The 72,089-nt window shown below is 34.8% G+C and overlaps 5 protein-coding genes and 2 pseudogenes across 8 annotated transcripts; 3 read left to right on the top strand and 4 right to left on the bottom strand.

Moving 5' to 3' along the window:
- The first annotated feature begins 4,553 nt into the window (after positions 1–4,553).
- Positions 4,554–9,655, top strand: LOC120179713 (inactive protein kinase SELMODRAFT_444075-like). Its single transcript, XM_039185241.1, has 11 exons — positions 4,554–4,762; positions 4,874–5,103; positions 5,455–5,835; positions 6,164–6,309; positions 6,402–6,496; positions 6,621–7,660; positions 7,833–7,993; positions 8,341–8,417; positions 8,510–8,657; positions 8,815–8,964; positions 9,272–9,655. The coding sequence occupies exons 3-11, from the start codon at positions 5,655–5,657 to the stop codon at positions 9,485–9,487; spliced, it is 2,214 nt and encodes a 737-aa protein (XP_039041172.1). The 5' UTR covers positions 4,554–4,762; positions 4,874–5,103; positions 5,455–5,654; the 3' UTR covers positions 9,488–9,655.
- Positions 9,656–12,905: 3,250 nt separating this feature from the next.
- Positions 12,906–13,681, bottom strand: LOC120179680 (PRA1 family protein F3-like). The gene has a single exon (XM_039185214.1). The coding sequence runs from the start codon at positions 13,578–13,580 to the stop codon at positions 13,032–13,034; it is 549 nt and encodes a 182-aa protein (XP_039041145.1). The 5' UTR covers positions 13,581–13,681; the 3' UTR covers positions 12,906–13,031.
- Positions 13,682–14,534: 853 nt separating this feature from the next.
- On the bottom strand, positions 14,535–21,633 carry LOC120179672 (protein FLX-like 3). 3 transcript variants are annotated; one of them, XR_005521632.1, is made up of 6 exons: positions 21,539–21,633; positions 20,381–20,921; positions 20,086–20,231; positions 19,362–19,438; positions 19,086–19,264; positions 14,535–15,284 (listed from the first exon to the last, which is right to left on the bottom strand). XR_005521632.1 is itself a non-coding variant. In XM_039185206.1 (5 exons), the coding sequence occupies exons 2-5, from the start codon at positions 20,908–20,910 to the stop codon at positions 19,190–19,192; spliced, it is 828 nt and encodes a 275-aa protein (XP_039041137.1). In that variant the 5' UTR covers positions 20,911–20,921; positions 21,539–21,633; the 3' UTR covers positions 17,354–19,189. The 3 variants fall into 3 exon arrangements, 2 of the variants coding, with proteins under 2 accessions (XP_039041137.1, XP_039041138.1); XM_039185206.1 differs by lacking the exon at positions 14,535–15,284 and having other exon boundaries at positions 17,354–19,264; XM_039185207.1 differs by lacking the exons at positions 14,535–15,284; positions 21,539–21,633 and adding an exon at positions 21,492–21,513 and having other exon boundaries at positions 19,130–19,264.
- A 692-nt stretch (positions 21,634–22,325) lies between these two features.
- Positions 22,326–24,024, bottom strand: LOC120179674. The gene is made up of 2 exons (XM_039185208.1): positions 23,845–24,024; positions 22,326–22,639 (listed from the first exon to the last, which is right to left on the bottom strand). The coding sequence occupies exons 1-2, from the start codon at positions 23,954–23,956 to the stop codon at positions 22,326–22,328; spliced, it is 426 nt and encodes a 141-aa protein (XP_039041139.1). The 5' UTR covers positions 23,957–24,024.
- A 19,591-nt stretch (positions 24,025–43,615) lies between these two features.
- Positions 43,616–62,750, bottom strand: LOC120179689 (DEAD-box ATP-dependent RNA helicase 20-like). 2 transcript variants are annotated; one of them, XM_039185222.1, is made up of 12 exons: positions 62,742–62,750; positions 55,166–55,170; positions 48,139–48,257; positions 47,388–47,653; positions 46,501–46,680; positions 46,244–46,405; positions 45,900–46,054; positions 45,253–45,345; positions 44,858–44,943; positions 44,544–44,770; positions 44,217–44,450; positions 43,616–43,899 (listed from the first exon to the last, which is right to left on the bottom strand). In XM_039185222.1, the coding sequence occupies exons 3-12, from the start codon at positions 48,192–48,194 to the stop codon at positions 43,841–43,843; spliced, it is 1,518 nt and encodes a 505-aa protein (XP_039041153.1). In that variant the 5' UTR covers positions 48,195–48,257; positions 55,166–55,170; positions 62,742–62,750; the 3' UTR covers positions 43,616–43,840. The 2 variants fall into 2 exon arrangements, with proteins under 2 accessions (XP_039041153.1, XP_039041154.1); XM_039185223.1 differs by lacking the exons at positions 55,166–55,170; positions 62,742–62,750 and having other exon boundaries at positions 48,139–48,358.
- On the top strand, positions 50,489–51,797 carry LOC120179627 (annotated as a pseudogene).
- On the top strand, positions 55,638–57,041 carry LOC120179628 (annotated as a pseudogene).
- Positions 62,751–72,089: the final 9,339 nt, after the last annotated feature.

A 72,089-nucleotide genomic window follows, 5' to 3' on the forward strand; every position in this document is an offset into this window, starting at 1 on the left:
AAAACAAATGCGCGTTAATACGAATGGCGCTATGTAAATCGCATTGCGATAGTCAGATTCGCATTGCGATTTACGTATTCGCATTACGAATTAGCGATAGTCATAATCGCGTTGCTTATCTGGAAACTGATTTGCGATAATGGAGATCGCGTTGCGAATTAGCGATCGCATTGTGATTTTGTTGGTCATTTTGGCAAATCACGAAAAAGTTGGTTAAAATTGTATATTATATGGGATTTTTGGTCACTGAGGTTATTTTCTCTATTATTAATAATTTATATTGATACATAATATATTAATAATTTATTAATAATTTATAATAACAATAAATATAAAATTTTTATTATTAAAAAAAACCAGCGTGGCATCTGATTCAGAAGAACCTACGTAAAGCGCATCCCCTAGGATGCGCCTTTCACTCGTGGCATCCGACTCAGCATAAACCCAAGTAAAGCGCGTCCCCAGGGATGCCACGCGCCTTTGTGCCACCTCAGCCAAAAGGGTACTACTTCGGGAAATATTGGTCAACGGGTGTTATAACGGGAGAATTTAAAATAAAAAAGGGTCAGTTAGGTCAAATCGCCCATGAGGGAAAGTGTACCGTGAGATGACGTTGACACTTGACAGGGGCACCATGAAAAAAAGAGAGTAAATTACAATATTTTTCATTGAACTATACTTCTCATATTTTTCTCATCGTACTTTTTAATTTTCTAATTTACTCATTGAATTTTCGATTTTGATCTCTTCTAATTATTTTATTATTATTTTTGTATGACATAACATTTATTATTATTATTTAATATAAAATAAGTTAAAATATAAACTAAAAATACAAAGTGGTTGGACACCACTAGCCATCGTTGACCGCTATAGATGGTTAGTGTTAAGTCCCAAATTTCATTGGTCGATTTACCTCGGAACTTGCTCTTACGTTTATGAATTGAAGATTGAAAGTAAGGAAACCGAAATATTTCAGTCGAGATTAATTGGTTTTGAGACATATTTCGATGAAACAACTATAAGATTCGGACTCAGGGGATCAAGACAAACTGACCTATTAAATTTGGAATCGAACGACCATCTATGACGATCGACGATGGTCGACGGTAATGTTTGACCAAATTTTATTTTTTATTTTATATTAAATAATAATAAAAATATAATGTCATACCAAAATAATAATAAAATAATTAAGAGTAATCAAAATAAGAATAATTTAAAATTTTAGTGAGTAAATTAAAAAAATTAAAGTATGATGAATAAAAATAAAAAATATAATTAAGGAAAGATGTAACTTATAAAAAAAAATCGAGAGAGCCACAGTGAAAAAAATGCAAAACCAATACTTGAAATATAGAAAAATTGTAAAAAAAAAATTAAAATTTATGAAGACTTAGAATTAGGGTAGCGGAATAGTATTGTTTTAGTTTAGGTTTTTAACCCATTTGATTTTATTCATTCTCGTAGCTTGTTATCGTTGATTTCTGTGTATCATTCTCTTCATGTTTCCTCTTTTTAAATTTAGCCGGGACTTACGTTTCTGTATATATGCAGAGATTTTTACGCAGGAATTTATTTGTAGGGATTACTTCCCATTACAGACGCGCATATGAAGACTGTATATGAAGACTGTTTAACTATGTATTTATTTATTTATTTATACGTGAATTGTATTTTCTCTTTATTTTTAATTTTCCTACTGTCGGAGGTCTTCTACGGAAGCTGCTCTCAATCAGATGTTGGGGACAGCCTACTACCTTATCCCATTACATATAAGAATAGAATTTTATTATTGTTGTAAAAAAATTGTGATCCGATGAAAGTGGTCCAGTCCAGTGTAGTGTCCATCAATGTGTGAAAGCGACACGAGGCGAAGAGTAAACAGTATTAATATTGCAGGCAGCTAATTTAACATCCGCCGCCTATTTTTCACCATTTCCGCAAGCAACAACTCAACCCATACAAATCACGATAACCAATCATTTTAGATTTTTCAAAATTATTCAAATAAATTCCATATTTTACGTCAATTCTATTGCAGGCAGCTAATCAGTTTTTCTAGAGATCGGATCTCCTTAAACTTGCTTTAGAATATGTTGCCAACTCTTTTATTTAGTTTTACCAAGTATATATCAGTATATTAGAGCAACTTTTGATTCTGATAATTTTGTGTACATAAGATAATCAACATATACATTTAAATTTAAAATGTCATTATTATTATCTTTTGCAAATCAAAACATAGTTGTTGTTTTTTATGGTTGATGTGTTATTTTTGTGTATATGGTTGGTTTTTCATTAAAAAATTAAAAGACAAAAATAATAAATGTATGGTAGAAATCCTTTTTCAACAATCAAGCAATATATTTTATGGTTGTCATTTTAAATTGCACAGAATTTTCAAATCTCACCACATTTTAGGTTGTAACTCTTTTTTTATATTGCAACATTTTTTAAGGTGATGAGTTCTCTACGTAGTTATTTATGTAAAAATTTTATTAAAATATATAAATAACTTTATTAAAAATTAAATGTAATTAAAATATATATTAAACTATATACATATATATATATATATAAACTTTATTAAAAATATATAAATTAGAAATAATAAAAAGTATATTTTCTATGAGATTTCATTTATTGAAAAAGAAAATTATCTCAAGGGCAAATTTGTAAAATAAAAAATTTTTCTTATCTTATATTCATTTATTCAAACAATGTATTCTTGTATTCATGTCAAACAAACCAAACAAGATAATACAAGATTCCAAGTAATGTATTAAGTAATGTAATATTCCAATAATTTTATTCTCAATGATAATCGTACATTCCATGATCCAAACGCCCCTAAAAGAATTGTGAGTTTTTCGTATACGTGGAGATTAAGTTAAAATATTTATTAAATGTAACGATCAGAGTTTTTTAATTTTATTATTTATTTCAGTAAATGTAACGATCAAAGTTTTTTAATTTTATTATTTATTTCAGTAAAATTAAATGATTAAATTAAAATTTTATTTTTCCTTAATTGTTGTATTTAATAAATATTTTATTATTTATTTTTTAATAAATATTATATAATCATCAAATTATGTCAATAATATTGGCTGACTTGGAAACAATTAGCGTCAAAAAATGTACAAAACTAACATTTTTATTAGTTAAAACAAACTTCAAAGAATAAGATGTATCCTTAAACAACTTTGAGGGTTAAAATAATGTAAAAAAGTTATATGGACAAAAATAATAAGTTGAGACTAATACGTGAATAAAAATAGCCCTTAAGCTTTAAATTTATAATTTTAAAGTTTTAAATCTTTTTCAATTATATTTTTATTTAAAATACTGTTAAAAAATATGAATAAATCTTTAAAAATGAAACAATAATTTGAGACATAAACAAAGGTTTTATTTAGGTAAAATGTATAAATGGTCCATGATTATAAAATATTAATTTGTTGAGTTTCTCAATTATTAAAAATTATAAAATAATATTTTGATTATGAGACGTTTCTTTGTTGATTTCTCTTATTATTAGAACTTACAAATAACTATTTGATTGTTTTTATGTTTCAAACTCACATTTTTTTTACTAAAACAATGACGGTTGAATTGAATATTAACATACTGATTAAAATATAATAATCACATACTAGAAATAAATTTTATAGTTAAAAGATATTACAAAATATACCTATACTCAAGAACTACTGCATACTTTATCTAAATCTTCATAATAAAAATGTTTAATACAAAAATAAGTATTTAACTATACATTTTTTCATTTATGTGGTTAATTTTTTTTATTAATTCAGGTGTTTCCAACGTTATATTTTTATGTGCTTCAGTTGTTGTAATTAAATTTCACTGTTAAATAACACGTGTCACGCATGTAAGTTTGAAAATTTTATATTTAGAAGATTATAAGTTTTTAAAATTTTATAAGTGATATCATTTAACAACGATAACGGTTTAGACACCTAAAAATATAATATTAGAAACATTAAAAAACTGAATTAATCAAAAAGTAATTTAAACGCTTAAATAAAAAATATAATTCAGACCCTTAATTTTGTATTAACCTAATAAAAATCTCTTACGCCTGTTTTTAAATGAAAAAAGTTACGGTACATATGAATATTTAACCGCATTAATTCTTTAAGCTTAGCTTCCTTTTAGCCCAGATGCTGAAACAAGAACAATTGGTGTGAGGCAAAATAAATAAACAAAAATTGAATGAAAACAGAAGTCTAACTATTTCGTGTCTGGGGTACGAAATATTTTGTTTCCCATGTTTTTCCCCCCACTTTTTTTTTTCGTATATATTTTCTTCAACAAAGTTGTCCTATCTTCTTCTTCGTCTTCTTTTTTTTTTTTTCAAATGAAAGTGGCTTCCTTTTTGTCAACGGGCGTCTGAATTTTTGTTTAAAAACAAACTTATGGGGTTTGAATTGTTAAAGAAAGTTAGCTGGTAATGTTTGGTTTCGTATATCTTCGTCTTCTTTTGTATTTTAAAATGTTTTTCTACGTCTGTTGTTTTTTTTACTTTGTTGTTTAGTTAATGAGAAGATTGATGAACCTTGAATATTGAAATCAAGGGCACGTTTGGGCTGAGAGGATATTTTTTTTTCTGGTTCAAGGAGTTGCAAGGGATCTGATTTTGTTCTCTTACTCTTTTTTATGATTTTGCTGGTTTGTCGTTATGGGTTTTGTTTATTGAAAAGAGAAGAAAGGGGGAAACCATGTTGTTAATTTGGTAATTCTTGTTGTTTTCTTGCATTTTCTAGCCAAACAAGCAGGGTTTGAATGTATGTTCAAAATTCAAAATTTTACTGATCTCTATATTTTTTTTGCACAATTTTTGCAGGATTTGAACTTGGGTCGTGGCTTGAATTTCGAGGCTTAAAATGGGTGCTTCCTTTTGACTTTGTGAAGATTCTACAGTCAAATCCATCTGCAAGAAATCTGGGCCCGGCAATCATATACCAGCCTTGTCATCATCGTGGTTTGATCATCTTTGTATGGACTCATACATAAAAGAATCAGACAACTGAATTTTTGTTCTGTTTCTATAAAACATTGAACAAGAAAAAAAGGGTGGGAAAACTGATCTTTGTATCCAAATTTATACTTGTTTTATAGCTTGAACCCCTTCCAAGGGGGAAAAAAGCAAAGCTAGTTGTGTTCAATAGATGTATTGAAGTTCATTTTTAGGGGTTGTTGTTTTGCAGTTGAACAATGGTTTTCTTGTCAATCAAGTGCCTAATTTAAGCTAAAGAACTTAGTTTCCTGTTTTCAGAGACAGAAGGGTAGCTAGATCTTCTTCAATTTTGCAATTAGGAAAATGGGTTTTCTTTTTCATTGGAGGGTGACTTATTCTAAGGAGTTAATGTGAATAATTGAATAGGGTCCTGTCCTAGTTTCTGGTATCTCTCTGTATCTCTGCAGATTATCTGGAATGGAATAGTTAGCCATGTCGGTTGTACATGTCCTAGAAGCCAATATGGTGGGGCCAGATCAATAATGCAAATGTTTTGTTTTGTTTGTGCCTTTTTAAGACTTGTTGTTTTGGCTTCTAAAATGATCATTGGTTTCTAAGAGTTGAATCTGTTAAGTGAGGAAAGTTCTGTAGAAATTCTTGGTGCCAAATGAGTCGGGAACAGAAAGGGAAACAGGAAAAAGGCGGCTTGAATGCAGCCGAGAAAGTTGTTGTTGCTGTTAAGGCATCCAAAGAAATTCCCAAGGCTGCTCTAGTGTGGGCTTTGACACATGTTGTTCAACCTGGAGATTGCATTACATTGTTTGTTGTTGTTCCTTCACCTGGCTCAGGTACTATTGTCTTGTTTTCTGCTGGTTTTGATTCTACCTGGAGAATCATTTATTGAGCTTTTAAAACATTACTGCTCATGGTAACTTTTGAACCTCACTGTCCAAGTGGTTTGGTTATACCGTGTTCCGCAACTGGTTTTTCTGTCTGAAGAAGTTAGTGTTTCTTGTTTCCATGAACATGTTAAGTTATGTTGTGGCACAGAGAAATGTGATCAAAGCTGGAAAGAGTCATAATTAGGAATGATTATGGTGTTTAACTTATGAAAAATCCTCTTTATCTTCATTTTCTTCAATAACCCCAGCTTGTCTGTTAAATGCTGTACTCCAGGTAAAAAATGGAGTTTTCCAAGATTTGCCGGGGACTGCGCCAGTAGGAAGTCTCACTCAGGATCAAATTCGGAGAAAAAATCTGATATCACTGATTCCTGCTCACAAATGATTCTCCAGCTTCATGATGTTTATGATCCAAACAAGGTAAATAACTTGCTCTGGGTGCTCAAGTAGATTACTGTTTTATCTAAATGTCCTGGCCTGCTAATGCGTTGTTTCCCAACCTAACTGAACAGATCAATGTCAAGATAAAAATTGTTTCTGGATCACCTTCTGGAGCGGTGGCTGTCGAGGCCAAGCGAGCCCTTGCTAGTTGGGTTGTATTGGACAAGTAACATCCTGTTTCCTCTATGTCTTCTTCCTTTTGTTTCCTTTCCCCTTTTTCTTTTGTGTTTGATCTAAAAGGGGTATACACTCACTCCCATCCTTTTGTCTTTGTTTCTTGGATTTTCTAGGCAGCTTAAGCACGAAGAAAAACGATGCATTGAGGAGTTGCAATGCAACATTGTGGTTATTAAGAATTCACAGGCAAAAGTTCTCCGCTTAAATTTGGTTGGATCACCTGAGAAGGAAACTGAAGCATCTTGTCAATTAAAATTTGGGGCAAATGAAGCATCCAAAAAGTACTCCGAAAACAAAGATGCATCATCTGGTTCTATTCGAGGGCCAGTTGTCACTCCAGCTAGTAGTCCAGAGCTCGGGACACCATTTACCGCTACTGAAGCAGGAAACTCATCAGTGTCTAGCTCCGATCCAGGCACTTCTTTTTTCAACTCAGAAGGGAATGGAGACCTAAAGAAGGAGGAATCGTTGGTCATTAAAGAAATTGAGGGTCTTGATGAATGTGGTTCCGACCCAGAGAGTGAAAATTTATCCTTAGCTTCAACGAGTTTAAGGTTCCAACCATGGATAACAGAGTATCTTATTTCTCATGGTCAATCCTCACGACACCTTGAAGAAACTTCAGGAAGAGTTCACGATGGGGCCCAAGCTTCAACAACAAAAGCCTTGCTGGAGAAATTTTCAGAACTTGATAGAGAGGCTGGCATTGGAATATCAACTTTTAGGAGTGATACTGAATTTAGCGGAAATGTGAGGGAAGCAGTTTCATTATCGAGAAATGCCCCTCCTGGCCCTCCTCCATTGTGTTCAATATGTCAGCATAATTCACCTGTATTTGGAAAACCACCAAGGTGGTTTACCTATGCTGAATTGGAGCTTGCAACTGGTGGGTTTTCACAAGCTAATTTCTTGGCTGAGGGTGGGTTTGGATCTGTTCATAGAGGGCTACTCCCTGATGGTCAGGCGATTGCAGTCAAGCAACACAAATTGGCTAGTTCTCAAGGAGATGTTGAGTTCTGCTCAGAGGTGGAAGTCCTGAGCTGTGCTCAGCACAGGAATGTTGTTATGCTGATTGGATTCTGCATCGAGGATAGAAGGCGCTTGCTCGTTTATGAGTACATATGCAATGGATCCCTGGATTCTCATCTATATGGTATTTCTTTTTGTTGAAGTAGAATAAACTTTTCATGTTGATCTAATGCAACTGTGATATATATACGTTCATTATTTGTCCTGACCAGTGGTTCCTTCAAAGGGTTTTCTGTGTTGGCTTTGAGCTTTAAAAGAGCTTGTTTTGACTGTACCATAAATTTCATGTCTTTCAGGGCGTCATCTGGAACCTCTAGAATGGTTTGCACGGCAAAAGATTGCAGTAGGAGCTGCTAGAGGTCTGAGATACCTACATGAAGAATGCAGAGTTGGCTGCATTGTGCATCGTGACATGCGGCCAAACAACATCCTCATCACCCATGATTTTGAACCTTTGGTATGCAGACTTTCTAACTCCTCTGCATCGTTTTAATTTGGTATTTAAAGGCTAAAAGAATTCATTATTTCTTGCCTTGACATTAAGGAGAATCGTTTAGCTTTTTTTTTTGTTCTAGTAAAATATCTGCGAAAACTATGAAATATTTTATTTGGTATTCAAAATTTTAAAGGGTTTCACTCAGTTGGCGTTTAATTTTCCCAACATACGCATTAGTAGTACTTCCAAACTTATTAACTTAAATTTTTTAAAATATATGATAGGTGAAGCCATTGTGTAAGTTAACCTTTCATAGCTTTCTTGAATAATTGTATCTACAGGTGTTCATTCAGTTTTGGTTTTGACAGGTTGGCGATTTTGGCCTTGCAAGATGGCAACCTGACGGTGATACTGGAGTCGAAACCAGAGTTATTGGAACATTTGGGTAGTCTTCAAAGACTTCTTTTACCCCTTTTATAATTTTAACTTCCCTATATGCCATTGCAGAATTCAACAATGATTTATGCTGTACTATAGGTATTTGGCACCAGAATATGCTCAATTTGGCCAAATCACAGAAAAAGCCGATGTTTATTCCTTTGGAGTGGTGTTAATTGAACTAGTTACTGGACGGAAAGCTGTGGACCTTAATAGGCCGAAGGGCCAGCAATGTCTTACTGAATGGGTAATTTTGAAACTCGGCTTGTATATCTTGCTTCAAGAGACTAGTCTTTACTCTCATGTAACTTTAAGAACAATTTTTAAAATACATGATGCCACCTGCCATATGAATGAAGGGCTAAAACAAGAGTACTTATTGCTTATATTACGATCTTGAATAGGCATGTCCACTTTTGGAACAATATGCTATAGATGAATTGGTGGACCCCAGATTGGAGGATCGCTATTCTGAACACGAAGTCTATTGCATGCTTCATGCCGCATCGTTATGCGTAAGGCGGGATCCTCATTGTAGGCCTCGCATGTCACAGGTAAACTCACATACTCAACGCAAACATAGGTTGACTATCGAAATTTTGTTGAAGTGTTTATTCAAATGAACAATTGTCTCTGTTTGTTATTTTCCTAGCCGTATATTTCCCAATTTCGTTTTCGGAATGGAAGACATAAGTGGTTAGATATCAGATTATGTTGCTTAGAGTGTAATGTATTTGGAACCAATACCTTTGGGCTTACAAAAATATCTTCTTTGTCAAATCATGAATTTGAAGTCAGTAAGTCACTGCTCAATATGTTTCGGAATATTTTGCTGATTGCTTGAATGCTCTTTTGCAACAGGTGCTCCGCTTATTGGAAGGTGATGTGCTCATGAATGCAAATTACTCATCGCCAGGTTATGATGTCGGCAACCGTAGTGGCCGGTTATTGACAGAGCAGCAACGGCATTACAGTGGACCACTCGCTAGTGATTCATTAGATGGGTTCGGCGGAAAGCTCTCCCTTGACGGACCAAGGCCGAGAACAAGGCGGACTTCATGTGAAGATCATTTGTAAAAGGCTTGCTTACTAGGTTTCTTAACACACGGTAAGCCATATACATATGAAGCCTTTCCATGGTATTTTCTTTTAGTATTTACATCTTGCTTTTGTATAGTAGTAGTATTGGAAGCAAGGTTTTTAGTAGGGTTTTTGTATTTCTTTTTGGAAATGCCCATTGTCAAAAGGTATGGTGAAAATATGCCTCTTCTAAATTAAATCAATGATTCAGCTTGAGAAATTTGCTTCCTTCCCTCTCTTTTACATGCTTTGTACTATGAATTCAAGTAATTCAATCTTTATGCGATTCGATGTTGGTGCCATTGTTACGGACATTGTACTCCCAACAGAGAATCGAAGTCGGAACCTTGGTTTGGAGAGGTAGTCACGAACCCCTAAGATGGCCTGTAAGAATGCTGACATGGATTTTTGACCATTCGATGTAGCCTTCTTTCACATGTCTATTGGTATGGGATTTTGTTTTACAGTGCAAGGGGGGGGGGGAGACCAGTTGCTTTGAATCTTTTATTGGTGAGCACAAAAGTAAAAATTTCTTTTTGAAAGTTCGTGGTAAAAAGACTGGTTTTGCTTTCCCCATTGTTTTGTTTGCTGAAACTGGCAAAGCCGACAAAAAAATGGTCTGTAATTTTGTCTTTGCATGAAGAAACAGACAAAACTTGGGGCTTTGAAGTCGTTCATTCAAGCAGATGGTGAAGCATCCTTATCATCTTTACCTGTAAAAATGCTCATTTCTTTTTCCGTAACATGAAACTTAGCCGGCCATTGCATGTTTCTCTCACGATGACACAAGGCTGAAAGTTGCAGAAAGATGGGTCATACCACAAGGTTCAATTTTTTCTTACCTTGTTTTTAGTGGGATGCTTTAACACAAGTGAAGCCAATGGGGTTGGTTGCTTTTGTTGTCTTAATCTTCCTTACCTCTGTAACGTTGATTTGTCCTCGTGTTCTTTGGTCTGGTTTTGAACAATTGTGCTCTTTTTTGTGTGAAAAGTTGGCCGTTTCATGAATTTCAGTGAGGTGATAGCAAAAAAACCCTATTTTCATGGATAGTTCTACTGTACGTCAGTCTGATATAGGGCTAAAGAAAGATGTTATTAGAAATGTTAATATTTTTTAACATTTCTAGTAGAGCGATACCTAAAATGTTATTTTTTTTACCGAAAATACTAATTTTGCTACATAAAATGAATATTTCCGATATTAACATTTTCGGTAAAAAAATAACATTTTAGGTAACGTTCTACCGGAAATGTTAAAAAATATTAACATTTTCGGTAACATTTTTTCTTAGTCTGCCTTTCCTTAGACATCCCTATTTCCATATGATGAATTGGTTGGGGGCATTATATTAATTATTTAGGTTGGGTCAATTTTCTTACCTGGCTTCAGTTCTCTGCTCTGCAAAATCCACTTTGAATTCGAATTTCAAGAAAAATTCAGATCAAGGAGGAACTCATTAGCTTCGCGTATGACCATCCATGCATAAATTGAACAGCTTACCAGGTGAATAATTCATCTAATAAATGCACTGAAATCTGCCTTTTCCCCTCCTGGGTTCACATGATTTATGAGAATAAGATCAAATATTATAATTTGTTGAGATATCAGAACTGAGGGCAACATAATAAGCTAGCCTTTACAATGTTAGAAAATTAAGCCACCCCAACACAACAGGGATGCTTCCCTTTTGGACCCTTTCTTTTTGCAAACTACCACTTCAATTCGAGTGACGTTTTTCGAGTTAGTTATAAATAGTTCGCTTCACCTCTTCAAGAACTGAGTTCGAGTATTAACTAAATTTTGATCGAATCGAATTCGAATAGCTCACGATCTGTCTCATCTCATTTATGGTCCCAATCAATGTATTGCGGGCTTAATAACGAACCAATAAAAAATGAATGATTCCAACCCATCTTCAAATTCAAGAGGAAAATGTTTTCTCTAAAAGGTCTCACCAGAGAGAGAAGCTTGCTATTATGCTCGTTGGTTACTTGCTAAAATATGTGTCAGCATCACATGATACTAGCGTGTGTGTTTATCACCCATTTGAAGTTTTGAACACCCTTTTTATATATATAATGAGCCAGTCTTGCAGTGTATACTTTTCCAAAAAACTTGGATATATTTTACATTCCAGGTTTTACAATGCTTCCAAATTTCTAATATGGTCCAAATATGAAAAATCTATGAGCTTTATTATCCTAAGGTTAAATATGATTCATGGATGGAGTAAATAAGATCAATGACCAAATTGATAAAATTAAATAATTAGATGATCTAGTTGATAAAATTTCAAAACCGTTGATTAGATGGTCTAATCGACAAAATTAAAAAAAAAAATCAACGATTAGGTGATTTGATTGACAAAGATCAATGATCAAAGTAAAAGGAACAATAATTAAGTGATCAATGATATAGCTAAACCATAAATCTACATGTTCATACACATCATTATCGCAGATTTGGCTTAAAAGTTCAAAAGCTCGTTTTGTTTAATACAATGAATGTGAGAGATACGTTAACAAATCGTATCTGTCGATTAATCATATTACTAATAATAATCATTAATTTAATAAAATGAATTTTCAACAAAATTTTGTGTTTGAATTTCAAAACCGGAACACATGAATCATAGAAAAAGACATAACCGAACATCCAATGTAGGGCAGACCAAATATTAACATCAGATTATCCCAAACATTTAACTACAAAACAGGATTCGGCTCTTGCATATGCAATGTCTTCCAACTTCAAATCACATTTAACCTTTTCTTTTTGCCATAAAGCTATATGCCCCATATGACTTCTATCATTATGGCCACAATCATTCCGGACCAGACGGAACCCGACTTTATAACATCGTTTTTTTTTATTTTAGGTTTAAATCGAATCATATTTTAAATGAAGAATACTTAATTTAATTCGACCTAAAATAATATAAATATCCTCCAAATATTTAAAAATAATTACAATGATGCTCTAATCTTAATATTATTTTTCCATTAGATCCATATTTTACCTGATAAAAATAAATTATATATGTTTGTATATTATCCGATGAGGTGTAAGCTTTTACTCAAAAATCATAGAGTTTTAAATGGATGACTAAGCTTGACCCATTATATTTTTCCAGTAAATATCTTCATACTTTATACTTTTAATCTCAACCATCTGTTTTCATTCGTCCAACGGTCTAAAATTTATGTAAAACTAAAAGAATTCCACATCATTTACCATGATGCTATCCTATATATATGTTACGTATATTTAAATAGCAATATGAATACAACTAGACCAATACTTATCCGACACAAATGTTTGAAAAAGTAGCATGCAAGCCAAGCAAACGGTGTGAAACTGAAAGTGAAAGATCAGGTTACAACAGAAAACACAGAAAAGTACAAATCAATCGTCAAGAGCCAGAACCATAACCAGACTGTTTCAGCATACAGTTTACTCGGCCAAATTATCATAAACTATTCACTTAAACAATGGCTAGCTTTGTAGGGCATGTGAATGGAAAAAGAAAAGAAATCAAGAGTTATGAAGATGATGAAGGTCCAGAAACCAAGCCAGCATTTTCTTCATCATACAAATCATCGATCTTCCTCAACGAAGCGTGCAACAAGACCACAACCGCACCGATCGAAACTGAAGCCAAAATGTTGCAGGTGGCATCAGTCAACAGCAAGAACAGGAAGGTCGAAACTCCGAGTGCAACGAGAATCACGCGATCGTCAATCGAGCGGTTGAAAACAACCAAGGGTTCATCCCGCAGGAAGTACAAGAACAACCAAAGGGCCATCATTATAACGAGGACTATGAGGGAGATGGGGTGCCATAATAGGCTGAGGAAAAGGATGATGAGCACGATCATGGCGTAATTCATACGGAAGTAACACGCGTTAGTTTTGAACCTGGAAATGGCTTCAGAGAGAGTTCGAGGGAGGTTGATGGAGTGGGTGTTGAACATGAGTTTCCATGGACGTCGAGTTCCAAGGCCCTCTTGGATATGGTCTTTGGCTTGAGAAAGGCATTTGATGTTAGCCGAGGGCAATGAGGAAGTCGGGATCGTGCCATAGGTTGTCATGGCCAAAACAAAATTTCGAAGGCTTTGTTTTTAGGGAATGTAGTGAAAGAAAATCGAAAAAGGGAGGAAGGTGGTGAGGGTTAAGCAATAAAGCGTTTGTGAAGGGAGCGGGACGATGTCTTTAAAGATGATACGCGCTTCATTTACTCTTTTTTTTTAAAATATATTCTTAAATGAAGTTAAAATTAACTCCACTTTTTGTTATATAAAAATATAAATTTCGCCCATTTACTACAAAAAAGGATATTTTACTTTATAAGTTAAAAAAAAACAAATAATTTGTTGAAATTATAATTAATTTACTTAAATATTTTAGTTTTAACATCGTCCTCTTTGTCAATTTTGAAATTAACAGATTAATTCCTCTAAAATGACATTCGCCCAACTGTGATGAGATAATTTTTTAGATAAAATGAAAAAAATTATAATTTTATATTAATTTTCATAATTTAAATTTTTTTTAATCATTTTTAATTAAATATTATAATTAATTTCTTATTATTTTTATAAATAAATAATTATTTTATTTTTGATAAACTTTTACATAAAATTTCTTAAATACTTATGAAATCTATATACAAAATTAACCAAGAGTTTTTAAAACTATTTTTGTTTGCCCCAGACTATAACTTGAAATCTCTACTGTAGCTTCGTAAATTTATTTGGTTTGCACTTTTTATATATTGGGTTGAATAACAAATGTACAGCGTAATTAATTTTGATTCAACCAAACTATAATTTAGAAAGTAACATGAAATATTTGTTTATTTTTTGTTTTATGTACTTGTTTTATTTTTGTAAATATATTTTAAATCTTAAAACTCGACTTTGACTACCTTCAAATAGAAAAAGAGAAAAAAAAAACTTGACTTTAATTACATAAACTTCAGCAATAATCTTTATTTTTATTAAATATTTATATTAATATCCCCGAGACGTTTAAAGTACAAACTACCCTTCCATTAAAAAAAAGGATAAGCTAGAGAAATGACTACACCAAGACGTAGGGACATCAACAATGGTTGGATTCAAAACAGAAAGACGTGGGCATGGCCAATAGGCAATTCCATGTGAAGCAAAGATACTACAGATCATAAGCAAGCAATGCAAGAGGCTGTAATAATATAACTTTTATGTATGTCAGTTTGTTTTTGACAATGTCGTGTGTGTGTGTGTGTGTTGTAATTTAGAGGATTGGCTTTACATAGAAGATCAAATTATTTAGGTCTACTTTTTCTGTCATGCATGCAAGCTAATCATGTAGGTGAATTTAAATGATTTAAAGAGGGGGAAAATAGGAAGAGAAGCTGATTTTTGTCGGGTAAGGATTATCCATGCAATGTATAAACCCTTTTGATGTTGATTTATGATTGATAACGCAACTTTTTTTTTAATGAAAATGTTAGATGAACCGAAACAAGTTTATATGAAAACCTAATTGGTTGATCAATGATCATACCAGTATGAAAACCTAATTGGTTAATCAATGATCATACCAGGGAATTGCGATCGAATTATACCATCACTGGAGATCGCAGGAGATCTGTGAATGAAATGGTGATAGAAAGAGATGGTTGATATTAGCCTATGACTACAATTTCAAGAAAGTACTTACCTCATTCTTTTATATTTCCTCCATCTCATGTGAGATATATACATGATCTTCTTTCTTCACCTTATTGCATGATGCATGCAGGTTCTCATCTGCAAAAATTAAAAACATAGAATTAGGAAGAATCCAGGATTGAAATGTCAATTTTCATTGTCAGGAAAGTTGCTTAATAAAAAGAATCTTCTTTAGATTAGGAGTGGTAAACAGGCAACAATTCTATTTAACCACCAAAATGATCTTAAAGAAACAGCAATTATATATTAACTGGTGTAAAAGAACTTGCAAACAATGCATCAATCCACGAATCACATTCACATCTACTCCTACCTCCACTTCTACCATCACGTAAACATTTTATTAATACGGCATTCGTAATTAACAATTTCAGGCCAGCAACAATTAACTCTTCAGAAATGCTAGTCATGTTTTCCACATATCTTTGGTTATGAGAAGGAAAGCAAGCAAATAGTGACTCTCTAATGATGTTCATCCAACTGTCCATGATCAAGCGCACATCTTCACATCGTTAGCATGATGCAGGAAAACATAATTCCGAAAACAGGGCAACTATTCCCAGATGAGGTTTGCATCCAGCCAATTCCACCTTTCACAGACTCCATCTGTAGGATAAAACTACTACTTTCTCCTATAAATACAGTGCTCTAGCTATTGAAATAGAATGATTCAGACCTTGATCCCATTAAGAATAAAGATACCGCAATAGTCAGAGATACAAAATTTTAACTTCTTCTACCAGCCTGGAATCAAAATATAAGAGCAGGAACAAGTGTTCAGCTTGTACGTGTGATTCATCAATCCAACAGATTTTCTCTATCTAGCTAAAGAAGCTACTCAAGTTGTGCTCTTAGATATCTTCGTAGATTGTTGCTAGGCCAGCTCCTTTCCAATTAAATGGGGAAGAAAAATTACTATCCTCAGCAGTGGGACTATTTTTAATCCCTTCTACAAGATATATGAATTCTAAATCAATTTTAATGAATATCTTAATTGTATATATTTCCAAGTGAACTGTATCAATCTAGAAGTATCGAACCAAATGTTCCAAATAGAACTAACATCTTGTAAGTTCTATCATCCTTGAGCACTTGGAATTAAATGTTTCCACTTCAATCCAAGAGTACTAGTTCCAACACAACCAACCGAATATCTCACCACAAATTGGCACAAACAAGTGCCTGATAGCATGATAACTGACTTTTTGTCTGTAAAACCTTATCCTCGTACAAATCCTTCGCAAATGACAAATGCATATCCACTAACTAATATAACTATAAATTAGTTAACTGGAAATCTAATTTAACCAGAGAAAGGTATAAATCTAAGAAAGTTAGCAAGGATTTGAGTATGAAAGATTAAGATATTCTCGATCACGACAATGTTATTAGATTTAACCACCTAACAGATAGGTCTAACTATGCAAAGCAGGAAATGCCAAATTAAGAGAATGAAATCAAAGATAGTGTCAGGGAAGTTCAACTTAAAATGAAATTGAAGATCCATGGAACACATAGAAAAGACAGAGAACTTGCCTATGTAAGTACTGATCAGTAGTCAGCCTCTTCCACATGGCTTCCCATCATCTTTTAGATATATTTCCATGTCATTGAAACTACTTGTAATCACGTAGGTGGCTGGAATAAATTGGCCACTGACTAACTTTGCAGCACAAAAAAAGACAGCAGAGCTGTAGACTTGCACCAGAACAAACTGCAAAATTGCAGATGATTCTACGGACAGGGTATAAAACTGCAGATGATGGATATGAATTTTATCAAAAGATGAACAGAAAACTCCATTCAATCAAGGGGCAGTGAGTTTTGTCTTCGAGCACCATGTGTGTTCTGAAAAGTTGTACCCACAGAACTGGATCATTTACGCAAGCAGATTCAAATTTCGATAACTGAATTTTTCCAAAATCCAGATCCTTTTCTATGTGTACAACATATGCCACCTGCTGCATAAGCTTTATACTAGAATTCCCTCAATCGAAGAAAATGCGATCAATCCCTATCACTAAACTTTCTTTAAATTCTCGTAAGAGTGGGAGAAAATGTTAACGACACAAGATGAATACTGCTACTGCAGACACAAATGTGTACATTTGACTCACTCTTCTTAGCTGGTAAAATCTTTTTTTTTTAAAACTTCTATCTTCATAGGAAATTATAAGTAGTTCTACCAACTTCTACAATCAATGTCAAGATAAATACTTCATCCCAGATACCTCAAGCCAAAATCCAAGAGAAGTCAAAACCAATTATGGTCTAGCTCTTCAGCATATTCTCAACAGACCACAAGAATATATGGAAATAAATACTCTTTCATCTGTTTTCCAAGTAATATATTCCAAAATGGAATAATAACATAGGAACCAAATTCCAAGAAAGATATCTAAATAGGTCCTCATTCGCGTGCACACCATACCATTTTATATTATTCTCTAAAACATTTGACCTCCAAGCTTCAAACACGAACACCACCCTATGTCAGTGGATGCGAAAGGGAACTTCCAGTAAATTTAAGACAAATGGTTCTCCTCTTAAGTGTTGCTAGCAAGAAGAGCACCAAATACCTAAAAGCACAGCACGTTCTCTAATTTCGCAGCAACCATACATCATACGCCACAACAGCAGAAATCAAGAAATAAGAGCTAATAAAAGCACATAAAAGGGCAGCTCCTGAATGCTTTAAACAGTATGCTTCTAGTGCATGAGGCCATTCTCATTATCCAATTGAATTTCTATATCATTTGAGAGAAGAATTCATTCACACATTTCTTTTCCTGACAAAACTCCAACTTATAACACCCTGAATTACAGGCCAAAACTGCACAACTTTGAAGGAATAGCATGCATTCGAAATTTGATTCAACTCCCAACAATGTCCATAAAGTGACCACTCGAAGCTAAGTGGCCGCTCGAAGCTAGTTGAACCATATCCACCCACAGACTTCTGCTCCCAGGTCAAATACTCGAAATGCATATATCCAGAACCAAATTATAACATGCAAATAACATCCCATTTATTTCAGATAGAAAATGATACACTCAAGATTAACACATTCCCCTCCAATGATATTCACCAAATTATAACTTCCAATTTTCAAGAAAAAAGTGCCCTCTAACAAAAACACTACAATTCAAGTGTTTCATGAGACAACCTAGTAAATAAAATAATTTACAAGACTAAGACATACAGTTTGTGTACGATTGGATGCTACATTACCTTTCTGCAACAAGCAATTGCAGCCTTCTATGATCTATCAAAGACAGATGGTTCCAGGAATTTTGCCGAATAGGTAAAAAAAGTAACATGTATATTAACATGTAGGTAATAACCAAAAGCTTCATTCATGGGTCGTAAACTTCAAATTGACCCCAGATTAACTACCTTATTTAGGGGGCAACATTTCTACCTAAAGTAGCATTAGCTACATTATCTCTCTGCAGCAAGACAGAACATCATTGCAGCCTTCTATGATCTACTATCTAAGACAGATGGTTCCAGGAATTTTGCTGAACAGGTCAAAAGGGTAGGGTAGATGTATATTAACATGTAGGTACTAGGTAGTAACCACAAGCTTCATTCATGGGCTGTAAACTTCAAATGGACCCAAGATTAACTACCTTATTTAGGGGGGCAGAATTTATACCTAAAGTAGCATTAGTTATATTCAAGCAGCACAGTTAATAAAATAAAACAAACAACAATAAAAAATGATGATGAAATTTTGACCCAACAGAAGTTAAAATTATCATTTTACGGTTTCGTGCATATAAGGAGTACCACTTCCACTACCAATGAAAAGAAAGCAACACCAAATCTTATATAAGAAGCTTAACATGGCTAACAATGTATTGGATAAAAATTACTGATTTGGCAGGCAAATATAGAGGACGAACTCCACATTGTCCAATATTTTGCACTTCCAAAATGAAGCAACAATTTCGCATTTCTTCCGTTAAGCAAAACTCTGCTAGCGGCGTGTAGTGCGAGGCTTCTCCCAAGTCCCAGGACGAGGACCATGAAAAGGACCCTTATCAGCAGCAGCCTGTTAAGTAAAAACAAGTGTTAATTGAGAAAAAAATCCCAACGTTTTAGATTTATTGTCAAACAAATAAATCAAACAAGAAGATGAACATAGATACCAGATGAGCTCCATATCCTTCATATGATGCAGGAAAAGCCCCTTCTGAACTGTTGAATTTCATTCCATATGGTCCACCTTGAGCCACCAATTATCAAGACATTGAGTCAATTGAGCAGGCCAAAAGTTCAAGGCAAAAAACATGAAGCGTGAATGCAGGTTTAATAGAATCCAAAAAAATGTACCAGACCATTTGAAGTTCAGACTTTTCACAAGATGGTCCCAAGTTCTAACCCTCAAAATTTTAAAAAGGGGGAGGGTGTTATGGAGTACATCTATTTAAGGAAAGGCCATTATATAAGTTCGATTTTCTATTTAAGGCTTAGGTTGTGATTTTATTTCCTTCCTTAGGTTCTTGATTATGCTTTTTATTTCAGTTTATTTATTTTCTTTTTAACAATAGGTTTCCTCTTATGTAATGAAAATGGTCCTTATTTAAAGGGACATATGAAATAATAAAGCCCTAAGTCAGAATTAAAAAAAATATAAAGATCTTGTTCTCTCTTCTAAGGAGTCCTGAGGTTTCAGTCTCCCTCCGATGAGTTGAATCATAAATCCAAAACATGAGATCATAAGATTGTAACAGAGGGGAAGGGGAACAAACTCCATTATATTCTACTGGTCTTGGTAGGAAAGATTAGAAAATTGTTAGACTGTATAGAAATTTTGGAAACACAAAGTGTGGAACGTAACCAGCCAGATAATATAAGTAAGATAGATCATACCAGCAGCCCAAGGTCTTCCATCCACAATGGAAAGTTCTGCACGTAGCTTTTCAACTTCACGTGCCATGGAGACCATGTTCTTCTCCATTGCTTGTCTCTGCTCCATCAGCTCACTATTTGCCTTCTTTTCATAATCAATGGCATTCCTATTAAATAAATTTTTAATTTAGCATTTAAATATATAATTGGATATATGAATTATTAGCACTGCAAGTTAAACTCTCAACAGAAACTTTCATTTGTTTGGTTTTTTTAAAAAGAAAAAAAAAAGGTGAAAAAGGAGTCAGGTATGTACCTTGCACGCATCAATTCCTGGTGCAGGCCATCAATTTCTGCTCTTAGAACAGACATCTGTTGATTATCTGCTTGCAGCCTGGCCACATCTTGCTTGAGAGTCTGAACTTGACCAGTTAGTTCCTGCTTAAGATTATTCAGTTTTTTAACTTCTGCACGGAGTTTCACAGCCTCCTTCTTCAGTGGCTCAGTTGCACGGAGATCTGCCTCCAGCATCAAGCCTCTGTCAATAAGTGCCCTCGAGTGCAGCTCTTGCTCAGCACGAATGTCACCAATGACAAGATTCAAGCGGTGAATTTCATCTTTCGCAGCACCAAGCTCTTGTTGTATAGCCATTCGATCTTCTGCCAGCCTGCCGTTATCACTCAAAAGCCTCCGAATTTCAGAATGTTGCATCTCAAGTTCTTCCTCCAATAACGCAGGATGAGGAGGTCGCTGTGGCAGAGGAGGACCACGGTGGAAAGGTCTTTCAGGAGGAAATCCCCGCAAGTCATTGAAGGCCTCACGAGGAATGCGGTGTCTGCCAGCCATTTTAAATTATTCTGGGAAAATATAACACAATAAAATAATCTTTGGTCAGCTTTTATGAATATTTGAATTATTTTAAAATCAGCTTTTCTGACTACGGTACCATGAAAGAAATAGTATATGCTCGCAGCATTTTCACACAAAAACTGTTAGTCAAAACCTTCATGAAATTTATGCCGTCTACTTCAAAGAGGAAAAAGATACATTAACCATATAGCAAGTGGCAACTGGATCCAAAGATATTCCATAGTAGATAACCAGAACAAAAAGAACAAAATTAAAAATCAGAAGCACCAAGAGGAAAAGGATACATTAACCATTGTCTTGATTGGACCCGCACCAATACCAGGAGAAAAAAAAAAAGAACTAAAAAACACTGAAATCCCTTTGGTTCTATAAAATATCCATATCTGAAACACTAGAAACCAAATTCCATTAAACCAACTTGAAATTTCTAATCATCTATTTCCGATTTTGCAATATTAAGTTCTCTTATAATATATATATAAATTAACAAAAACAAACAGAGGAGAGAAAGAAGTTAGAAAATCAAAACCATGCATTTAGAAAATAACTAAAAAAACCTGAATTCCCAATGTAAAACAGTGAAAAAATCACTATTTCGTCGTACTTGAGCAAATTGAGTGGGGGATCTCACTTCTTCTCTTTGATTCAAATATGCTTTGCCTGCACAACCAAACAGTGAATTAAGAAAAAAAAAATAACTAACAGCTCAAGAAGAAGAAGAAACTTTTTCAGAGACATCCGAGTTCTAAGCTTCTGTTAATGTTACTTGAAGAATAATAAAATGGAAAAAATGAATATGAATTAAAACCTGAGAATACAAAACGAACGATTAGGGTTTGTGAGAAAGTGACTTGATCGAAATGGTATAAAACCTTTTTTTTTTTTCTCTTTGAGATGGGAAGCAGCTAACTTAGAGTCGGCCAGACCCCAAAACGAATATAAATTGGGTAAACTAGACCCCATGTCACTCTCGTTTGTTTTTCATCTTATTTTAATCATTAATCTTTCAATTATTATGTTTTGATCACTTACGTTATCAATTTATTATGTTTTGATCATTGAACTATTGAACTGTTGACTCTCCTCATTTAACAGAAGCTTGTCATGGCACGGAAATAAAATTATTTTTTCTCTAAAATGAAACCTTAGTTCGGTACTTGTGTCGTTGGCAATATTGTCATGCAAATACGAACATCGTAACACATTAAATTAAATTTGATCATCCGCCACGTTATCCTCCAAAGAGTAGGAAGAGATCTTTGACCTTAGTAGTCCAAGTATTATAAAAAATATCATGCCAAAATGTGCAACCTAAAAGATAACATTGATCTGTTATTGAACCTTAATTTAATTGACATCTTTGTTATTGTAACGTAAAAGTTGGCTGAAAGTCATAACTGAGGTATGGATTTCACTCGGATGAATTGTTTAAGTAGAGCTTTCTCTTCATCGAGCCGCTTCTTCTCTTCGGGATCTTTCAATTTGACTTTCCCTTTCTCTTCCAATATATATTTAAAAAGTTCACGCTGCTGACTCTCCGGGATAAGTTCAATCACCTTCAAATACCGTGTGACGGGTGGCGCAGGTAATGAGGTTTCGGTAATAGCAAGAGGAGCGACAGTTGTAGTTGAAACAGGAGGACTCGAATCAACATCTTCTCCGGTTATGCTCGAGTCCTTTTTCTTCGTTCTCATGAAAAGATAAGCTGCATTAATCATACAGATTTTTATCAGACAAATACACACTTATGTTGAAGTGAGTTCGGACCAAGGAAAGAGGCATAAACCGGTGAAGTTGAACCACAAATCGGTTAACAGATTATAGAAGCAAGACAGGTAATGCTAATTATTACAGCCCGGCAAAGAAAATCGATCAAATTGTTCTCCTCAAGTGAACAACATATGTAGAAAAAGATGTTACACTAATTAACAACAGCTAGTTCTCTTCCCTGACCTACAATTAATTATCAGAACCTGAAATTGTTAAAAGTCCATACACAAATGAAGACATTTTCTTACCAATGATGAACAACTCATTTTACTCTCATTTGAACATGATTCAGGTTCTTCATTTGGTAATTATCAATTATCATATAAAAGAAAAACACTAGAAAGAAAACTGAAACTAACATGAAAATAAAAACTTTCACTGATTTGAGGACTAGGAATCCAAGCTTGATATGAAGGAAATGGCTATATGAATGCCGTAGCTATTATTAAATATTTGCTCCTCTATAATCTTGAATCAGTTATAACTTATGGCTAATACGGTCGAAATGTTGATGTGGAAAAAAAACCCAATCAAGCAGCTTTCAATCAGTAAACAGGAAACACATCAGCAATCAAGTCACTCATCATCATCGTTATAAGTCCCAACGAATATGGAGATAATCACTCCACGATGCTCGGTGCATAAGTTTAGTAACAATGAATTTAAGAGAATACCATAGCACGGAGTTTGGATGTAAACCATTCAAACCCATCAGTTCGATACACGTTTAGATCGTGAATGTACCTAAAGTTAGAGATTACTCATTTACATATATATATATATATAATCAAAACACTTCCTTTGGTTGAATACCAGAAAAATCAGCTTTTTTGTTCATCAGCTCAACTAAATATTTTGGGGATCAGTTGGGTGGAATAGTCATGGTTTCTGGGGATTAAAGCTGGTCAGCTAAGTTGGGATATGAACTAACAAGAGAGAAATCGTAGTCTCATGATTCATCTTGATCATGAAAAATTGAAAATCCCTAAACTTCTTCCAAACAACAATTGCCCATCACAAACAGAATCAAGAACTACACCGAAAAAGCATAACGATCAAGAATCGAGCCAAATTAAAAAGAATCCATTAAACTACTGATCATTCAAATACTAAAAAGAAAAAAAAAGGAAAGGAAATCACCTCCGACAGTAAAGTTGACAGCCAAAAGAAGAGGCCAAAGGAACTTGTAACGCCTTGCAAAAGACTTCCTTGGAGGCTGAGGTGGCGGCGGCGACGGCGGCGACTGATCCATTGTATAGGCTGCTGTTGCACCTGATGATGTTGAAGGAAAATCCTTTCCTTGCTGCTGAAATTGCTTCAACTGAGTTGCAGTTATCGAATTTCAAACAACCAAGTACCTCGAGGTTAAAAAGAAGTTAACTTTGTTGTCGAAACGATTTTTTTCCTTAAAGGTGAAAAAAGTCGTTTCGACAGCTTGGCGACTCCGCTGGGGACTTTTTTTAGAGAGTCAGGCCGATAGTCAATTAATTAATTGTCTTTGCAATTGAAAATTACAAATTCGTTTTAATTTGATTTTTGATCCCTTGTTTGGTTTTTAATAAGTTTTGTTTGTATTTTGATTTCTTTAATTTAATTTGATTGACAATTAAATAGTTGTACTGATCTGTTTGCTAATGATTTCAGAATAATTGTGTGTTTTGGGAATTGATTTTGAGTGTTTTTATTGTTTGTTTTTTTGCTTTTCCTCACACACTGCACAGCTGCATTGTCATAACATGAGCTAAAACCCCGCTCCGTCCTATTTAAGTAGGAGTGAGAGACTATGCCCTCGTGTGGTTTTCACCTCCGCATGGGATAGTGGATCGCTCCTGGAGCTCACGCCTTATGGTCCTCGTGATGGTAATCACCTCCGCATGGACATAAGGAGGTGTGTTCCCTCAAAATTGAACTCGATCCCCTAAAGCCTGTGATGGGCCAGGATTAAGGGTTCGGCAGCCTAATGGGGCACCGACAAGGACAATTCGAGAACATATTACTTTAGAACCTAACCCAGCATATAGTGAACATAGAGCCTGAACTTATGTTGAACCAAACCCGAACCTTAAGAATCCCGTGAGGAGGGTACACAAGGAAAAGCTTTTTTGAGTCATTTATTTTCATTTTTTCGAATAAGCATGCGAATTAGATATCATGCGGTTAGGATTTCTTTTTGTGGATAACAAAGCATGGGGGTAGATATCATGTTGGGTAGGATCTGATAAAGCATGATTGGGTAGCCAGCATGTGGGTAGGATTCTTGAATAAATTATTATCCCGACTTAATTGCTTTATGTTTACTAACCGATCTTTTGTTGTTTTTGCCTTGTTTCTTTTCTGTTTTGCATTGCATTGTCCATTACATGGTGTTGATTTGGGGTCGATGTCCATATAGAAGGCCAGTAATATGGAACGAACGGTTCGGAAAGAGGTTGAGGACAATGCAGATGTTCTGAGGTGGTCGGAACAGTCCCAGTTGACCAATGGAGACAGCGTGATGCCTGGATATGTGTCAGAGTTATTTGGTTACACTCACATCAACGTACGTCAGAATGATCTGAGTGAGCTAAGAGAGATATGGGGAAGATGGGAAGCAGCCGATAAGGAGATGTTTTATCAGTTGTACGGCGATATTCCTTGTCTTCTGGATGTTCCTATTGACCGAAATCTGTTTAGAGCATTGGCGCAGTTCTGGAATCCGGCTTATAGCTGTTTCATATTTGGTAGGGTGGACCTGACACCAACAATAGAGGAGTATCAAGCTTTGGTCCGTTATCCGAGGTCCCAAATGGATAGAATATATACCAAGCTGCCAGTCACTCTTTCATTTAAGAAGAAATTACTATTGATGACCGGAATGAGTGAAGATTGGGTAATCAGAAACATTAAGAAGAAGGGAGACAGTGAGTGCATCTCTTGGGCGGTTCTGAAAGAAGTAATTGCTCATCATCCTGATAAGAGAAAGAAGCTTGATTTGTTTACTTTAGGGATTTATGGGCTCATCATTTTTCCAAAAGTGCTAGGATATGTAGATGTATCAGTTGTTGACCTGTTTGAAAGATTAGACAAGCACGTGGATCCTGTTCCAGCTATTCTAGCTGAGACGTTTCGGTCTTAGAGTTCTTGTAGGCGCGAGGGAGAAGGACGCTTTATAGGATGTGCGCCTTTGCTGCTAGTGTGGATTCTGAATCATTTTAAACATGTTGAAAGAGCACCAGGACGAGTGTTTCTAGAGGGGTTTTCGCCTTTGAAAGATTTTCTTTCTAAAGAGTGGCCTGGGGGTTTTACTGAAGAAAAATGGATGGTCATCTTCAAGGATATCAGAGATGGAGATATTTTGTGGCGAGCTTCGTGGAATACCTCTTCGGATATACTTTACCGATGTGGAGAGCGAGATTGGGTTCCTTTGCCAGGTATATGGGGTTCTGTTGGGTATGCACCGCTACTAGTTTCCAGACAGTATGGGTCAAGGCAGTTCATTCCAGCCACATGGGACTTGGTAGGGTCAGATTTTGCATTCAAAGGAGATCAGTATAAGGGTAAAGTTAAAGGGGTTGCTGAGGCCTGGAAGTAAACTCGTCGTGTGAATCTGTTCACTTATGATCTCGAGTTATCTCAAGAGTACGAGCAGTGGAGAAGCGGTCGAGTAAATGACAATATCCCGATGGTGAATCCTGAAAATATTCAGCCGGTGGAGGAACAGTTGAGAGTGGTGCCATCTCCATTAGAGTTAGCCAAGCGCGATTTCGAAGCAGAACGGAGACAATGGAGAATGACTTTGCAGAAGCTAGAAGATGAAGTGTATCAAAAAGGATTGGAGATTGATATTCAGAAGAGTAGAGCAGATCGAATTGAAAAAGTAGAGAAGCAACTTCGGCTAGACTTTGACGATCTTCGGTCAACTTATCAGCGAATGGTAAAAGCTCAGGCAGGTTCTAGCTCGAGTAAGTCTGTCGAATTGAGGCAAGAGGTGGTGAACCTCAAAAGATTAGCCAGAGAGAGTCAAGAAGAGCTCAAGCAAAGCAGGCACCAAGTTAAGATTTTATCGAAGGAAAATGATTCTTTAGAGCAGCGGTTACAAGAGAGTCAAGCCCAGAATGAGAAGTTGAAGGGGAAAACTTCAAGTTTAGAGACTGCATTACGACAATACCGAAGCGGGGAAGGTAGCTCGAGCCGTGGGGAGGTTGAAAGTTTGAAGAGACAAGTGAGTGAGCTTGAAGCCATGGTTCAAGAGTTTCAGAGGCAAGCAAGTGAGCTATCGATAGTTCCCTATGAGGGGGATATACAGTGGCGTTTTCGGTGGGAGCGAGCTCAGGCGAGAGTTAAGCAAATAGAGGATTTTATTGCTTGTTACCTAGACCACGCGCGGGGAATAGCTCAATATTTGGTCATTCTATCTGAGGAAGCTGCTGATGTGACTGAAGAACTGGATCCTGAGGCTGAAGAAAACCAGAAGATCATGGAGTTGCTAGCACATGTACAGCAAATAGGAGAAATGGTGCAGATTTATTTGTGATGTGTTTCAACTTTGTACTTGAACGTCGTTCTAATATAAAGAGTTGTTCTAAGGAGTCGTTCCAGGATCAACACCCTTCATTTTGCATATGCATTTTTAATGCATTTAATTTTTGCATCGCATTTTATTCATTCATAATCATATATTTCATATTCATTAATAAATATCAGCGATAACAAAATGACTCTGTGACAGAGTAATACTGGAAAATCCCAAGCATATCTACAGAACCAGGAAGAAAGTTATAGAAGACAAACTTGCCCAAATTGAGAAGGCTCAGTCGGAGTTACAAGATAATATCAAGAAAATGCAAGAAGATATGATGAATGCCCAAAAGGAGATGTTTGCCAAGTTTGCGAGTATATTGGAAGGAAGAAATCCAGAACATGGGAAAAGCCCTATGCCAGAAGGTGTAACTGAAGACCCACTTCATCATTCAGGGTTAACCCCAGAACAATCTCAGAATGTTCAAGTGACCCTTGTTCATGTCGGGAAGGTGCACATTAATCCAGTCGGTGCTTCTGTTAACGTACAGCCTGGATCTAGTTCGTATCAGGAAGAACATCAATATCATCAAGTTCCGGACCTTGATGAAGAAGCCAAGAAGGACCAAAACAATCTGTTGGAAGAGAAATGGAAGCAGTTAGAAAGAGAGGTCAGAGCCATGAAGGAAGATACCAGTGTCTGTGGATTCGACGCAAAGGAGTTAAGTCTAGTTCCTGATCTGGTCTTACCTCCAAAGTTTAAAGTTCCTGACTTTGAGAAGTTTGATGGTACTAGGTGTCCCTCTGCGCATATCACAATGTTTTGTAGGAAGATGACCGGATACATAGGGGACGATCAATTGTTGATACACTGCTTTCAGGAAAGCTTAACTGGCTCGGCAATCCGATGGTATAACCAGATGAGTAGAGATAATATTAAATCGTGGAAAGACTTGGCTAAGTCCTTTCTTGAGCAATACAAACATGTGAAGGATGTTAGGCCCAACAGGATGATGTTGCAAGGAATGGAAAAGAAGTCTAACGAGAGTTTTAGACAATATGCTCAAAGATGGAGAGATGTAGCAGTGCAAGTCCACCCGCCATTGGAAGAGGAAGAAACAAATATGCTTTTTGTCAACACCTTAAAGGCTCCTTTTTTCTCGCATCTTATTGGTAATCCTTATCGAAGTTTTGCTGATGTAGTTACGGCAGGAGAAATGATTGAAATGGCTGTTAAGAGTGGGAAGCTCGAGGGAGGAGCTGTCGAAACGATTTTTTTCCTTAAAGGTGAAAAAAGGTGATATTTTGAAAACCACATTAATTTTTAGTTTACCTCTTTCAATTGATTTTTAATTTAAAAATAAATGCGATTTAAAAGACCTCTCGTTTCGAAAATTTTTGGTTTCCTTTATGATCAAAAAATACGGTTCAAAGAGTCGCCACCAATCTTTGATTAGGGTGTGATTGGGCACCCAAAAATGCTTTGTCATTTTAAATAAAAATTAATTTTAATTAAAACAACAAATTGAGGTATGCGTTACCAAAATCCGAGTTTGGGAGTCGGTTACGTGTGGGGAAGGATTAGCACCCCCACAACGCCCTAAATCGGTACCTAATCGATTAATTAACGTCCTTGCATTGAACTTTACAAATTCGAATTCAATTTGATTTTTGATCCCATAAAACAAAAATGTAAATTTAAAACATTCAAAAACACTCAAACAAATTAAATTAAAATTACCAAGTCATTTTAGAAAGATAAAGAATGTTCGATTATTTACAAATATCGAGACCAGATCTTAAAGATATAACAACCTTTTCTCGATATATTTAAATAAACGAACATTTCTTTTTCTCTCGTTCCCAAATTTTAGGTGACGAATCCATTTTTTGGTTTCACTTTCGGGATACACTTTTAATTTAAAATCATTAGAAGCGGACTTCAAATCAGTTATGACAGCCCCCTTGAAACAATTTTAAATTAAAAGTATATTACCCTTAATCCAATTATGTAATAGGTCGAGTTATGCACGTGAGGCTATTATACAAATTGTACAAAAAAAGGATGTCATGCGAAAATTAATTAAATAAAATTAAAAATGTCATACCACGTAACATACAAAAATTATATACATACATTTTAAAATTAAAAATTATAAATCATGCATATTAACATATAATGTACAAGTGTGACTCAAATATAAAAACAAAAACATAACATACTAAACTATAGATTTTCACAAAAGATATATACATATTAGAATTAGGACTAAATTTAAATAAATGTAAAATTCAACATACAAATCAAAAATAAACCAAGGATCTAAATATAAGTATAAGCATAAACTAAAATCCTAATAAAATGCAAAATAACATACTAATGCATGCACATTCAAAAGAAATCAGAAAAATTAAAATAAATAATGGACTGCTATGTAAAATGCGTCTAAATTGAAAGGTCTAGATATAATTTATCCCTAAAGTCACAGGGGCCAAACGCTAATTAACCCTAAAATTATTATATTTAACTTAATAATAAAAAAAAACCTAAACTAAAATATCACCTAAACGCTTTCTAACTCCCCTCACTCCTCTTATTCGCATTGCCCACACCAGAGGATGGACACCGGCCACCGCTTGGCTGCTCATCTTTCAACCTTATTCTATTAAATTTATACGAACGCCACTCAAGTCTCACCTCCTCCCCTCTCCTCGTCTTCTTTCTCGGCATTGCACTCTCTTTTGAACACCGTCGCATCCGTTCGGCCACCATATCTTGGTAACCTCTTCTCCACTCGACTGCGGCCCTCTCATCGCTTTGTCACTTCCTTCGAGTTTTTCGCCAGAAATTGAAGTAAGTAATCAAAAGTGTAGTTGTTGGGTAGAATGATGAAAAGTTCTAAGGATTTGTGATTAATTTTAGGGGGCTGTAATTTGGGATTTATGATAGGAAAAAAAAACTTTAGGTTTAGTTTGGGTCTTGTAATGTCGTTTGTTTTTTTGTGGTTTTGATTAGGAACCAACAATGGTGACTGTCGGGATTGGGTTTGAAACCAATTTACGAAATCAAATGGAGCTTTCGTGGATCTTGATCAAAGGGGACGAAGGGTAAAGAACGTAGAATGGATCATCTAGGACTGTTTAGGTCATTATTTAAGTTCCTCCGGGATTCTTAGAGGTGACCGAAGAACAAGATGGCCACCAAATAGTGGGGAATTGTAATGCTTTTGTGGCCTTCGATCCTCGCTGTCGAGAGTCTTCCCCAGACGAAAATTTCAACGACAGGTAAACTTACTGTTCTCTCACCATTACCTACTTATTTCTCTTAAGACTTTACCTCTAACTTACAGATGATAGCTACTCAAGGAAACTTAACGCCCCAACTAAACGCTAAGTGATGGCTACAATACAAATAGGGAACAGAATCGAGCAAGGTAATGTAACAAACAAGTTTTTTCCTGTATTTTCACTTGTTTAGAAATAAAAATACTTATAAAAATTACTAGAAATTGAAATAAAGAGAAAAGATACCAAAATAATTGTTCCTTGCTTGTTATTGCTTTCCTGAAAAACGACAATCCAACCTCTGTTACAATGCTTGATCCTTTAATATCGAAAATGTTGTTTTTTTTTTAGAATGGTCTCTGTTTTTCTCTATCATCTATTGTCTCCTTGTCCTCCCCCCGTTTCTTTTATGTTTTCTCTTCTTTTCTATCCCACCATGGTTGATAGTTTCTAGTGGTTAAAACCCCCTCAAAACTGACCATTTACAGTTTTTTAATTCCCCACTATCTAATTATTCCAACTGCTAAAAACCAACCTGGATCTCTTTCTTTTTCTGCATCCAACTGCTGTCAATTGGTCTTGAGCTGGACCTTCATCTGGTTTGGGCTCATCTGGGCTCTCATTGCTTCGGGTCTGCTCCGACTTGGCCCCGGACAGAAACGAGCATCTACAGCTGCCCCTCTTTGCTCATTGTCGTGTAATGAGAATAGAACAAAGATCAAAAGATGATCGAATTTGTCCGGTCATGAGAACTTCAAAAGATTAAACCACTCAATATTACGTCGGGATAAGTGAGACTTGAAAAATCTTCAAATGACGAGTCTGTTCCCTATTCCTTCAGGAAGTATAAGACTCGAACAATCTTCATAAAATGTGTCTGCTCTCTATTCATTCAGAGAGTATAAGACTGAACAATCTTCAATAAAACAGGTCCGCTCTCTACTCCTTCAGAGAGTATAGAACTCGGAAAATCTTCAATAAACAGGCCCGCTCTCTATTCTTTCAGAGAGTATAGGACTCAATCTTTAACAAACGTGTTCGCTCCCTATTCCTTCAGAGAGTATAGAACTCGAGCAATCTTCATAAAACGGGTCCGCTCTCTATTCCTTCAGAGAGTATAGAACTCGAGCAATCTTCATAAAACGGGTCCGCTCTCTATTCATTCAGAGAGTATAGAACTCGAACAATCTTCAACAAACTTGTTCGCTCCCTATTCCTTCAGAGAGTATAGGACTCAATCTTCAACGAACTTGTCCGCTCCCTATTCATTCAGAGAGTATAGGACTCAATCTTCAACGAACTTGTCCGCTCCCTATTCCTTCAGAGAGTATAGGACTCAATCTTCAACGAACTTGTCCGCTCCCTATTCCTTCAGAGAGTATAGGACTCAATCTTCAACAAACTTGTCCGCTCCCTATTCCTTCAGAGAGTATAGGACTCAATCTTCAACAAACGAATTTGCTTCACTACTCTTTCGTGAAGGCTTATAGATGATTTGCTTCAAAGGTCAAACCTGAAAATCAAACATTATTCATCATGAATGTATATTTGAAAAATATTATACTAAAAAATTTAGAAGTTGAGAAATTTTTTGAAAATCCATCTCCATCGTGAAAACTTGTCTAGAGCCATTGGATATTTAAATCTGCTTTGACTCAATTTTCGTATAAACATCATTCTTGTCAAAATCTCAAGATCAGTTATCTTCATCTCGATGCTTTCATATCTTCAATCTTCAACTATCCCTGGGAAACCTGTAGATATTTAAGCCATCATGCGATTATGAATGCCATGATCCTACTCATGCCTAAAATGTATGCAATTATGCAATTCAATGCGTTTTCTTCTTTGAAGGAACTCTATCTCCTTTTGATCTCGATGGAACTCGGCTATCTTGGGCCCAGAACGTTTGACCAGTTCACCCCAGTTAACAATCTCAATTCCATATCTCTCAGCTTAACAGTACCTTGACTTATTTCTTTCTTGAAACCCGCCAGTATCCCTGACCAACTTCTCGACAAACAACAATCTCTTAGGGTCATCTTTTAATGGCTGAAATTTTCTACGAACTTCAAGATTTCATTTTCCCGTAACCACACAAGCTTACATGTTAAAACCATCATCAGCTTCAGAATACCTGCATTTTCCGAAACCTTTTACACAATAATACAAAATGATCTCATGTACTTCAAGTTAAGCTATATGTTTTAACCTTTCAAAATAAGATGTTTACAAGATGGAAACGAACAAGGAAAGACATCTCTTTATTTATATAAAAGTCTGAATTTTCAGGTAACTACATGGCAAACTTTTAACTGGAAAAAGCAAAAGAACAAAAGAGTAGGCGTATTCAAATATCAATAATGCAAATGCTTTTGAACTGGCACGCTGTTAGAATGTCTCGAGTGTAGCTTCTATCAAAAAGATCTTCAAAATTGTGATGCTTACGAGTATGAAGCTACTTCTAAACTCCCCAAATCTCTATCATTGGATGCCCTAAACCAGTATTGAATCTCATATGCATTCAATTTCTCTTGGTTATTTCAATCGAGACTCATTAATCTTCAGTCTCATCCCTGATCACCAACTGTCATTGTTACTATCCATATCAGGAGCTTTTTCTACTTCCAAAATTAATCCAGAATCTTCCACCATGCACGAATTCTGAATTTCAAATTCAACTCAAGTCGCCCTTTGCGGGTTTTCAACTTGAGACCTCATTTGGTTCCAAGACGTCCTTTTCGGGTTTTCGTCTTGAACCCTCCTTTTATTTCTCTTTTTTTTCATTTTTCTCTTTTTATTTTTCTTTCTTTTTTTCATTTTTATTTTTTCTCATTTTTTCTTTTCTTCTTTTCTTCTTTTTCTTTTTCTCATTTTTATTTTTATTTTTATTTTTTCATTTTTCGTTTTTTTTTCTTTTATTTCTTCTTCAAGCGAAATATCTCTTAACAGCGTCGGAATTCACTGGATATGGTAATTTTGATCCGTCCATTTAAGTTAGGACTAGAGCTTCCCCTGAAAAGGCCTTCTTGACAACATAAGGTCATTCCCAATTGGGCATCCATTTTCCTCTGAAATCCTTCTGAATAGGCAAAATCCTTTTAAGCACCAAATCTCCCTCATGGAATTCTCGAAGGCGAACTTTCTTACCATGTGCCCGTATCATACGTTTTTGGTACATCTGACCATGACAAATAGCTTTCAATCTCTTTTCTTCAATCAAATTCAACTGGTCATACCTAGCTTGGACCCATTCTGCCTCATCAAGCTTTACCTCTGACAAAATCCGAAGTGAGGGAATTTTCACCTCAATAGGTAAGACAGCTTCCATCCCATAAACCAAAGAAAACGGAGTTGCCCCAGTTGAAGTCCGTACTGAAGTTCGATAAGCAAACAGAGCAAAGGGCAACTTCTCATGCCAATCCTTATAGGTCTCAGTCATTTTCTCTATGAGCCTTTTGATGTTCTTATTGGCCGCCTCTACTGCCCCATTCATCTTTGGGCGATAAGTGGTGGAATTATGATGCTTTATTTTGAACTGTTTACAGACTGAGTCCATCATCTTATTATTTAAATTCAACGCATTATCGGAGATAATCCTCTCGGGCAAACCATATCTACAAATGATCTCCTTCTTCAAGAATTTACATATTGTAGACTGGGTAACATTTGCGTAAGAAGCCGCTTCTACCCACTTGGTGAAGTAATCTATGGCTACCTGAATGAAGCGATGACCATTTGAAGCTTTGGGCGAAATTTGTCCAATAACATCCATGCCCCACATTGAGAATGGCCACGGCGCTGTCATTACGTGCAACGGATGAGGAGGAGTATGTATCCTATCTCCATAAATCTGACACTTGTGACATTTTTGGGCATAATTGATACAGACTGTTTCCATAGTTGACCAATAATACCCAAATCTCATAATCTGCTTAGCCATAGCATGCCCATTAGCATGGGTACCACATATTCCCTCATGCACTTCTTCAAGAATCAATTTGGCTTCTTTCGCGTCCACACATCTTAACAAGATCTGATCCAGACTTTTCTTGTATAGGGTCTCACCATCAAGCACATACCCTGATGCCATTCTTCTAATGGTTCTCTTATCATTCTCAGTGGCCTGTTCTGGATAACTCTAATACCTTATATATTGCAAGATATCATAATACCAGGGGTTTCCATCTTCTTCCTCTTCGATATTAAAACAATGGGCTGGATACTCATAAGCTTTCATTTCAATGGGCATCATATTTGAATATTCGTTCATCTTAAATGCTGCTGCCAGTGTGGCTAAGGCATCTGCCATTTGATTCTCTTCTCTGGGGAGGTAATTGAAAGTTACTTCTTCAAATTCTTCAACAAGTTCCATAACCAACTTACGGTATTCTACAAGCTTAGGATCTTTTGTCTCCCATTCTCCTCTGAGCTGGTATATTACCAAAGCTGAATCCCCATACACTTTAAGCATTTTTACTTTGCATTCAACAGCAGCTCTAATACCCAGAACACAAGCTTCATACTCGGCCATATTGTTTGTACAATCAAAATTAAGCCGACTGGTGAAAGGATAATGCTCTCCCTCTGGTGAGACCAAAATTGCCCCGATTCCATGTCCCAAGGCATTTGAAGCACCATCGAAGTTCAACTTCCAATATTTGCTAGTGGATGCCACTGCTTCTTCTACCGAAATAGCCATTAAATCTTCATCTGGGAAATCAAAGCTCAACGACTCATATTCTTCCGAAGCCCTGCTTGCAATGAATTCCGCTATAGCACTTCCTTTAATTACCGTCTGGTTTACATACTGGATGTCAAATTCGGACAATAAGATCTGCCAACGAGCTAATCTTCCAGATAATGCAGGCACACCCATTAGATATTTCAAGGGATCAAGCTTGGATATAAGCCAAGTAGTATGATACAACATATATTGCCTAAGCCTTCGGGTAGCCCATACTAAAGCGCAACACAACTTTTCAACGGGTGAGTATCTTGTCTCACATTCAGTGAACTTCTTGCTGAGATAATAGATAGCCCTTTCTTTCTTCTCAGTTTGGTCACGTTGCCCCAGCACACACCCCATTGAGTTTTCATAAACCGACAAATATAGAATCAAGGGTTTGCCTGAGATGGGTGGCGCTAAAATTGGAGTGCTCAAAAAATATCTTTTCACTGCTTCAAAAGCTCTTTGACAATCCTCACTCCATTCCCCTGAGTTATTCTTGCGAAGAAGGCGGAATATGGGATCACACTTTTCCGTCAGCTGTGAAATAAACCGGGCTATATAATTTAATCTCCCCAAAAATCCTCTGACTTCTTTTTGTGTTCGTGGGGCTGGCAAGTCTTGAATAGACTTTACTTTATCTGGGTCTATTTCAATTCCTTTTTGGCTTACTACGAAACCCAATAACTTCCCAGATGTCACCCCAAAAGTACATTTATTTGGGTTGAGTTTTAGTTGGCATCTTCTTAGTCTTTTAAAAAGCTTTCTCAAATTCACAATATGTTCTTCCTCTGTCTTGGCTTTGACTATCATATCATCGACATAAACTTCTATCTCTTTATGCATCATGTCGTGAAATAACGTCACCATGGCCCTTTGATATGTTGCCCCTGCATTCTTCAGTCCAAACGGCATTACTTTATAGCAAAACGTTCCCCACATGGTAACAAATGTCGTTTTTTCCATATCTTCAGGGTTCATCTTAATTTGATTATAGCCAGAGAAACCATCCATAAAAGAGAACAAAGAATTTCCAGCAGTATTATCCACTAGAGTGTCTATATGTGGCAAAGGAAAATTATCTTTTGGACTAGCTCGGTTGAGATCCCTGTAGTCAACACACATTCGAACTTTCCCATCCTTCTTCGGTACTAGGACAATATTAGCTACCCATTCAGGATATTTGGCCACTTTAAGAAACCCGACATCAAATTATTTTTTCACTTCCTCTTTAATCTTGAGCAGCATCTCAGGTCTCATTCTTCTCAGTTTTTGTTGTACCGGTTTACATTCAGGTTTTATTGGTAGTTTATGAACAACCAGTTCTGTATCTAAACCCGGCATATCTTCGTATGACCAAGCAAACACATCTTTTTATTCTTGAAGCAATTCTATCAAATCATGTCGACCTCCAACTGACAGAGTGGTACCAATCTTTATTTCTCTCTTATCCTCATCTGTCCCCAAATTCAAAATCTCAGTAGACTCTTTATGGGGCAGAATCTGCTTATCTTCATTTTCCACCATTTTCAGCTATTCAGAAGGTAGTTCACATCCCTCATCATCATCACAATCCTCGATTTCTCCTTGACATATAGACTTCTCGAAATCAATCTCCGGGTCAGAGTCATTGGCATTCATATTATTGATATTTGAGCTCCTGAAAAAATAATGAAAGAGAAGATATATATACATATATACATATGGGAGGATCTTTTCCCATATAAATAAATAGAAATAAATAAATACATACATATATACAACAAAGAATGAATGAATGAAATGCATGGGAAGATGTTTGCCATTTGGAACTAACAGAATGCATCTTTTATTGAAAGCAAGAAAAAACAAACAGCTTAACCCTTTACATAAAATCACCTATTGCCCCAGGGTATGAACAAAAAGGAGAAAGTTCCAGTGCATTACTCTGTAAAAGATTTGTAAACTACAGGCAGTTCTTCTGCAGTCCAATTGTTCAACACGAAGCCCGGCGGTGCAGGATAAACGCCCATAGCTCTCATTTCCTCAAATTCATCATCAGTTATAACATTAATGCCTAAATCTCCCAAGGAATTCTCAACCATCACCTCAATATTCCTCAAATTCCCTTGAAACATATGCCCCCCAGACATGAAAATGCTACTCAACGGCGGGAAAGTCATGGGTTCCCAGCTAAGGTCTTCACCAGCTAATCTGGCCTTTCTGATTTCTTGGCCTTTCTTAATTCCCCTTATCTTATCCCTCGAAGTTGGCTGATATCCCAAACCAAATCGATCTTTTTTAGTAATAGGGCATATGGGATTCACCGGTCCTTGCAACTGTCGGCCTAAACCCTTTCCAACTTTTGCTCCTCTTCCAAGAGTCAATTTAAGCCCCATCTTGGTACAGTTTGACAATCGAGGCTTTGGTATCTTCTTGCCTTCGGCCACAAACGTAGCATTGACAAACTCCAATGATCTGAAAGAACACTCGACGGCTTGCTCATCAACTTCAATATACGGAGCAGTAGTGAAACAGAAGCAATAATGTCCTCTTCAGCATGAATACATACCAACCTTCCATCAATCACAAATTTCAGTCTCTGGTGTAATGTGGACGGAACTGCACCGGCCTGATGAATCCTAGGCCTTCCCAACAAACAATTGTACGTAGGCATAATGTCCATTACAAGAAATTCCACTTCATAAGTTGCTGGACCAATATTCAGAGGAACATCAATCTTGCTCAATACTTCTCTTTTAGTCCCATCGAAAGCTCGAACCACACTTTGACAGGTTTTCATAAGTGTACTATCTAATGGAAGCTTCTTTAGAGTCACTAAGGGCATCACATTCAAAGCTGAACCATTATCAACCAAGACCCGGGACAACACATGCCCTTTACATTTAACTGTAATGTGCAAAGCCTTCTGACTACCCATCATCCCAGAAGGGATTTCATCTTCAGAAAAAGATAAAAAAATTATCAGCTTGTATATTAGAAACTAACCGATCCAACTTTTCAATGGGCAACTCTTTCGGAACAAAAGTCTGGTTCAAAACCTTTAACAGAGCATTCCTATGGGCCTCTGAACTCAAAAGTAATGATAAAACAGAAATACGGGCAGGCAACTTGTGTAACTGTTCCACAACATTGTATTCACTGTGTTTCAGAAACTTCAAAAATTCTACCGCTTCACTCTCGGTTACTGGTTCATTGATAACAGGCTTATCCTCTTCTATCTGCACATCAACTTTTTTCCCTTTATCAACTACAACCTTCTTCTCAGACTCTTTAGGTGGATTAAGAGAATAACACCTACCACTTCTAGTAAAGCGTCCCACCTCATCTATTTCCTCATTCTCTTTTGTTACATCTCCCATCTGGCAATCATATCTCCAAGGCACTTGTTTATTATCCCGATATGGGAATGGAGATGGAGGTGTAATAACCACTTTCGGGGCTACCTTCTCAGTAACTCGATTTTTGGGGGTAATAATTAGGGGACAACTGGCATTGTATACCCCTTTAGACGATCCTTCTGAAGCGCAAACTTCCGCTTCCTCTTCTTCAGCAATCTCTCTAAAGAACTCAATTTCTTTACTGTCCATCATGTCTTGTACCAAAGATAGGAAGTCAGGACATTGCTGAATATTGTGTCCTTCACTGTTATGATACAGACATACCTCTCCACTGTTAAACTGTTCACCTGTCAAATTGGGCTTCAACAATCCTACCTTGACCATCTGGCACCACACCCAACTCATGGGTGATACTACATCACTAACCTTCCTTACAATTCTCTTTCTTTTCTCTTCAATAATCGCGTTAACTCCTGCCCCTGCATGGCTTGGCAACGGATTCTGAGCTATATTCGGCTGCTCACTGTCACCAAAGTTGATGACATTCCTCGTTCTCAAAGCTTGGAAAACCTTCTTAAAAGCAGTACAATTCTCAATGGAATGTCCGGGGTTCCCTGCATGGTACTTACACTGAGCACTAGCATCATACCATTTGGGAAAAGGAGGTTGCATTAGTGTCACGTGATACGGCGAAACCACATGCCAATCATACAAAATCTGAAATAATTCCTTATAAGTCATCGGGATGGGGTCAAATTGAGGCCTCTCTCTCCTCTGGTCCCTTGCCCCTTGTCTATTGTCATTTTGTGTCGATGACCCTGCTCCTTGAGGACGGGAAACAGTGATGTTATTAGAATCGTACTGCCTCACATTACTGACTTCGCTTTCCTTTTTCCTCGTTGGTGGCCTCTTACTGATTTCGAAACAGAGATTCTGGGTTCGATCCCCAACGGAGTCGCCTAGCTGTCGAAACGATTTTTTTCCTTAAAGGTGAAAAAAGGTGAGATTTTGAAAACCACATTAATTTTTAGTTTACCTCTTTCAATTGATTTTTAATTTAAAAATAAATGCGATTTAAAAGACCTCTCGTTTCGAAATTTTTTGGATTTCCTTTATGATCAAAAAATACGGTTCAAAGAGTCGCCACCAATCTTTGATTAGGGTGTGATTGGGCACCCAAAAATGCTTTGTCATTTTAAATAAAAATTAATTTTAATTAAAACAACAAATTGAGGCCTGCGTTACCAAAATCCGAGTTTGGGAGTCGGTTACGTGTGGGGAAGGATTAGCACCCCCACAACGCCCTAAATCGGTACCTAATCGATTAATTAACGTCCTTGCATTGAACTTTACAAATTCGAATTCAATTTGATTTTTGATCCCATAAAACAAAAATGTAAATTTAAAACATTCAAAAACACTCAAACAAATTAAAATAAAATTACCAAGTCATTTTAGAAAGATAAAGAATGTTCGATTATTTACAAATATCGAGACCAGATCTTAAAGATATAACAACCTTTTCTCGATATATTTAAATAAACGAACATTTCTTTTTCTCTCGTTCCCAAATTTTAGGTGACAAATCCATTTTTTGGTTTCACTTTCGGGATACACTTTTAATTTAAAATCATTAGAAGCAGACTTCAAATCAGTTATGACAGCCCCCTTGAAACAATTTTAAATTAAAAGTATATTACCCTTAATCCAATTATGTAATAGGTCGAGTTATGCACGTGAGGCTATTATACAAATTATACAAAAAAAGGATGTCATGCGAAAATTAATTAAATAAAATTAAAAATGTCATACCACGTAACATACAAAAATTATATACATACATTTTAAAATTAAAAATTATAAATCATGCATATTAACATATAATGTACAAGTGTGACTCAAATATAAAAACAAAAACATAACATACTAAACTATAGATTTTCACAAAAGATATATACATATTAGAATTAGGACTAAATTTAAATAAATGTAAAATTCAACATACAAATCAAAAATAAACCAAGGATCTAAATATAAGTATAAGCATAAACTAAAATCCTAATAAAATGCAAAATAACATACTAATGCATGCACATTCAAAAAGAAATCAGAAAAATTAAAATAAATAATGGATTGCTATGTAAAATGCGTCTAAATTGAAAGGTCTAGATATAATTTATCCCTAAAGTCACAGGGGCCAAACGCTAATTAACCCTAAAATTATTATATTTAACTTAATAATAAAAAAAACCTAAACTAAAATATCACCTAAACGCTTTCTAACTCCCCTCACCCCTCTTTATTCGCATTGCCCACACCAGAGGATGGACACCGGCCACCGCTTGGCTGCTCATCTTTCAACCTTATTCTATTAAATTTATACGAACGCCACTCAAGTCTCACCTCCTCCCCTCTCCTCGTCTTCTTTCTCGGCATTGCACTCTCTTTTGAACACCGTCGCATCCGTTCGGCCACCATATCTTGGTAACCTCTTCTCCACTCGACTGCGGCCCTCTCATCGCTTTGTCACTTCCTTCGAGTTTTTCGCCAGAAATTGAAGTAAGTAATCAAAAGTGTAGTTGTTGGGTAGAATGATGAAAAATTCTAAGGATTTGTGATTAATTTTAGGGGGCTGTAATTTGGGATTTATGATAGGAAAAAAAAACTTTAGGTTTAGTTTGGGTCTTGTAATGTCATTTGTTTTTTTGTGGTTTTGATTAGGAACCAACAATGGTGACTGTTGGGATTGGGTTTGAAACCAATTTACGAAATCAAATGGAGCTTTCGTGGATCTTGATCAAAGGGGACGAAGGGTAAAGAACGTAGAATGGATCATCTAGGACTGTTTAGGTCATTATTTAAGTTCCTCCGGGATTCATAGAGGTGACCGAAGAACAAGATGGCCACCAAATAGTGGGGAATTGTAATGCTTTTGTGGCCTTCGATCCTCGCTGTCGAGAGTCTTCCCCAGACGAAAATTTCAACGACAGGTAAACTTACTGTTCTCTCACCATTACCTACTTATTTCTCTTAAGACTTTACCTCTAACTTACAGATGATAGCTACTCAAGGAAACTTAACGCCCCAACTAAACGCTAAGTGATGGCTACAATACAAATAGGGAACAGAATCGAGCAAGGTAATGTAACAAACAAGTTTTTCCTGTATTTTCACTTGTTTAGAAATAAAAATACTTATAAAAATTACTAGAAATTGAAATAAAGAGAAAAGATACCAAAATAATTGTTCCTTGCTTGTTATTGCTTTCCTGAAAAACGACAATCCAACCTCTGTTACAATGCTTGATCCTTTAATATCGAAAATGTTGTTTTTTTTAGAATGGTCTCTGTTTTTCTCTATCATCTATTGTCTCCTTGTCCTCCCCCCGTTTCTTTTCTGTTTTCTCTTCTTTTCTATCCCACCATGGTTGATAGTTTCTAGTGGTTAAAACCCCCTCAAAACTGACCATTTACAGTTTTTTAATTCCCCACTATCTAATTATTCCAACTACTAAAAACCAACCTGGATCTCTTTCTTTTTCTGCATCCAACTGCTGTCAATTGGTCTTGAGCTGGACCTTCATCTGGTTTGGGCTCATCTGGGCTCTCATTGCTTCGGGTCTGCTCCGACTTGGCCCCGGACAGAAACGAGCATCTACATTTGTCTTGTTTGGGAAATATAATAATGGTTTTGGGATGAGAAAGTTTCGTTGTACCTTTATTGGTTTGTGATAGTAGAGCTTTGGACCTTCGTTCATTGTTGAGATTCCTTTTTCGTTAAAGCTTCGATCTTTCTCTGTCCTCACGTTGCTTGCGCCCTTGCTGATTTGATTAGCCACCAAACATTTTAGTTTAAAAATTAGTGGTCACGTTATCAACTTTCAAAATTATAATCGAATTAATTAATTAAAATTTTATTATAATTAAATTATTTTTTTCGTTCAAAATACAATAAATTTATAATAAAGTATAATACAAAAAAAGTAATTCTTAAAATTTATAAATTTTATTAATTTAATTCTAATTTAATAAATTTAACTTTGGTATTTAAAAATTATAGCAATTTAGTTTTAATTCTTCTCTTAACTTATATCATGTTATCTTTCATGAGAGTTGATACTAAAATAAATTTAAATACATGGGAAAATTAAATATATAGGTTATGCTTAGGAAATTGAATACAAAAATTATTTTTTGTTTGTTCATATCACTTATTCGTATAATTATCTTTAGGGCAAATTATATTGTTTCTCACTAAATTATACTCTCTTTTATTTTCTTTATCCAATTTTCGATTTGATCAATTTATTCATTGAATTTTATAATCGAATCATTTTGCTCACACGACTGTTTTATCTCTAACAGCTAATGATGTAATATTTTATTATTATTATTTAATATAAAATAATAAAAATTAAAAATAAATACATAAGGTGGTCATGCCACCGTCGACTGCCGTAGATGGTAGTCATTCGGTCCTAAAATGAGATGGATCACTTCGGCTCGACACCTTGAATCTGAATCTAACCTCCATTTTGACAGAACTTAATCCGAAGTCCACGAATTTGAGATTGAAAGTGAGAAAATCGAAACGTTTCAATCCAACTTCACGGGTTTTGAGACATTTTTCGATAAAACAACTATCAGATTCAAACTCAAGAGGTCGAGACGAACAAACCCATGAAATTTAAGACCGAATGGCTACCATCTATGGCGGATGAAGGTGAGAAAAAGAAGAGAAGGAAAAAGGATAAATTACACCATGAGTCACTGTATTTTACTCTCATAATTTACTCACCGAAACGACATCTTTTAAGAGTATATTTGAGTTTTTTATAACGACGTCATTTTAATGTTTGTATCACGTCATAACGCTACTAAATAGTTAATGGCAAAGTGAGCAAAATGATTTAATTTGTAAAATTTAATGAACAAATTGATCAAATTGAAAGTTAGATGAGGAAAATAGGAGAGAGAATAAAGTTTAACGAGGAACTGAGTAAAGATAAATTAGACTTAATTAAAAATGCAAACCATAATATTAACAAACTAATATTCGGTTTGATTTGGGTATCATAAAAGTGGAAACAAAGGCAAGTCAAATATAGTGGGGAAAAATGGATAATCAGAAAATAGAAAATTGATTTACAAGTTTACATCTATGCTTGTTCTTCCAGATAGTCTTACAGGTAATGACAATTGAACCCACAAAAACCAGAGGCGGTAGTCAAAACAAATTAACAAACACAGTTCAGACCCCCTTTATGGAGGTCACTTTTCCTTGATCAGTTCCAAGGGCGGCTGCCACCATAGCCCTTACCTCGGTCTCGGAAACCACCATAACCTGCTTCGTTAGATGAACAAATTAGTAGGAAAGATTATGTATCAAGCTTTTAAAACCTGCTTACAACATGCTATGGAGATTCTTATTCATGCATAAAAGTTGAAAGTAATATATCCGGCAATTCATCCGGTTCACTTCTATTGGATTGAAGAGCCAGAGCAATGATCTCCGTAATGTGTGGCAATGCGCCAATGTTTTCTTTAACACCTCGAAGCAAGTATCTAATCGTGCAAATGCTACGAGAACTAACTAAAACTATTCGATTTCATTGAATTTGCTTACACCTGCGTGTTCCAAAAGGAAAACAGTAAGCTAACCTGATGGAGGAGGAGGTGCTCCACGTCCCATCGCTGCCAATTCAGGACTGACCTTTTGTCCAGCTTCCTTAAGTATGACAATAAGGTCTTTTGCGAATCTGGCATTTGCAGCAGTGAAGAAACTGTAGGCAGTTCCTTTTGCCCCTGCCCTTCCTGTTCGACCAATTCGATGGACGTAATCCTCAAGAGATCCCGGGAAGTCATAATTGATTACATATTTCACGTCTTTCACATCTGCCACCAACTAAATTTAATAAATAATCCAGATGACGATGCCAGTCCACGTTAGAAATGTGTACCCCATGGTCCCATGCTATTAATACATACCTAAGCCACGAGCTGCCACATCTGTTGCAGTCATTATAGGGCTCTTGCCAGCTTTAAACTCTGAAAGGACCCAATCCCTTTCAGCTTGACTTTTATCTCCATGAATCGAGAGAGCAGGCCAACCATCCATGCGAAGTTGCCTGGTGATTTGGTCACAACCTTTCTTGGTATCCATGAAAATCAAAATTCTGCTGCCATCCATGATATCCTCCAGCAGCTTCACTAGTCTGAAACACCAACACAATAAACAGCCTCGACAATACTAAGTGGTAAAAAAACCAAAACCCATTCAAACAAAGTAAACTGTTCTCTACTTGTTATATTTCTGACTCTCCGAAATAATGTCAACATGTTGACGAATCGCATGGTTAGCTTTTAAATCCGCAGATCCAATTATAACCTGTACAAAAGACATATGGAACAATATGTTTATGTAAATAACAGAAATTAGAAATAACAAAGTCAGATGCCAAAATCCTACTTTTTCCTTGAGATCAGATTTAACAAATTTGAGAAGCCAAGAGTTATATTTGGAAAGACTAAAAATTTTCATGTTATAAAAGAAAATAGAGAAAGCAAATGAGATAATACATAGAGATCGCAAAAGCATTAGATAGAAAATCAAATGTCAAAACAAAAGGCAATTGGTCAAATTTCCTCACAGGAGAAGGTAATTAGTAAAAGTTGCCAAAATTGTGAAGCATCTTACTTTGTATGGATTGTAAAGAAACTGCCTTGACAATTGTTCAACCTCCTTTGGCCATGTTGCACTCCAGTATAAAGTTTGACGATCAGGACGGATCTGCATTAAATATAAGTACCACTCAGAGAAAGAGAGAGTGAGTTAGAGGGTGAAGCTAATTAATGAGATTGCTTATATAAAAATTAGAGGTCCTACACAAATCACATATTCTTTACTAAATAGAAATTTGGACAGTAACACCTATACTTTTGCATTTTAAATCATTTTTCTTCAGATAGTTGCACGGCTACATTGTACTGTAACCTAAAACAATGAATCTATTATTTTCATGAACAATGATAGCACTAACTTAGACTTCTGAAGTCAGCATTATTATCACCCTAAAGAGTTGACTTCCACCACATCACTTGGATAAATTAAGCAACAAGCACAACTAGCAAAGTCTGACATCTCATTTTTTAGAAGTATGATACTTGAGTTAAAAAAATGAAAATGTCATAGGAAATCATTATGCTCACAATGAACCGTCCACATACATAAGCAGTAACTTGTCAGTACTACCCAAATTGAGTTAAAAAATGTAAATTGTCATGGGCAAAATGGAGGGGGTTGAGGGGAAGTACATAACGAAAGAGAAAGGTAAGAACAAAGACCTGAGAAACAATTTTTCGTATCTGAGGGTCAAACCCCATATCTAACATCCGATCTGCCTCATCCAAGACTAAATAAGTAACTCTTCGCAAATTTGTATGATGCGAGTCCAACATATCTATCAACCTTCCTGGTGTAGCGATAACAATCTCAACACCTGATCCAACAAACAATATTAACACCCAACAAGTTCAAGCAATTACAAACTAAAAGATAACCAATTATTTAAACTAACAATAAACATGTCAGAAAGCATCTTAAATCAAACCTGTGTATACGAGAGCACAAGCAGTTCAGGAACAACAAAATACAGAGTAACAGCCAAGCCAAGCATATTACCACTTACCTTTCTGGAGATCACGCACTTGAGGTCCCTTTGGAACCCCGCCATATATGCATGTATTTTTAATCCTTGATGATGCTCCAAACTTAGCAGCCTCTTGCTGTATCTGAACCGCAAGTTCACGTGTTGGAGCTAATACTAATACAATTGGACCATCTCCAGGAGCTGAAATCATATACAAAGAAGCCAAAAGTTATTCTGTCCCAGTTATTAAAAAAATGCTGAGAAAATTAAATCATGATAACGAGTGAAATTTTTACCTAAAATTGGCTGTGCGTTTACATGAACAATTGCAGGCAATAAATAGGCAAGTGTCTTCCCCGATCCAGTTTCAGCAATGCCAATGAGATCACGGCCCTTCAAAGCCATTGGCCAGCCTTGAGATTGGATGGCTGTTGGTTCAACAAACCCTGCTTTTGTAATCTCTTGCAACACATAGTCTGGAATAAGAAAAGAATATCAATTATAACAGAAGAATCTATAAAGAGATAAGAAAAAACCAAAACACTTACAAACAAAATAATTTTCAAAAGCTATTATAAAATTCTGTATAAGTAAGAAATACCAAACCACTGTAAATCTAACAACCAACCTAACCATCAAAATGATATTCTTTTTACTCTAATATAAGACGTACGCACAAACACTTTTGCACAACAGAAAAACACTCTTAGACTATTTAACAATTCATGACACGGCAGCAGTAAAATGTCAATGATTTAACATCTAGAAGAAAGAAGAGCATATCAACAAAGATGTAAGTAAACTAAAGGTTTAAGATGACTCTAATTACTAAGTTTACAATGAGCATATCTACAAATATTGTCAAAACTATGGCTGTCTAGTTCAGTCTTGAAGCACATCGATGTCTTCTCTGCGAGCAAACACATATTTGAGAATCTTCAACTAATAAAAAAATATTGGGCCTGTCCTCTTGTCACTAATTGAATCCAAAATGTGCAAAGAACACAGAAAACTAGCTAAGTAAATGACAAAAAAGGTTAAGCGTTAAATAGGATTCATCAACTACGTTCTCCATGCAATAAACCTCGGCCAGGTTATAAAAAGGCACACCTAGTATTCTGGTCGCTAAAGAAAACATTTCCTTTAACGTGATTTTTTCATTAACAGAACCAGCAAAAATTACCCGGAAATCCCACATCTGCAAAACTCTTCACAGGCTTTGGAACATCACGACCTTCAACTGTAATTTCTCTCCGCTTCCTATATTCCTCCACCTCTGTCTCTGACATTGCTGCCACCGAAGGGGATTCAACATAAAAATTCTTTTCGAAAGGAGTCAAACCATCCAAATCCAACTTCCTAGGTGGTTCAGCAGCATCATAGTCCCTTCTGCTGGACAAGGGCCGCACCGAACCACCGTATGCTGAAGCCCCACCAAACCCTGAGCCACTGTACCATCACAAAGAATAAACAGAGAAGCGAAGTAACTACGATGTTAGATATGAGACTAGAAACTTCAAGTATTACAAAAATAGAAGATTTGCCTATAAACCAAAGTCAGCGTTACAATTAGTGAAATGCAGCTATGTTTGAACTTAAATTATATCGTTTAGAACGATAGGTAGCTAAAACAACATGAATTTCACTGAAATATTTAACAGAAACAAATTCAATTTAAAAAAAAAATAACATTAAGTCTCCTGTTAATCAAAACTAAAGAAACACAAAGCCTAGATGAAAAAACACAGCTAAAACTGAAAAGAAACAATAATTAGTCAGTTCTAATCCACTAATTTCGGGACAAAAAAGTGCAATGACTGAACGGATTAACCTAGATATAAAAAATACCCAGAATAATAAATGACGTTAAACATATAAAAAGTGAAAATTAGATTAAAATTTTAAGGGGCAAACGCAAAAGTCTAAGTAGTTACCTTCTGCGGTCACGGTAGGAGGAGGGATCGCCGGAGCGGCTATCATAACGACTCATTTTCTGTGCTGCAGTTCGTGAGATTATCAGAAGTTGCTTCGAATGCAGATGTAACAAAAAAAACTCGAATTTTCGGCCTGTCTTTATTCTAATTAATGGTTTAGGGTTTTCATGTGTCAGGGTTCAATTCGATAAAATTTTGCACTTTTCTTCAACTGGGGTGAAGAAGAGAAAGGGAGAAGTAGACTTTCCTTCTCGAGGCATGTTGTCCTTCGTGCCTTTTTATCGGTTAAACGACATCGTATAGGTGGTAGGATGAAATTAAAACATGATAAATAAACGGGGTGTAAATGAAGATAACATTTGATCAATTGCTTGTAAATCTTTATGTTAGTTTATTAATTTAAATAAATTTATTAAACGAATGAATACAAATAAAGATATGTTCTCTTCATTTATGTTTACGAATAAACTTGTTTATTGCTTTATTTATAGGCTTGTTTACTTATTCATTTATCTAATTCTCCTTTTTTTATATTAAATATTAGTAAAGGTAACAACTAAATTGAGTGAATGATAAACTTTGAAGTTCAACTTGTAGAGTCTAAAGAATTTAATGATTAATGATATAATTTATCATTTTTTATTTATACATTTTTATCCATATATTAAAGGTGTCACACGTACGTGATCATTTCCCGCATTTAAAACAAAGGTTAGGTAGCCTCTCAGTAAAACTATCATTCAGTCCTTTGAAATTATAAAATTTATATAACATGGATAAACTACTCTGGTAGTCATTAAACTTTTAGGATGCTTTTACTTTAAATGCATGTTATATTCACTAAAATTTTAATTTATTTTTTATTTGATCACTAAATGCTGACATGGCACATTAAAGTTTTCTTTCTTAAAAGAATTCTTAAGGTTTTGCATTCACTACAAAGTTCAATTTTTTTTATGAATGAAGCGAGATTAAAATCTCAATAATGGAAATGATACTTTTAGTAAAAAAATATATAGTTTTTAATTGAGATTTGAGTAGACTGAAAGATTTTTCAATAAGTTTAAATTGAAAGAAAGAAATAAAAAAAAACAGTAGTTTAATGCTTTTTTACTACATAAACCATCAAATAATGACAAAAACAACGTCAAAATGAGGTAACAATCTAATAGAATCTAAAAGTTAACATTTTTTCAATCCACCATTTGTAACTGTTGAATTAGGGATGGCAAACGGGTACAGTTTCGTAGATTTTGTATCGTATTCGCTCCAATTGGAGTTGGGATGGGTATAATTTTAGCGGGTAGTGGGCGGGTGTAGATTTATAAAGTGGTACCCGTCGTGGGTGGTGGGCGGGTAATGGGTTTGAGACATTACTCACCCCGCATCCGCCCGCCCCGCATCCGCCCGCCCAGCTAAATATCTATTAAATTTTGGATCATTATGAATTTAGGTGTAATTTTAGGGACTAATTTATAAATTTTAATATTGTATAATATATAACATATAATTTAACCAAATATTAAGGATATTTAGTCTTTAATCTGGTCTTTAATTAGGGAAATATTCGGCCCTTTGATTAAACTCATAATCCCACTAACCACGTCATTTTCCATGTTCTTTAGCCCATGCTGCCCATTCAAACACAAATTAGCCGTACTATATGCATTAACATCAAAAACAACAGTTTCCATGTTCTTTAGCCCCTCAAAACCCATATTAGGCGCACTATGAGCATTAACATCGAAAGCAACTCAACAATCCAGCTCTGCGACTACATGCTCCCTACAATATGTCTCCAAAACATTCGTAGAGCCACTCCTCTGACAAATTGAAGCATGCGTTGCTACCTTATCACGAACTGTCTGGGAACCAACTCCAACATCCCATTAGTTTGCTGTTAGGCGGGTCTAGATGGGTACGTCGCTAGTGGGTAGTGGGTGTGGGGATGGATTTGAAAATGTACCCGCGTGGGCGGGTGTGGATTTGAAAATTTGTACCCATCATGGGTAGTGGGCGGGTGGTAGATTGAAAAATATTAGGTGGGTATGGGGATGGGGGAGGGAGTATACGCACCTGACCCGCCCGTTTGCCATCCCTATGTTGAATTAATTTAAAATTAAACTATATTAATCTTTTGATCAAATTAAGAAAAAATTTCCATCGTTATAGTGGCTTACATTTACCTAGTTCATCGAAAATTAACTCTTGTGAAACCTACTAAGTTATCTTAGTGGTAAAATGAAATGTTATTCTCTTTAAAAATAATGATAAAATTAAAAATGATATAAATAGTATAATGTCTAAAATTCGATGGTGTTGGTGATGTTTGATGTTGTAACGGGGATTAATGGGAAAAATGGTATGTTATAGTCGCGATCGACCGTTACCCGTTAAATTGCGGCCGTTATCGGCCGTTATGGGTGTGATTCCGTTTCACACCATGATTTCGACTGATATCGGTAACGAAGACCGCCAATACCGTGATATAACTGTCGTTATACCGTTACATGACCATTTTTTGAATCCCTAGTCTAAGCTCAAACGATACTTCAGCAACTTTGGTTACATCCTCAACTCTACGTCGTCTAATTTCACCGACGATTTCGATGACGAGCTTGAAAAGGCTTTAAAGACATACTAGCAGAATTTCAACCTTGACGTTACCGGTCAACTCGATGATCGGACTCTCGAACAGATCGTGCGACCCAGATGCAGTAACGTTTATATTGTCAATGGAACATCTTCCATGAACTCCGGTAAATCGTCATCTTTCCAAACCGTCGTCGGACACTTCCACACGACGGGTCATTACACTTTCTTCCCCGGAACGCCGCGTTGGCCCGTTAACAGACGGGACTTGACGTACGGTTTCTTACCCGGAAATGAATTGACGGACGAGGTGAAGACAGTGTTCACTCGCGCTTCCCAGAAATGATCCACCGTTACGCCTCTGACGTTCACGGAAACGGATTCGTACTCCACCGCCGATATCACGATCGATTTTTACAACGGAGACCATGGAGACGGAGAACCGTTCGATGGGGTTTTAGCATGATATTAAATTACAGTCGCAATGCAGGGTAACGACCGCATCGTAACGATTTTGAAGGTCACCGTGACGCAATATTAACGCGACGCAATATTAACGCAACGTAATAAAATATTTTAGAAGTATTGTGATTTTTGAGGAAAAAATCACGCCCGCGACAGCCGCAACACGTTACATAACGTCCGCAACATCCGCAACCGTGACAGATGCCGCAACTGCTATTTTATACTATGGGTTCCATTTAGATGCTGACGAGAACTGGGTCGTTTTCGACGACGTCTCGAGATCAGCGATGCCTTCGACTGTGGATTTGAAGACGGTGGCGGTCCACGAGATCGGACATCTGTTGGGGCTGGGGCATTCATCGGTAGAAGATGCGATTATGTACCCTATGATCACTTCGGGAACGAGGAAAGTGGAGCCGGGAGATGATGATATACAAGGGATTCAATCGTTGTATGACAGTAATCCTAACTACAATGGCTCCACCACGCCGACCACCACTACGGAGGACAGGGAAAGTAGTGACGGTGAAATACCTTACTCGGCTTCACGCTGGACCCTTGCCGGATTCTTGGCCATTGGAGTTCAAATCTTACTTCTATAAATTACTCATAGAAAAACACATTGTTTATATATATTTGTTTTTTATTAGGTAATTTCATGTGTCATTAAATTAATTAAAATCATATTGTATGGATATTTCTAGTATTAACATTACCATTTATTCTCTAAGATTTATGTAATGTCACCCATTTTTCTAGAGGTGTGTGTCTATAGTTATTTGATTACATGAACTAATAAGTATTTTTTTAATATATTAAGTGGTAGTAGCCACTGAAAATGTTATTTTTAGAAATTTTAATCAGTTATATCTACATAATATGTATGTGTTGTTAAAATATTATCTTATAATCATCTTAGGTTAAATATTTTTCGTTATTATTTTAAGTGTCTAATTTGCCACAACTTTAAAAAAATTCGTTAACCACTTAAAACCTAACACATTTCAAATTTATGTTAAAAAATTAAAGTTATTTTCCTAACAAGGTCAATTTGTTTTAAAAAAAACTTAACTCTGTTACTGCATCAACCGTTGTTAAATGATCATCCACTCATTGTTAGATCTTTATCGTCACTAGAATCCCCTGAATCCCTAAATATACTTAAACCCCAAATCCTAATATTCTTAAATTCCCCTTTTCCATATGTTCTCACCATATGCCTAATATTTTGATATAACAAATAAGGACAAAAATGTTTTTGAACTAAATTGAATTTGTTCAAACATTGCAAAAATAAATATAAGTTTTTAAAATCTGAAATAGGCAATTTAGGCCTGGTTTACCCCTTCAAGAGGTTTCGAACCCTCTATGGCAGAATGCAAAAATTGCCAAAGGTTTCAAAACCCCCATACCAACGGTAAAATATTTTAAATGCAGGTTTCGAAACCCATTTCCAGAATTGCAGATTTTTCAACTTCCAATGGCTTCAAATCATCCCTAACGGCTAATAACTTATTCCAACATATAAAAACACTCTATAGACACTTGAAGAAGTACATTAACACCTATCCAAGCAATCAAACACAAGAGAAAAGTTTTTCATTCTTTATTTTCTTTCTCTTGTAAATATTTGTGTTTTTTGTGAGCTTTAATTTGTAAACACCTTCCTTTTTAGAGGTTTTCTTGTTTGTAATTCTTTTCCTTTGTAAAGGGGGTTTTGGTTCTAGCTAAGCCTTTGAAAAGTTAGGGAGTTTGTAAATGTTATCTCTTTATCCTTGAAAAAGATAGAACAAATTAGTGGATTTGTTGGAAAATCCTAAGTGAGGAGCTTAGGTAGTAGATGTAGACTTCATTAAGGGAGTTGAACCACTATAAATCATTGTGCAAAATTTTCTATCGTTATACTTCTTACTCCTTAAACTTCAAAAAGCTAATTCACCTTCCTCTTGGCATATTTCAGTTGATCGATCGATCCTAACATTTAGGTCGAGTCAGGTTCAGATTTAGAGTAAAAATATTCGACCTGAAAATAATGTAATTATACCTTATATATTTAGGAATAAACTCATCTCTATATTGTTTTTCAATTAGATCCCTATTTTCTAAATAAAAGTAATATTTTTTTATAAATATATTTGTTTTGGGTTAGGTCGAGTTTCAAGTGGAGGGTGTATATTTTTTAGATATGGTTGAGTTGGTCGGAAACTTGACCCAACCTGACCTATGCGCATCCCTAGTTCTCACCATAGGGTCATAACCTAGGGGTGTAAATTAATTGAGCTTGAACGAAGAATGTTATGTTCATGTTTGTATGTTTGTTTGTTTGTTTTTAACGTGTTCATGTTCGTGAACGTATTCGTTTATATGTTCACGAATGTGTTCATTAGTATGTTCACGAATGTGTTCATTTATATGTTCACAAACGTGTTCATTTAGAGTTCATGAACATGTTCGTTTAGCGTTTGTTTATATATTCAATTTTTAGTTTTACCCTTTCATCTACAAGCTACAAAAATTCAATTTAGTCCTTACCTTCACCGATATTTAAAATGTAAAAAAATAAAAGTAAAAGGAGAATCGGATAAATGAGCTTGTTCATTAACATAATTGAACGAGTCCATAAATGAGCTCATAAACAAGCTTGTTCATGAATATAAACAAAGCAAACACATCATTATTCGTGTTTGTTCGTTCATTTATCAAATGAACACAACAAATTTTGTTCATACTCATTTATTTAACTGAACAAATGAACATAAATAAACGCTACACGAATGATTCACGAGCAGTTCCCTGAACACTATTCATTTATAGCCCTAATCATATCCAATTGAGTTTAGGCCAAATCCCATTGTTTGCCCAATTCTCACCATATGCGATTGAATTTAGGTCATACCCTAAGGTGGCGTTTGGTTCGCTGGAATGTTTATGAGGGAATTGGAATCTGTGAAGGAATTGGAATCTGTCAGGAATTGGAATCCAATTCCATATTCTGTTTGGTTGGCAGGAAATTGAATTGGAATCCAATTCCATATTCTGTTTGGTTCACAGACATGTCATATGAATTTGATTTCAATAATGTAAAATGACAGGATTGCCCTTCTTGTTTTTTTTGCTTAATTTTTGTTTGTTTTATAAATTACATGTAGCAATATATTATAAAAATTTAAAAAAATAAATAAATTTTAATTTTAATTTTATTGATTGATTATTCATTTCAATAAATTATAAAAATCATTCTAATAAACATCATAAGTTAAAATCATCCTAATTAGGGATGGCCATGGGTCGGGTCGGTTTGGGTTTTTGGTCCACCCGACCCGACCCGAGAACAAGGGAACCTCCATCCGAGACCCGACCCGACCAAAATAAAGTTTCACCCGACCCGAAATAATAAAAAAATTATTTTTATTCAATAAAAAGAGTGACTTAATTGGAAAAAATATATAGAGAGAGGGGTATTATTGTAATTATTCCTAAATATAAGGTAAAATTATATATTTTTTGGGTCGGGTCGGGTATTTTTCACACTAAACCCGACCCGACCCGACCCGAATATATGAATTAGAAATCCGACCCGACCCGACCTGAAATAATAAAAAATATTTTTATTCAATAAAAACAATGACTTAATTGAAAAAAAATTATAGATAGAGGGGTATTATTGTAATTATTTCTAAATATATAAGGTAAAATTATATATATTTTTGGGGTCGAGTATTTTCCACCCTAAACCCGAACTCGACCTGACCCGACCTGAATATCACACTTAAAAAAACCGACCCGACCCGACCAAAATAAAGTTTCACCCGACCCGAATATATGAATTAGAAACACGACCCGAAATAAAAAAAATATTTTTATTCAATATATGAATAAGTTACCAAAAGATTGATGAGGGTAGTATGGTCAAATTTCAATTCTCTCCAACAAGGGAATTGAATTCCATCATAAAATGAATGAAATCCACTTTCCCTCATTTGATGGAAAGTTGAAGCCATGAGAGATTCTAATTCCCTTGGAAAACTTGAACCAAACATGGGAAAGTGGTGGAATTGGATTCCAATTCCCCTTAATTCCAAGGGATTCATGCCAACCAAACGCCACCTAAATTCCTTGAAAGTTGCTATACACATGATTATTTATCGGAAAGTTGGGGGATAAAGTTTTATTACTTCTAAGTTTAAGGACTTGTTCAAAAGATTCTAAACATGTGAGGGTCAAAACTTTATTAAAATACTAAGTTAGAACAAAATCCTTAAGCATGGCAGGACTTAATTGGAAGAAATAAAAAATTTTAGGGCCAAAACATAAATTATTCATGCAAAATATAGAACTAAATTAAACAACATACAAAAATAAAAGAACTAAACTTGTAAATAAACCAAACAGAAAAGGATGTACGACTCAGATCGGGTCCAGCCGTGGTCCAAGCGCATTCCATGGCAAGTAATACCCCCATGTTAGAAGTGTTCATCACCCGCACGTAATATTCAATATTTTTTTTAAAATTAAAAATCTATGAATTTTAGCACTCAATAGTCATACATGCATCATGCATGTTTAACCACTTTCAATAATCAATTAATTCATCCCCCCCCCCACAACATTAATAATAGCATTTTTTATCCCAAGATTCAAACAAATTATAAACAACAATGTCGTCTTCAAAATTCCTCTATTTTATTTATCTCATTATGCCATCTCAAAACAGCTTTCGGAGCTGATGCTAGTTACTTTGGTTGTTCCGACTCTTTCGGAGCTGGTTCAAATCCTATTTCCTTTGGTTGTTCCAACTCTAGGAATCAATCCTCCTATAATTTTGAAGCCAACCTAAATAAGCTCATCCTGTACCTCTCTACTAATGCTCCTCCCAGACGGTTCGCCCTTGGTGTAGTAGGTGAAACACCGGATAAGGTGTACAGTCTCGCACTTTGTAGACGCGACTACTCCGACACCGATTGCAAAACATGTATTCTTAAAACGGGTTGTTTCATACGGATGCACTGCCCGGACTACGGTGCTGCAGTCATCCGATACGATACTTGTCTTCTAAGATTTTTGAATGTTCCATTCCACGGCGGAATCGATAATTTATACGAGATTTACGAATCGGACTTGAATAAGGTGAGTGAATCCGATTCATTCGATGAGAAGACCAGGGGGTTGGCAGTTGTTACTTCAGATAATTGCACAAAGATAAAGCCATTACGTCTAAGCATAAAAAACATAGTTAAATAAATCAAGTGGTAGGTCAATATTGTGCTTATTTATTAATCTTCCAAGTGTTTGAGTATTATATACTTTCAAGAAAACAATATTTTGAATAATTTCATACAAGGAAATATAGAGATAAATCTAAAATTTTAAATAAAATATTAATTTAATATATAATGACATCGTTTTAAGTGTATTTATGTGTGTACATACAATTATCGTAACACTTTCTACTAGAACTATGAATTCGTTCGAATAGATGTCATATTCAGAATCACAATAAAATTCAGACTTAATCAATATCAAATTCGAACGTGGAGTTCTTCGGCCAGATTAATAATCTAAATAGGTTCTACATGTGGAACTTGAATAACGTGAGTAAACCCGAGACCTTCAATCAGAAGACCACGGAGTTGTTGAGTGAGTTGGCCCAGAATGTATGCCGTCGGAGAGACGGAGCTGTAGGATCGGAGAAACTTTACGGGTTGGCTCAGTGCAGAAGGGACCTTTCCAGTAGAGAGTTGGTTGTATTTAGGTGGCCAATGAAGCCATTAAAAACCAGAGCATGTCTTATGTATTCCATAGGTCTTGCAGCCCATGATCAAGAGTGTGAACAAATTCAAGTCTGATCTAACCTTTAAACAAATCTATTATATATTTTTTGTTTTGTAAATCCAAGAAAAGGCCTCATCCAATGGGGAAAAATACTAGTTCTAAATCCAAGTGGCTTTTTTCCCAAGGCAGTCCGAAAATAAAATTTGTAAAATAGGATTGTTATAATTTTAATTTGAGATCTACGATATTTGTTACAATATTTTAAAAATTTATCATGTTAAGGTGACGAGTTTACTCAAATAATATTTTTTATTCAAACTCGTCACCTCGAGATAATAAGTTTTATGTATTAAAAAAATGTCATAGATCCTAAATTAAAAATATGTCAATTCTATTTTACAAATTTTGTTTTTGAACTGTCATATTGAGAAAAAAACCAAATCCAAGTAGCTTAGCGTATATGACTATATTCCAATTGTTCCTAGGGAAATGAAATTATATATAAAGCTTTCTGGAAATTTGGATTTTGATAATTATATAAATCATATAAATAACCTTTAATCATAGAGTACACTTATTTTTGAATAAATTCTAAATTTAATTTTAACTCTACCTAAAAGGGAGGAGAAAGAAACTCTAAGGGAAGGAAAGGAAGTGTTATTAGTGAGTCTAGAATCTATGACCTAAATGAACATGAGAGAACAAATATAGGGATGGGCATGAGACCCGAACCCGACGGGTTTTGACCTAACCCAACCCATTGGGTCGGATTTTTAAAAATAATAGTTTAGGATGAAAAGTATCCAACCGGACCCAGAGAAAAAATAATTTTACGTTATATATTTAGGGATAATTGCAATAACACCTCTCTATATATTATTTTTTATCAATTAAATCCATATTTTTATTAGAAAAAATAATAATTTTTATAAATATATTATTTCGAGTCGGGTCAGTTTGAGTTCGAGTTCGAGTCAGGTGGAGAGTGTGTAATTCTCGGGTTGGGTTTGAGTCGGATAAAGGATGTATAATTTTTAGATCAAATTAACCTAAATCCGACCCATATTCATTCCTGAACAAAGATGACTAGCTTGAACAACAGTGAAATAAATAAATATTTCACGAGGGAAAATATAATTCCCCATTTAATGATATATATCATGAGGAATGAGCATTGATTTTATTTGGTGGACCAAATAATTCAATCTATTTAATGTACCATATAAAGAAGATAAGAGAAGGGATAAGTTAATGAGGAGATTTCTGGTTGGCAGCAGTTCTTTGGTGATTACCCTATTTGCATCCTCAAACAACCTTAGCACGAACAAAATGTCAGAGATAAGGCAATTGGATTTGGGGTTACAAATGCAATGGCGTGGGCAAAGAGATAGCACAGACGAAAACAAAGGTTGTGGTTATCCAAATTCAAAGGAGGACCCGCCTTTGTTTTGGTCTGCTTTCTTAAATTAATTTTCAAATAGAAATATTGATAAGAGAAATATGATTACAATAGTTTTTGACGATTTATCTCTTTTAATTTGAGTGTAGAGTTATAATCAATGGTTCTACGAGAAGATAAAGAATAATTGATCTTAAAAAAGATGATGAATAATGAGAGGAAGAGTCTAACAGAGAGAAAATCTTTCTCCACTTTTGCATGATGGCTTATATACAAGTTATAATCGTTGGTGTCAGGTCTAATGTGATGATGACTATTAATGGGTTGATAGATTAAATAAATATAACTATTAGATAATAAATTTAGTTTATCAATATGCATGTCAACAATCACGTCAAATGATGACACTTAATCAGAGAATATGAAACTCTAACGACTTTAGTAGACGAAGGATAAATAACATAAAATGCAATTTGTGAAAGAAATACGAAGGAAGTACTATATAAAGATAGCTATTGAAGTCCTCACTAATGGTGTTGAGTATGAAACAAAGCAAATGCCTTTTACAATGGATAAGATATCTGAGCTGTCATCCCCATCATCATCTTAAATTCAACTTAATTGTTCATAGTATGTAGCAATCACCTCAACTTGTTTCAATCATTCAATAATCACTTCCTTACAATGGATTACAACCTTTTTCCCTCTTAATTTTTCTCATTAGCTCGCGTCTCTTTCAAGCTTGATAGGTGCATTAGGTTGCTTAGTAACCGTGGGGTATTGGACCCATTTGGTGGGAGGGGGCGGGGGTTCAAGGCGTAAAAGCGAAGGGTATTGGACCCTTTTTGTTTCCAAAGGGGACATTCATGGCTTTGGGGCTCAACCAGCCATTGCCAAATTGTATTAACGCTTAGGGCAGTAGGAAAGGATATATTTCATGTGGGTCCTAGGATGGGTAAAGCCCTTGGCCTTAACGACTATGACATTGACGCAAATGCACGTGAATTTGATTTGATTTGTTTGCATCCCTGTCAACTTTAGTGAAAGACCTAAAACAATAGATGTGGGTTAATATTTGAGTAGAGATTTATCACGAGTTCATTATCATTTATATTTTTAAAAAAACTTAATATTTAAGTAAAGATTTGTCATAAGTTTATTTATATTTTTCAAAATGATTTATCTAATAAGATGTATAATATCACCGTTTATAAATTTTAAGATTTTTTTTTCCTTTTTAATGTGGAATTAATGTCTCACATCTCTCTAAGACGTGATATATTCTTTCACTCATTCTTGTGACACGTTCGTCACGAGTCATCATCAAAGTTGTCCACCTTATTCATCTCACCTATTGGGACGTTCAATGTAAAATTAGATAGTTAAAGAATCAATTTGATATTACTTGTCACAAAATTATTACCATTTTCCTCAAAAAAATATGTACAATGAAATATGTGTCGATGCTTATAAATTCTATGACCTCCTTTTTTTTTGATGTGAGATGAACATCTCTTGTATCTCCAAGGCTCATATTCACTAAATTAAACTAAATAAAAATTTGTTAAGAATTTAATCTCAGAAATTAAAAATACCATTAAAGCACATATTTCTTTTATTCGTGGAGATTAATGGTTGAACAAATTAATTATTTTGTTCTCACGGGTCAAATTTACTGGCTGTTTTCATACAAGCAAAATTAAATAATTGAAGGGTAATAAATAAATAAATAGATAAAAGATTGGTAGAGGAATCAAAATTCAATTGCTAGTACTACTTTATAAGATGGTGACTCTTATGCATATCACGTAATTAATCAAAATTCGTTACATGTTAATGTCGTTTGCAAATTGCAACAATACTTCATTTGTTATATATAAAAGCACTATTCGATGTATTGCCTTTAATTGGAATTTAGAAAGACCCCTAAGAGAAATAAATCAAAAGAATTGGGTACCCGATTCCACTGATTTAGAGTATGATTGGACCAAACTTAGATTTGCATTAAACAAAGATGATTGATATTTTTTTGGTGGGATGTCATTACTATGAGATTAAGACATTTCACGTCTATACATGATTAAAAGTTGTTGTAGCTAGAAGATTTTGATATCTATATATGATTAAAAAAGGAAGAAATTGAAGTTATCAATCAATTATTATTTATTGGATTCTTTTTTATAGTTATTTACTTTTTATTTATTGATCAATTAAATTAAATTAGATGCTACACAAATTATTATCATTTTTTTATCTATACCATCATGATTCAAAATTTAAAGTTTACTAGGAGGAATGTTATTTTTCCTAGATATTTTCAATTCGAGCAGCTGTATCTGTAGGTGTGTGCGTTGCCAATGATTAAAATAAATTATGAATACCAACGGGGTTGGTTCAAGTGGTAAGCAGTTTGATATTGCTTAAGCAAGTGTTGAGTTTGAGTCCTTGTATATGTAGAAAATCTTGGTTGGGAGACTCACCCACCAAAACTGTGTATGACCCGAGTCGGTCCAAATTGTCAAGATGAAAAATTAGGTGTTATAAAAATACTGCAAAATCGAATCGTCAGCTCTAACTAGATAATTAAACAGAATAAAATAAACAACAAGGAATGAATCGTGTCGTGGTATAAAATCATTGTCTTAGAAATAAAATTTGCCTCGATGACTGTAATCGTTGATATAAACGTCTGTCCCCGAAGTTAACACGATAGCTCTAAATAATCTCAATCCGAAGTTCAGAGTGAACGTGCGGTGGTTTTGATTTTTCTCTTAACACCGAAGGAATACTTTGTAGAAGTATTTTGTAGAGAAAATAGAGAAATTTTAGAAAGCAAGATGAGAGAATGTTTTTTTTTTTTGAGTTAGTTAAAAAGCTCAAAATAATCTTTTATTTATAGATTTGAAATGGGGTTAAAATTGTCCAATTAAAATATGAAATAAATACAGATTTTAATTATGTATTTAATGTCTGTAAATTTGTAATATGGATTGACTCTAGCTGGCTAAACCTAGACCTAAACTTGTCCAGATTCAAAGAGAAAAGTGTTAAACAGCTAGTCAAACAGTTGTAAATCAGAGTGTTGATTTAAATCAGAAATTAATTTGCTGTTGAAAAATAGTACAGAGTGCATCTGGCCACTTACTCGTCTCGATACGGTCTGTAGAATTCCAACAAATAATTCTACAGAAATACACAGTTGTTATAGCTGTTAAATTACAACAAATAATCCCATAAACTACTCCAGCCAGTAATGAAAACAGTCAGCAAATTTTATGTATTAAATACATATAGAAAATATTTATTTTTCTATAAATACCATTTGAGAATTTCATTTCAGTTTTTTACAAAAGTATTTTTAAAAGAAAATTCTTCTGGATTTGCTTTGAAAAAATAGAACGCGCACGAACGTGTCGAGGACACTTACGACCACGACCACGACGGACGAACGAACGATGCGCATGCGTACGAGGGAGTTGTCTTAACCACATTTAACAAAGTAGGGAAGAGGAGAATTTTTAAATACCATTCACAAAGGATATTCCCTCCCAATGCGGGATACTATGCCCATATTCCCTTATCCTTCATAACTATTACCAACATTCCCCCACTAATGTGAATGATTTTTTTTTTTTAAATTTGAGTTTAAAACTTGAGAAGAGCAATAGTGAAATTTGTTGCTTAAGCACTAGTGAACGTATCTGAAATTCGTATATAGTGAAAATGAGTAATTCTTCTCTTAGATACGTGAACGAATCTTGAACTTTCTAAGATTAGGGTTAACTCATAACACACAACTAACCACCCAAAACCAAGCTATGAAATAATTAAGAGCTTTTACAACAGTTTATCCTCATATATAGGTAAGGTGAATTTCTTCAAGTTCATTATAAATGAACCACCCAAACTCTAGGTAAAGAAATCATTAAGGATAAATGTTCAACCTCATTATTCGGTGAATTCAATGTTTCATTATCACTAGGAACACCCAAACTATTGGGTTGAATTTATTAAGAGTTTTAAGAAAACTCACCCTCTTAAGCGGTAAGTTCACCTAGTCTTTTATGATTAGGACTACCCACTCAACTCTGGGTTGTGAACTTATTAAGAATATATATTCAACCAAAAATTGGTAAATTCATCAAGTCATTCTCACTAAGGCCACCCAAAGCCTAGGCTATGAATTTATTAAGAGAAATTAAGATTATCTTGTGAATGTAAATTATTCGTCATAGGGATAGGTAAGAGAATGTACACTATGAGTCTTTCTATGGTTTCGTTTGACCACATTGAACTTAGGTAACTAAGTTGGGTATCCACCATGAATTTCTCAGCGAATGGGTTTTAGATCCATCCCCCTCGATGAATCCAAAACCAATTTTTAACTTTTTGGTAAGCTGATCAACTAGGTTCATCTCTGACTTCACATACTCTAAAGAGAATACTTTTTTCCTTATTAAATGTCTCAATGATTCATTTATGATGCGAATGTGTCTCTTATTACCATTGTAAGCTTGGTTTTGAGCCACACATATTGTAGATTGAGAATCACATAACAATGACACTAGAGGAGTCAGTTTTCCCCACAAGGGTATTTCTGCTAACAAGTTTTTGAACCACTCAGCTTCTTGCCCAGCTAAGTCGAGAGCAATGAACTCTGACTCCATTGTAGAGTGAGCGATACATGTCATCTTAGTAGACTACCACGAGATTATTGTGCCACCTAAGGTGAAAACATACCCACTCGTAGAGCTTACTTCATCATTATAGTAACCCAGTTGGCATCACAGTATCCTTCTAGTACCCAAGGGTAGCCAACAAAATCAAGTTTCCAATCCATAATACCTTTAAGAAACTTAAGTAAGCTTCTTATTACAATCTAATGTTCACCATTAGGATTATGAGTATATCTACTTAACCTACTCACATCATAGGTAATATTAGTTCATTAAAAATATATGGCTCTTGATAATTTTAGCATACTCTTGCTAGGGAATACTAATTCCTTTATTTTTAATGAGTTGAATACTATAGACATAAGGAGTTCTGACATGGGTGACATCAAAACTATCAAATTTCTTTAACACTTTCTCGATATTGTGTGTTTGGTTTAAAGAAAATCTCTTATCAGTTTTGGTAACCTTAACTCCTAAGATAACATAAACCTCTCATAAGTTCATCATCTCAAACTTAGTAGACAAGAAATTTTTAGTTTTGTTAATTCATTCAATGTTAGTACTGAATAATAACTTGTCATCAACATAAAGTCTTATAATGAAACAATTAGTCTCAAACATTTTTAATACATCCATGCATCCGCTCCATTAACAATAAAACTAAAACTCAAAATGGTTCTGTAAAATTTCTCGTGTCACCGCTTTAGAGCTTGCTTAAGGCCATAAAGTGACTTTTTTAAGTCTACACACTTTGCCTTCTAAGCCAGGTGCTTCAAAACCTAGCGGTTGCTCCATACAGATCTCCTCAACTATATCTTTATTAAAAATACAGTCTTTATATCCATATGATGTTTGTGCAACTTATGAATAAACATTATTGAAAACAAGGCACAAATCTTTGAGATTTTTGTGACACGAGGGTACGTATCGAAGAAGTCTATACAAATTTCTGAGTAAATCCTTTGACTACTAGTCTTGCCTTATATATCTGGATTGACCCTTTTGACCTAAGTTTCTTTCTGAAATCCTACTTAGAGTTGATTGGTTTAAACCTAGGCAAATCTACCAACTCCCACGCATGATTAGACATTATTGACTATAATTCTTTAGTTATTGCAGTTATCTAGAAACTAGCATCGATATAACTTATAGCTTCATCATACTACTTTGGATCCTCATTTAATAGGAAAGATTGAGCTATAAGAACATAAATAGTGTCTACATCACTTAATTCGGAAATAAAGGAAGTTAAGAAATCTGGACCAAAGGTAGCCTTTAAACAAATTGAACATTTATTAAACCGTTCATGAATCGTTCAGTGGAAAGTTCATTTATTTTAGTTTATTTATCAAATGAACGAGCATGAACAAGATTTTATGTTCATTTAACTAAATGAACGAAAATGAACAAAAGGCTCGTTCGTTCATTTACATTCGTGAACATTTGATAATTTTTTCATTTATGTTCGTTCATTTGTGTTGGTTCGTGTATGTTCATTTTTTTATGTTCGTTCGTTTATGTTCTCCATATTTGCTTGAATTATAGAGACTTAATAAATTTTAACCTTAAACCCATCAATATTTTTAAAATCAATTAATTTTAAATCCAAATAAAAAGTCCTCAAGCCAGTTAAAAAAATAATATAAATTCAAAAATTATTTGAAAAGAAAAAACTTTTCTCAAATATAAACCCAATTAATTTTATGTTCGTTCATTTATGTTTGTTCATTTGTGTTTGTTTATGGTTGATCATTTGTGCTTGTTTATCATTTAAACGAACAAACATAAACAATCTAAATTTCTTAATGAACAAACACGAACGAGAAATTCGTTCATTTAATTGTTTGTGTTCATTCGATTTTTCGTTAAATTCAAACGAACGAATGTGAACATCGTGTTCGTTCGGTTCGTTTACAGGCCTAACCAAAGGTAGTCGATATTTTTTGTCTTTTACTTCTTCTAGGCTCTAATTTTATCTCTAGAGTATCCTCGATAGGAATAGAATAAGCTGAGGCACGATTTTCTATTTGAGTTTCAATACCTAATCTAGGTTTCTTTAAAGGAAAGTTATCTTCAAAGAACACAACATCCCTAGATCAATAAATAGAAAAATCAAGCAGATACATGAATATGTATATGACACTATTTAAAGCATACTTGATAATCACTGCAACAACGATTTTAGGACCGATGGTGGACTTCTTGAAGTCAGACAATCCAACTTTTTCCAAACACTCCCACACTTTCAGGTATTGGAAATTAGATGCATAACCTTTCCATAACTCGTATGGGGTACAATCTAATTTCTTATGAGGTACTCAGTTTAAAATATGATTTACAGACATAATGGATTCCCCTCATGTTATTAGATAACTCAGAACCTAAGAGTAAAGAGTTCATCATGTCTTTTAAGGTTCTTTTTTTCATCTCATCTATCTCATTTTATTGAGGAAAGTAGGGGAAAAATTTTATTGGATAATATCATTCTTTTCACACACATCCTTAAGAAAGTTAGACCCGTATTCACAACCTCTATCAGACCTAAGCTGTTTTATTCTCTTATCAAGCTAATTTTCAACTTTTGCGTTATAAATAAGAAAGAAGTTCTTATCTTCATCTTTAGTTCTAAGGAGATAAACCTTTATATATCTTGAAAGTCATATATATAAAGGTTATATAGTAGTGTTTACCTCCCTTACTTTCAGAGTTTATAAAGTTTGCTAGATCAATATGAATATATTCTAACAATTTAGTTTTTCTACTAGAAATAATTTTGAAAGAAGGTCTAGGATGATTGGTTTCTACATAAATTTTACATTTTTAAAGCTATTATTCGTCTAAATTAGGAATAAATTCATTTTAATAAGTTTCTTAAGAGAGTAAATGTTCACATGTCCAAATATAACATGCCACATATCAAGCGTCTCAACGATATAAACAAAAATAGTAGTTTTATTACTTTAATTAAACTAGGTTTCAATTACAAATAAACCTCCATTCAAACAACCTTTCCTTACATAATCACAATTCCTGGAAAATATGAGTTTATCTGCTTCGAAAACTAGTTTAATGCATGCCTTATTCAATAATCTACCACTAATCAGATTTCTACACATGGAAGTTACATACATAATATTACTTAAGGCTAAAGTTTTACCGAAAGTCATCTTTAGTAAAACGTACCCTTTGCCTAGCACTTCAAAACTGCTAGAGTTCCCCATGTACACTTGTTTACCATTCTTCATATCCTCTAACTCGGTGAACAATTCATGTTTGGAGCAGAAATGTCTAGAAGATCCGGTGTCAACGATTCATTCAACATTGTTCTCCACCAGGTTGACTTCAGAAACCACCGCTGCTATGACTTCGTCAATGTTCTGAACAATATTCAGTTATGGTTTGTTCTCATTCTGCCAGTCTGATCATTGTTAGCACTAGTGGATTTGTGTCTAGCTTATCCGTACACATAGCAGTTGAATGGATTTAGTGTAGCCATCTCCTTCATGGGCTTCTTGAAGTTGACATCTTTCTAGGCTTTGACCTTATACTTTTGGCTACCTCGTCTTTTGGGCTTATTAAACCTAGACCTTGAGGCAGACCCAGGTTCAACCATATTAGCCTTAAAAGAAAGATTACTAGAATGAGTCAACTTATCCTTAAGTCGGTTGGCTTCTTTTATCTTAATATGACTCACTAGCTCTTCAATAATGAACACCCTATTCTTGTTCTTTAGAGAGTTGCTGTAGTCAGACTGGGACTTAGACAACTTTTCAATGAGGATATTTTCTTACAAGACTTCACAAATCTTCATACCTCGTATAGGATTTTAGAAATGAGCTTCTCATAGTTATGGACTTGATCCATGATTGGTTTATCATCGGACATCTAGAACTCAAGCCATTAGCTCACTACATATTTTTTATCCCAACATCGTCATCTTTGTACTTCTTCTCTAACGTGTCTGATGCTACAAATAATGTAACAAAAATTAGTGTAAGCATACACTACCGCATCAAGTAATAAAGTGGAAGCAAATTAATGCATCGAGTACCGTATCTACAGAGACTAGTATTACTTAACGAATTGCTATATCACTAAGTAAGTAAATAACATAATTGTGCATGTTATGCTATGAACAAAGCAATAAAAATATAATATCTAGAATAAATATATGAACAAGGATATGAAGGGAAGAAAGGAATTAGTGTCAATAAAAGCAATAGATATGTTCAAGCTAAATATTAGGGTATTGTTAAACTCAACCATGCAATTAACGATGCCATAATAATCATATCGATGCATCTACCATTAACTTAGTAGGTTTTCCTCTCTAGATGGCTCTACCCAGAAACTCGCAAATGCTATATCTTTATATCCACTGATGCAAATTTACCAAGTATGCTACGACAATCAGTCAGCTAGATCTCTCTATACTGAAATGTTACTCTCGCAATCGTTGATGCTCCAATAATGGCACTCACCTATCAATGCTATACTCACACAATACCACTCACTTCACGATGCAATTGACTAGGCAATTATATATCTCTATATTAAAAGCCTTAATAAAATTGAGCAAACACCAATCGAATCAATAGGAAAAAATTAATTAAACATGAAATTCATAAAATATATTTAAAATCATAAGCATCCAAGGTTTAATAAATCTCACAAAAATTAAAGAGTATTTCAACTAAACAAAAATAAAACTCCCTCTTAGAATTATTTTATCGTTTCCGTCATTGATGTTGTCGTTAAACACCAGTCACCACATCTAGATGCTGTGACTTTTGCCTTCACATCTAGTTGCTCCTATTCCCCAAAATTTCCTAAGCAATTATGACTAACGGTGGAGAAAAAAGAATAAATAAAACCCTAAAAATCTATTCCTTTAATTGGTGGTTCTCATATCCTTTATATAATAATTAAAACACTAAAAAGTATAGTTTAAGCCCATATTGAATTGAGACTCCTTTTCTATTAAGACTTCTTTATACTTTTCAACCCTTTCTATATTAGGATTCTGTCCAAGTGTCAAAAACTTTATGCCCGTGCATCAATTGCTATAACAATAACCCAAAAATCTTGCCTTATAGCAACTCTCAGCAACGTTTGTAGCATCAGAGAACGTAACAACATCAAGGTAACAATATCATAATTAATCCAAAAATTACCAAATCACTCCCAACAATGCATATAATGTAAAATTAACTAAAACACTCTAAATAATATACTAAAGTGCAAATATAAACCTAAGTAAAAAGGCTTTAAATAATAACTCTTAGAGAGAGTTATTAGTGTCCTACGTCGCCATGACATTTTCTCCTTAAGAAACATGTCAAAAAGTTTATTCGACATGACTTAGAAGAAAACCACAAATTATCTTGTTTTCCTTCTCGTATTTCTCCAAGGAGAAGGAGTTAAGTCACATCCTATAGCAACAACAACAACGATTGAAAGAACTTCTTTAGAAGATCGAAGTGGACAAGCGATGATATTGCTATTCTCTTAGTACCGAAGGAATACTTTGTAGAAGTATTTTTGTAGAGAAAATAGAGAGCTTTTAGAAAGCAAGATGAGAAAATATTTTTAGTGAGTTGAAATGTAACACCCCTAACCCGTATCCGACCCGGATCCGAGTTCGAGGTGTCACATTGGCTTTTCAAAACTTTGTTCTTTACAATTCCGTAAAATCTTAAATTCATCATTTAAGAAAATGGGTACTTTACATTAATAATAATAATCAAATTGTTTCTTCAAAACCGATAAGAGCATATTCAATTCCAATCTCGTAACTATATGCCAACTAACTCTATAAACAAAATTCATATGTTCAATATGTTTCTGATCTGATCCTCGTAAGGAAGATACTGACCTGTCTTGCTCCTCTCTACTTCCATTCTCACTCAACCCTACGTGTGAAACATTCACACGCTAAGTCTATGACTTAGTGAGGCATAAAACGTATAAGAGAAACCTTAACTTTTTAACCATGCATGAACATATCATACCATGTTATCACACAAAACAATATAACATTATGTATAATTAAATGTACACTGATACAAATCACTCATCATTTACTTCATTAATCTTATTTCACTATACAATTTATTAACATTTATATAAGTTAATCATATATTCTTGTCCTAATCTTTTCCACCAACATATATGACTCATAAATCAAACAATACAAATATCATCATATATCACAAAAGCATATTATTCACATGTAAGGTATTTATTGTTATATCTTTGTTTAGCCCATGAACATTTCTGAGAGTAAAGATACGTGAGTACATAGAGGTTGTGCACTATGCTGTCACCACAGCTCGTAAAATTCCCACTAGGGGCGTGTAGAATTTGTCTCGTACAACCACTATGTCCCGAATGACCACTGTATTGTCCCGAAGGACCACTGTAACCCTCGACTCCTGGCATGCCAACTATAACACTAGCTCTCATATCACATAACATGAGCAATATCATTTATATAATTTCACATATTCATATAAGCTCATAGCTTCGTTCACATATGCCTGTAATCATGTAATTTCTTTTATAAATTCATGTCACTTTTCATATGAATTCATATTCATATGTCACATAGCTCGTATCACTTTGCATGGATTCACATAAACATATATATCATTTGATTCATGTCTTATTCTTATATCATCATATATATATATCATCTATGTTTCATTACTTAATTTCATATTATATCGCTTACCCTTGGGTTACCTTATGTTTACATATATTATATAATTCTTTAGCTAATAGCGTATGTCACCTGTTCATAACATTTCTTATGTCCTTATAATACCTCTTATTTCATATTCTTAGATGATCATATAGATCATTTTCACTATTTCACATAACTTATCACACTAATATGTATTTACACAAATCATGCAACATATACAATAACATGTCACCATATTGACTTATGCACACATATGAACCATAACAAATACATACTTCTATATATGAATTCATGCATTTTACTATTGGAAATAGACTTGTCGGAAGTCTTCTTTCCCATTAAACATCATATACTAAATAATGTGATCTCACCTTGGCCTCACTAAGTTTCAATCCCATTTTATGATTAATTTCTTTCGATCGAATCTTAATTTCATAGTCGTCCCGGAACTTGTTCGTGCTCGATATCTACATAATCATACATTGATACATATCAGTATCCAATTTATGTATTCTAATCTATCATTTCTTAGACCAAAAGAAAGGTCTGATTCTATTTCCCCTTGAAGTGCATCGGTACATTCTACAGTGCATCGATGCATTCCTTAACATGTGCATCGATGCACTATCCATGCATCGGTACACAAATTACATTCGATGTTTTCATTTTAAGGGGGTGCATCGATGCACTCCTTATGCATCGATGCACTAATTGCATTAGATTTTTATTTATTTGAGAGTGCATCGAAACAAATTGAAGATGCATCGATGCACACAACCTAGAAATTCCATTTTATGCACGAAAATTCACTCTTTTCAGCTTAATTGCTTCATATATCACCCCCTTTCTTTTTCTTAACTTACATACTCATGCTTAAACTCATTTATCATATCTTTATCCTCAAAATCCTATCTTCCAAATGGAATTCAAGAATCATACCAAATTTTCTATATGTTCTAAATCCAATTCTATCACTCCAAATCTCTTAATTCAACTATTGAAAAGTTAAATTTTACTTCAAATTTTACTTATCAACTCTTTTCCAAAATTTCATTTAAAAACTTCCAATCTTTAATCTCTCTTAACTCCTTCATCTTATGGTTTTAAGAAAAATTAAGCTTTCCTTAAGCTTAATTATCATCTTAAGAATTAAACCCAACTTAAAATTGAAAGGAAACAATCACTTAACATAATCTTACCTTACCAATGGAGCCACGGGAAGAAAGGAAGAAGAAAGCTAAGAATCTCCAAAGTCTTCTTATTTTTCTTCTCATCTCCACGTGTCTATTTCTTTTATAAGGGAAAAATAAAAATCTTTCTTTGTCAAATAACCATTATACCCCTTATTCCATCAGTTATTTACTGAACAATAAAAAATATTTCAAAATCAGACTTCAAATTTTCAAAAATTCCATTTTAGTTACTTGCTCTAGTTTTGGGATGTTACAAATCTCCCATCCTTTTAAGAAAATTCGTCCTCGAATTTTCATTTCACACATTGATAAGAACATATCTTCTAATGTTCTCATATTGCTTTCTTTACTTTATCCTTTCGAAATTTATAATCATTGATTTGTCTTCAACTTCCAAAAAACCCAATTAAATTTTTGTCTTTTCTCTCCTTTGATTCTACATCTTTTTTTAACCTTTCTAAAATAACATCTATTCTCATCACTTAACATCATAATTCTATCTCTAATTACCTTATAACAATAACCCAAACTCATACTCCATCATCATTTGACCAAAAACACAACCTTAACACTTCTTCAAATTTGATTAAACATACATTTTATAGAATCAAACAATCTTTTCACATATTCTTGCACACTTTTCTTACTTCTATATCAAACTTATCATCTACATTTCCATATAACCTTTATTATATCTGATCCTTTAAACTCAATCCTTTTCATTCTTTATTCCATTATTTCTTTATTCATTCAAAATCGAAACCTCCTTATACAGAAATCGTATCTTTCCTTTCATGTTCACATATTCTTTTTCCTATCACTTATATTCATCTCTGATTATCGATCTTTATCACATATTTCTCAGCGTTATCTTACTCAACTTTTCAAACTCATACATTGTACTACTCATTTGCTCTTTTATATCACATATATTTATCCTTAACTATCACTCCTTATCACATTTTCATGATTTTGATAGTTAACTTTACTTATACAGAACATCATTCTTTATCATCTCTTGTACTTATGTTTCCCTCAATCATACGAGTCATTATCTCCTTTACTACCTTACATTTCCATACTTAGAATACACCACCATATCCAAATCTGTATCATACTTGGTTAACTTAACCTGACATCATCTTCTA

Source organism: Hibiscus syriacus, unplaced genomic scaffold, assembly GCF_006381635.1.
Source record: "Hibiscus syriacus cultivar Baekdansim isolate YM2019G1 unplaced genomic scaffold, ASM638163v2 tig00112443_pilon, whole genome shotgun sequence".
Lineage (NCBI taxonomy): Eukaryota > Viridiplantae > Streptophyta > Magnoliopsida > Malvales > Malvaceae > Hibiscus > Hibiscus syriacus.

Coding starts and splice junctions, on each gene's coding strand:
- LOC120179713 (XM_039185241.1), top strand. CDS start 5,655: ATGAGTCGGGAACAGAAAGGGAAACAGGAAAAAGGCGGCTTGAATGCA. Junction 6,310..6,401: donor ATGTTTATGATCCAAACAAG/GTAAATAACTTG, acceptor CTAACTGAACAG/ATCAATGTCAAGATAAAAAT. Junction 8,418..8,509: donor AGAGTTATTGGAACATTTGG/GTAGTCTTCAAA, acceptor GCTGTACTATAG/GTATTTGGCACCAGAATATG.
- LOC120179680 (XM_039185214.1), bottom strand. CDS start 13,580: ATGACAACCTATGGCACGATCCCGACTTCCTCATTGCCCTCGGCTAAC.
- LOC120179672 (XM_039185206.1), bottom strand. CDS start 20,910: ATGGCTGGCAGACACCGCATTCCTCGTGAGGCCTTCAATGACTTGCGG. Junction 19,439..20,085: donor TGGAAGACCTTGGGCTGCTG/GTATGATCTATC, acceptor TGGTGGCTCAAG/GTGGACCATATGGAATGAAA. Junction 19,265..19,361: donor AAGGATATGGAGCTCATCTG/GTATCTATGTTC, acceptor TTTACTTAACAG/GCTGCTGCTGATAAGGGTCC.
- LOC120179674 (XM_039185208.1), bottom strand. CDS start 23,956: ATGGATCAGTCGCCGCCGTCGCCGCCGCCACCTCAGCCTCCAAGGAAG. Junction 22,640..23,844: donor TGTCAACTTTACTGTCGGAG/GTGATTTCCTTT, acceptor TGATTAATGCAG/CTTATCTTTTCATGAGAACG.
- LOC120179689 (XM_039185222.1), bottom strand. CDS start 48,194: ATGAGTCGTTATGATAGCCGCTCCGGCGATCCCTCCTCCTACCGTGAC. Junction 46,681..47,387: donor TGCAGATGTGGGATTTCCGG/GTAATTTTTGCT, acceptor TTCTTATTCCAG/ACTATGTGTTGCAAGAGATT. Junction 44,771..44,857: donor GAGAGTCAGAAATATAACAA/GTAGAGAACAGT, acceptor TTGGTGTTTCAG/ACTAGTGAAGCTGCTGGAGG.